A 72,089-nucleotide genomic window follows, 5' to 3' on the forward strand; every position below is an offset into this window, starting at 1 on the left:
TGTGTGTGTGCGGGTGATGCGCACTTGAACTAAACCAGTGTGTTTACCTCACAAAATGGATCTTTATCATGGCTTCAGTACTGGTATCTCAAATATTTTAAACAACTACATGACTTAATTTGATAACAATATGAAATTGATTTTCTTAGTGATATGAAATGTGCTGTTAGCACAATCCATCATCGTTGAGAAAGGTGAGTGGCTTATTCTAGGACATCACAGGAAAGTTCCTTCATATGCATGTCACTTTAAGAACTACTCCGAGAAAAAGAACAAAAACACCTGCACAACTTCCCTCCTCTGAGAGCCACAGAAGTGCTCACAGGAGACCGCAGATGTCTAGAAAGTGTACTTTGGTTGGAGAGAATTACTTGGAGTTGTGAATCTTTTACTGTTAATAGACAGTATGGAAATATTATTTGACTGTGTTGTTTTATAGTTTAATAATTGTATTTTTTAATGTTTTTTTAATTACTTTGTGTATAATCACTTTAGCAATTTTTACAAAACTGTTGCTGCTTGTCTAGAAAGAGCCACATAAACGGAGTAAACAAGAAGAAAATGTAAAACTGAAAACTGACAGACAAGGCTGACATGTAGTCGACCAAGCATGCCCGCAGTTTGTAGTTCCAGAGAGCGTTCCACTGCAAGGCCCATTTACGGAGAACCTCTTCCACCAAGGTCTTGATAATTGATCACCATAGAGGAACGTAGGGTGATCATTTCAAACACGCTCTCCAGGATTTTTACAGTCGCTATAGTCCATCTCGTTTTCTCCCCTGACATCAAGCTGTTCCACCATGTTGTGTCTCCTTCTTCTAGAAATCCTATGTTGTCTGTGCGCAGGTTGGTCAGGTATGTGGCTCTTACATTTCTTAACTCAGGGCATTGGAGCAGAAGATGTTTTATTGTTTCTGAGTTGGTTGGTTCAATACAGAGACGACAGACTCTGACATTCGATTGCGTCCTAATCGCCAGAATTTCGTGCGTCGTGAGGAGAATGAAACATGCTCTCATATATAGTTTCCATAGATGTTGATTAGGGAATTTGGTGCAGTATGGTGCAGTATGGGATGGGTTGTATTAAGTATGTTGAATGGACAATACAAATATGACATGGAACATTTCATAACATTTCATGAATAAAGAATAATGTATATTGAGTGAACAGATTTAAATATGTAAAACGTAATGGTGATAAAATGTCACGTTGTGAGATGAATGCGGACAAACGGGGATGACAAACAACAATAGAAAACAAAAGGGGAGAGGTAAGCGAAATCTATATGACGTAATAATGGCAATGCATAGTAAACCACCACTACTAAGTACTATTGAGGTATTGGATAAACATGTTTCATTTCTTATTGAACTTGGGCAAGCAATTAGAAACAAATGCTTGACATTTTTCAATACGATGGGTAGAGCAGATGTAATTCCACCAGGTAGAATAAGACAATTTGGAGGAGTCTTTCAAATTACAAGTAATGCTGTGGAATGCAATGCTGATAAATAAATTAAATAAAGAAGATAATTTAATTAATTGTAAATACGGATTAACAAATGGACCAATCATAAGATTACAGAAAATGAAAATTAAAAATCTTTTGCAGGCATGTCCCCTTTTTTGTCCAAAAGAATGTAGACATTTACAGTTATAAATTAAGTGAAAGAAATCAGCATTAGGTATGTTGCAAGTCGAACAATTAGTGGAAGGTTCAACAGTGACTTTTGCGATTCTTGATGGAGTAAGATAAAAAAATGAGTCTGAGTTAAATTAGCAGGAACAGATGTGGATTCATATAGTTTCCAAATATCGACCACATGTCTGAAGTGGGTTGGAAATTCCATTCTAATTCCCACTGCCTAAAGATACTGGAATTGAGTAGATTAGTAGATTGACCATTACTTAAGAAGGTATACAACTTGCAGCTTTCATGGAAGGTGTACAAATTAGAGAAGTTAAAAGGGGCGATGGGGATTTTTGAGTTAATGTGGGCAAGGATTTGATTCATTAATTGATAAGAGATGGATGAAAGGAAATATTGGATTCAGGGATATTGTATTGGTGACAAAGCTGTAAAAAAGGAATTTCTATAGTATTAATGAACACGTGTTTCACGAGCTTGATACCCGATGAGTACCATTGAATGAAGTTATTAGAGTTAGATTTAATAAAAAAGGACATATTAAACCAAAATAAAAAGTCTTTTAATTCAGTTAAGGAAAAAGCACTAACAGGAAGTTTACCCCAAATGGATTTAAAGAAGCGTAGTGAAGGACATTAAGAGATGTTAGGCCACGTGGAGGTAACTAGAAAGTGAGAGAGGGAAAGTGGGTCAATAATACTGGTCTCAATATTAATCCAATTAGGAGCATCACAAAGATGGTTTTCATAATGGCTAAATAATGCCAATGGCTTTAATATAAAGGTGTTATGATATAATTGAAAGTTGCAACATTTTACTCCTTCATGTTTAGGAAGTCTCAGTTTATTAATGGCAATTCTGGCTGTTTTTGTATTCCACAGGAAATTCAAAAACAAAGAGTCAGTTTTTTTAAAAAAAAGTAAGTATGAATAGCCACATGTATCATTGTTAAAAAATAAAAAATGGTAGGACTGTTCGTCATTTTTATAGAATTGAGACGTCCCCACCAAGACAGGAAGAGCGGTGACAACCCAGAAACCATATCAGTAACTTTCTATATCATGAGGTTAGTGTTAAGAGTAGCTGTAGTATGAATATATTTAGCGATATGTAGTCCTAGATAATTGAAATATGACGATTGCCATGCCATGGCGAACAATTGGATGTTGATTAAAATACAGGCATCAGTAAGGGGCATAACTTTGGATTTGTTGAGGTTTAGTTTGTAACCTGAAACACTAGAGAAATCATTTATGGTAGCAATTAAGTGCTGAATGGAAGAGGCAGGATTAGAAATGTAATGTAAAATATCACCTTCATAAGCAAAAATCTTCACTTCTGTATTTTTTTTTAAAAATACCACTTATATTACCATTTGATCTTATAATTTGTATGAGGGGTTCCAGCATTAAGTTAAACATTAATGGCGAGAGTGGGCAGCCATGTAGAGTGCCTCTTATTATTTGAAAGTAGAGACAACGAGAATTAATAATAAGAATTTGAGTGCAAGGAGAAGAGCATAGAATTTCAATAAGGTTGATGAAGAAAGGAAAAAACCCATGCCACTTTAAGGAGCGTAACATAAAGGTCCAGTCGACACAGTCAAAAGCTTTCTCAGCATCTAATGCGAGAAGGGCTAAGGGTTGATTTGATGTATGGGAATGTGACAAGACATTAAAGAGTAAGTGTGTTGCTACTCAAAGGAACTTTGCCCAAAACAATTTGTACTTTGGAATTACTTGCTACTGGCACTGCAAGTGTTGTCTAACTCTTGCCAGCTTGCTATTACCTCCTGGAGGAGGAGGGGCCTAGCGTCGGTCACTTGAGCTGTCACGTGACATCTGCTCGACAGTAAAATCTGCCCCAGCCGCCCGAGCGGCGTGTTTGCTGCTCAAAGGAACTTTGCCCAAAACGATTCGTACTTTGGAATTACTTGCTACTGGCACTGCGAGTGTTGTCTAACTCTTGCCATCTTGCTATTACCTCCTGGAGGAGGAGGGGTCTAGCATCGGTCACGTGAGCTGTCACGTGACATCTGCTCGACAGTAAAATGCGCCCCAGCCGCACGAGCGGCGTGTTTGCTGCTCAAAGGAGGGGCCTAGCGTTGGTCACGTGAGCTGTCACGTGACGTCTGCTCGACAGTAAAATCCGCCCCAGCCAAGCTCGCGGCGTTAAACCCGACTGCGGAGTAAAGGGCACTGCATTTTACTTGTGAAGAGCTGTTTTGCTGCTGTTTGGCTCGGGTGGCTCAAAAGAAGGTAAATCGTCTAGATCACTAATTAGCAATTGAACTGTGGGGAGGAGAGACGGACTAAGGCTGCTCCTCAAGCCATCGGGCGTTCCCAAGGTGATATAAACATAGCTGATATTCCTACAAGCTGAGAGAATTGTTATTTAACATAGGATTTTATTATTATTTATTTTAGCATATACCGTAATTGCTTATTTTCAAGTTTTTACTATTGTATAGCAGAACACCATGGTTATGGTGAAAAATACTTTGAACACAGGTATGCCAAACTTGGTTCCAGGCCCTCTTACTGCTGTTTCCCGCTCTTCTTTAAAGCAATCCATTCTGTCATGTGTTACCCCCACCTCCCCCAACTTTCAAAGTCAAATAATGCGTGCTGCTACTGCCCACTCCCAAACAATTTATGAAAAATCAATGGGCAGAACGTTGTCTTGCCCTATTGTGCCTATGATAATTACAACAGAAATAGACACTGCGTCTTCACATGTTACCAGTGCCACAGAGACCTTACCTACCTGCACAGCAAACATACATCCCACTTACCTGTTCCATTCCTACCGATCTACCTAGTACCATCTTAACCATGTGTCATTCTGCTGGATGCGCTCCACCTACAAGTAGTCATGCAGAAGTTACAGATACCACATTAGAGTCTGCATGTTTAGCGGGAGACATACATGATACCTCTCAGCTCAATTTAAATAAACAGAAATATCGTTCTCCTGTTCATAAAACTCAGGCGATAACCAACGCACAAAACATTGATTTCCCTCTGGTACAAGAAACTTCAATATTGCCTTTGGCACCCATACAGTGTTCTGTAGCTGCACAGGCCAATCTACGGCAAGCGCATGAGCAATTGCGAATATTGGGAGAGGTGGGCGAAGACACTATGGAATCCATGAATTTATCACACAATTCAACCTGTCCTAGCACTGAGGTACTATATATATGTTCAAATACAATTGACTTAATCCAATTGCAAGAGGACCAATCACATAACAATACAATAGTACCTGCTATCCCTGGCCCATCTTCACGCCCTAAACATTTGAATTCTGTTTCGTCTCCAGTATTAGACAAAACTCATAATCAAACCATCAACGAATCTCCATCTTTTATTGCGCCTACTCCACGGCGTACCAGATTTCATGAAGAGGGTCGACCGTCAGATTTTTTCATACACAAATCCCAAGAAAAACGCTACTCATTTCGTGAGGCCCCAGCGCTTAATAGCACACTGACTGCCATGAATACTGCTTTATTAACTGTTGCAAAATTATATGAATTGTTAGATCATAAAGTTTCATACCAGACCAAACTTATTGAACAACTTTGCATCAAAATCTCATATCCTGGGACTATGACTACTATTAACAACGAAGAAATACAACTACCAACATTGCCCACTAGTAAATCAAGTATACCAGGGGCTGACAATGTGATGCAACTTTCACTTATCGAAACTGCACAATCACGTTCTGCAGCACATGATCTACCCAACAATTGTAATCCTATTCAATCTCAGCCAGATTTTGAAGAAATTCAAATAGTGTCTGAGCCAGACTCACTACAGATCCCCAAAGCAACCACTGAAAAGTCAACAAACATATTTGATCTTTTTACGCAATTATCAGCAATTTTATCAAATAAAGCAACAGGATCTCGCTGCTCAAGAAAAGATTGGAAAAGGATGAAGAGATCAAGTAAAAAAAAAAAAACACTGTCCAAAATCCAAAGACACTGCACGTAAATATACCAAAATCCCTACTCGGCTGGAATCTCCTATAAATACACTCCCTGTTAGCGTTCCTGCAGCTAAGATTCCAACAGTGGCCACATACAAGCCACTTGATGATCTAGTGACCCTTGCGAAACAGACCACTTTTCTGAATTCTAATTCACTCACCATGTTTCCAACTGTAGTCACCAATGTCTCCACCGCAATGACTAAGCAGTCTGGTCTCGTTGGCACTGCCGCATCTATACCTATAACTAGCTTGCAGCAAGAAACTGAATCTATCATGTCTCAATTGCGAGATGAAATAAGAGCTTCAATTCATGCTTATACTCTCCATTCACTACCAATTTCCCAAATTATTTTGCCATCTCAATTGGTGGACCAACCGAAGGCACCATCCCTAATCATATGCCCCCCTAAGGACTTGAGTGAGTTGCTACCCACTGACCTGACTTTCGACAAGGCTGAGAATAAATCTGTCCTCGCCGCCTCAATAGATTGGCCACAGGCGCAAGCAATCTCTGAGGCGGCTTGCAATGGTGTCACCCACATCCAAAATGAATCGAATCCTATATTCACAGCCTCGCCACAAGAAGTACAAGACTATATTAAATCATCCATCGACCAATATATGATCGAACTTAAATCATGTGATAGAGATTATGGAATTCCCTTACCGACAAATTTGCCCAAAATGTGCATTCCACCTCAAGAATTTAATGTTACAAACAAACAACAGGTCCATCAGCAAAATCTAAACAGGACTAGTGATCCGCAAGTCTGCAAAAGAACAGCAAATTTGCAAGATTTGCGTGTTCCAGGTAAACTCCGACTTCACTCCCTTAATTTAAAGTGTTGCACATCACCATTTCCCAACTATGTTCTCAACAGGACAAGTATTTTGAATATTTGTTCTGATGTACCACAACTGAAAGAACTCTCTACTTCTGACATCGATTTGGTGGAATTCACAAATTTAAACGATCTAGCGGAAGTCAGAATACATGTCCGCTCAGGTCTGGTGTTTGATTTACTTTGGCAAGCAAGGATGGTCTTCTTTGATATGGGTTTCATTCTGTCTCAGGAATCCAAACCGAGTGCTCATAAAATTGAGAAATCGCAAATTCCCATTTATCAATCCCGACAAATGATGCAACTAAAACTACATCTTTTTCTCAAAATTCAGGAATATCAAGCACACAAGACCGCGGTACACATTCGTAACTAGAAAACAACATAGGCTCCATCACCCTTCTTTGTTGGAAAACTAGAGGTCATGCCCACTTTATTAATTCAATAGATGGCAAAATGAACCAATATGACTTGCTGATTCTACTGGAAACATGGCTCACAGAGACCCCATGTTGGACCTCACATGCAATTGTTCCAACACCTGCAATCAAGAAGTTAATGGGGCGCCCTTCTGGTGGCCTACTCATAGCCATTAAGCATGACTGTGGCTTTAGCATTATACAATATCCCTCTTCATCTCCTTATTTTCAAAGCGTGAAATTGACTTGAGGCGAGTTCAATTTAGCCATCGTAAATATATATTGGAATAGACAAAATATATCAGTCGATTCATTCTTTACCTGCCTATCTGCTCATCTTGATATCATAGCTGCCGATGCTAGCATTACATGCTCTATCATTCTTGGTGATTTAAATTTACATATCCTCCCATTCGATGCTAACAAATATATGCCTGAAGAATTAATGTGGTCTAACATCATGCAAGAAAGAGGATTTATCATGGTTAATAATTCTGTGCCTGGTGATGTACCTGGCTGCTCGACCTGGACATATTTGTCACGACAGGCAACTCTAGACTATATTTATATCAACAAAAATTACTTCTCCCAGGTTGAATCTCTACAGGTAGTACCCTCTCCGGCCAGTTATCACCACAAACTTATTATGCTGCTCAAAGTACCATCTGGTCAGCGCCCTGTTTATAAATCTATATATTTGTCCTCTTTATATGTGAATAATAGCGGCTCTCGCTTACAATGGAACCCTGAGAAACTAGTTCATTACAATCGTGCATTGATTAGTTGTTTCAATTCTTCAACTGATAACTCTTCCACGTCTTATGTTAGTATGATGCAGCTCTTTAAGCAGATCAAATAGCCAGATCATACTATCAGATATAAGCACCAATACACATATAACCCAATTCTTCAGCAGAAAAAACTAAACTTAGACAAGACATACGCAATTTAAAGTTTGAACCACTGGCCAATAGATTGGCGCTTAAAAGACAATTCAAAGCAATTTATAGATGCCGGTTGAAAAGTGAGAGAGCCCTTCACTATCAAAAGAATCGAGAAGAAATGTTGAAACAGATACTCACCAAATCAACTAGTGGTGTCTGGAATTGCTTGAACATTGCCACCTTTAAATCGCAAACAGCCATACTTACATCTGCTGTAACTAACGACAAATGGCATGACCACTTTAATGCCTTGTACCAATCCCCGTTTCCAGCCTTTGATTTGAGTTCAATTAATATGGCAACTTCGCATGCCTTCCCACTTGTCTTTGCAGATATTCTTCTATGTATTAAAAATTTAAGTCGATCAAGAGCCATTGGCCCAGATGGCTTGCACAATGGCATGCTTAAGGATCACCCCTATGAGTGGTCCACCATACTCATCACAATTTTTTCTTATATTTTTGCAAAGGGCAGTATACCAGATTCATGGAAACGTTCTATCATAGTCCCCATTTTCAAGAAGGGCAATAGAGCGGACCCCTCAGCATACCGCCCTATTGCCCTCCTTGATTGTCCGGGTAAAAATTTCGCCCGCCTAGTACTAAAACAATTGAATATATGGCTGGATGTGTGTAAGTTGCGTGATCCATTTCAGACCGGAATTTTGCCAGGGTTAGGCACATCTGTCAATGTCGTCACTCTGAACTCAATCTTCTACCAAGCTCGCCACCGAAAACAGGCATTATACATGGCGTTTATAGATTTTCGTATGGCCTTTGATGCCATACCTCGTGAAATATTATTAAACAACTCATGGACAGAGGCTGACCCTGGCACGTCTTGAAGTGGATTATTCAATTACACAGTGGTACATCCATACAAATTAGATTGAACCACGAAGGCTTACTATCTGAACCAATAATAACTGCACGTGGCTTGAAGCAAGGCTTTTTACTGGCATCAGCGATATTTAATTTCTTTATCTCGGACATAAGAGAGGACTTTGAAACTGCCATTTCAGATTCGCCAAAAATCAATAACACCCACGTCAAACATCTACTATATGCAGATGACATGGTGCTTCTCTCAAAGATTGCAAATGGTCTTTGCATCCTATTGCAAATCTTGGATAAATATACAGCAGCAAATTGTCTAACTGTTAACATATCAAAAACTAAAGTCATACAATTCGGAACATCTAGACAACGTTACACCAAACAACAATGACCCCTTTCACTAACAACTGTAAGCATAGTGCCATCTTATATCTATTTAGGCACCCTTGTCACGCACAACTGCAGTTCAAATCCTGATGAATTAAGAATCAAGCAAAAAGTACTAACAGTAGTGTCCCAGGCACGTTTAATTAAAATTAAATACTGCAAATTTTCAATAAGTCCCATTATAACTTATTATAAGCAAAACTGTGTTCCAGTTATAATGTATGGTGCAGAAGCTGCCCTAAAAAAATCTTACCATCATTGGTCGTTACTTGAGGGTTGCTATTGGAAACAAATGCTAGGTCTCCCGTTATCTCAGCCAATATGTATTGTAAGGCATGAATTGGGTTTGTTGTTCCTATATGCTATGCATACGTGGAAAATGTGTACTTTCTACAGGAAATGCCTGATGGCTGAGAACAAAAATGGCCTCATTAACATCATTGCAAAGTATCTTTTAACCTCAAAAGATACATTTCCCTTTACTTGGCGAACACAGGCACAGGAAATCATTACCAATGCAGGCATTTCCACATCCCTTTTGATAGCTAATCCAAACAAAGCCAAGGTGCGCTTATGGGAGTTTGATTGGATACAAACCAGAAGAGCGTGTAATCAATACCTCTCTGCCAATAACCCCTTTAACGTTAAAAGTTATGGATCTACCGAAAAATACTTGATGATTTTTCCTGATTCTCGACTGCGAAATGATATCCTGCGCTTTCGCTTAAATTTATGGCCGACTCGAAATATTGCATAAGCATAAATTATTAACTGATGACGAGCTTCCATGTAGGTTCTGCGGTGTAGCCATTGAATCCTTGAAACATTTATGTGCAGAATGTCCATCACATCTCAAGCAGAGACTTTTGCATTTTAAACCTCTATTACAAGATTATGTTATAACAACAACAGAAAAATTGTGGGAACTATTGTTTCACTCCAATACTCAATTAATTAAGTACGCTATTTTGAATTACCTTTATGGTTTAAAACTCCAAGATAAAAGATCAAATCATAACAAATTGTGAACATATATAGCGAACAATTAATGAGGTTTTCATTGATGGATTGATAATTTTTGTGATTACACATCAACAATGTGAATGATATGATTTCTTTTTAAAAAATGTCATCAATTATTGTATATCCTATTATTATTAAAGTCGTTGTGAATATTTCGAAATTCTTGTAAGTTATTGTTACAATTTCTCAACTATTTCTTCGTCTTAATATTTTGTATTTTACTAACTGTTTTAAAAATATTAACTATGATATTTGTTGAAAAATCAAGTTTGTTGATTAAAACAACTTAATAAAATAAAAAAAAAATTTAAGAGTAATCTAGTGTTAGAGGACTTGTAGCAATCTTTAATGAAACCTGATTGATCAATGTGAATGAGTTTGAGAGGAGTATTTTCTATACGTTTAGCTACACGTGTGGAATCAGAGTTTATAAGCGAAATAGGTCTATAGTTTTTGACAAGTGAGGGATCCTTATCGGGTTTAGGAAACAAAATAAGGAAAGCTTCACCAAAGGTGCATTGGCTATGGCCAATTTCAGCAAAGTGAGTATACACCTGTAGAGGTTTTGGAGAGATAGAGTCAATTAACGCCTTATAACAGTCGATTGAGAGTCCATCGGGACCTGGAGCTTTGTCAGGTTTAAGGTCTAGAATGGCTTGTTTCATTTTTTAAAAAGATACAGGCATATTAAGGGGAGACAGATCAATAGGGTCTATAGGATTTTTCTTGTCTCTACAAAAAGTAGTGTATTTTGGATGACATAATCGACGGATTAAAAGAATATAGATTGGAACAGAAATCTAGAAAGGCTTATTATTATCATTTTGATTTGTTTTATTATCATTTTGATTTGTTCGTCTTTTGCCAACATAAGAGGTGATGTGAGTAATACGCCGTGTTAATTTTTTAATTTTTTGAATAAGTGGGCAAAATGTTGCCAGCTTTATTCGATCCACTGTACAATTTAGATATGGAACAACATTTGCAGCTTTGTCAGTACTTAATTTATTTAATTGAATACATTTACTCATAAGAGTTTTAGCAATAGTAGGATTGAGGTTACTATAAAAAGACAGTTCAAGATTCTTAATGAAAGCTAACAAAGCATCATGAATGGACTCAGATTGTCGCTTTTTAGAAGCAGAGAAATTGATAATAAACCCACGTACAGCAGCTTTGAAAGCATCCAATTGTTGTGAATGGAAGTATGTTCTGGGCGATTGTGGGGAAAGAAATCTTCAATAGAAGAACTATCTTTTAGTAGAAAAAAATTACCTTTCCATCTTGCGGAAAGTTTAGGAATAGGTATCCATTCTAGAGTGGTAATAGCGGGAGCAGGATCAGAAAGGGTTATGGAACACATTTCAGAACTAATTATGATTGAGGTTAGTGACAGGTTAATACATATGCAGTCTAATCTACAAATGTTATTTATTTATTAATATTGTTGTTTATAGTTCATTATGAACTTTTACAACTTTCATGATTAAATTCAAACTGCATTGTCATCATTAGTCAAAAAACTTTCAAAATTCATCATCATCATCATTCATTAATGCAAAATTACAAACATCATTAACATCAAATTTCATAAGATCACTGAGTTATAAAATGCATATTAATATCATCTAAAACCAGACAAAAATACTCAATACATATAACAACATAAAAAGGTCCCATAAAAATAGATGAATCCATTTCAACACATCAGGTATCAAAGAATCGAAAAGAATATTACAAGCTTGGATGTACATATATGAACCTCTCTTCTATGTCCTTACAGTCACTTACATTGTCAGTGGATACATGCAAATAATTCATCAAAATACCTAGTGCCATCAGATTTCATAAAAGGGATTACTTAGCACAAGCCCAGATATGTTCAGCAGCACACCATACTTTAAACATGGCAATGTGTAACGATTCTAACGGGGAATTTAAACAAAAATGCCAGAAATGAGTGGCTGTTATGAAAGAAGACCGGTACACATCACGACTAAACAGGTCTACATATGTTAATGCAAAAGAGCTACATGCAGTTAGAAATACAACAGTATCGCTCATTAGCTGGTAATAGCCACTGAGCACCATGTATGGCTCTTACTGGAAGTTGATTTAACCTTAAGAGAAACCAAAATGTATGTACTGACGGACTAGGGCAACAAATCAGATATCTCTGGGGAGAATAAAAGGAATGACTTATCGCAGTAAGAAACTGATAATTGCGTAGTTTATTAATATGGTCAAATTTGTGTACCCAATCATTCTTCTGGATCAGTTTCTTAAGTGCTGATTTGATTGAAATATATCGACGACACCACAAATCTACAAAAGGATTGGTGAAGAGGAGAAAAAAAGTAAAATCTTTAACGTCAGGGTGACAGAAACACCAAGAGGCAATTGTATTAAGGCTATTTGACAAATTAAGAAAGTTATTGCGAGGTTTCGATTTAACCAAGTTGGAAGTATATTTTTGGTGAAGAGTGAAATCAAAAACCTGGTTAGCATCTCCACATGAAATAAGTCGATCTGAGTTTTTCTGTACGAGTTTAAGTTTGAAATTAGACCAAAAAGTGGGTCAGGAGCTTTAGGGCCATATACATTAACTATAGTCAATAGAAGGTTCACAATGATCCAATGGCCACCAGTCTCCTTTTCTTCATTTATTAGAGAGAAGGCCAAATGTTTGTTAATCAAAATAGAGACACATCCCTTTTTGTCCAGAGCATCTGAAAAGAGGGTATGACCAATCCAAGAAGCTTTTTTAAATTATTTTTATTGTATATGGTTTATAAGAAAAAACTTTACAAAAACATAAAAATACATAACAATACATAGATACATACACTTCAATCATGTCAATAAAACCAATTTGATAAAATGAAGATAACAATCCATCACTATAAAAGAAATCATCAAATAAAATCGGAAAATACCAGAAGATTCCAGTTCTAACATGTTTAGAGTGATCACATTTCACATACATCTTCCACATGGTTGGATATACACCTTAAACAAAGAACAACATAATTTCACAGTACATCACAACAAGATATATTGACCCCAGGTTTTGTACGCTCCTTAACCTAGAGCAACAACATTCCAATTCCTATTGCACATCCAGTGTGCAGTGACCGATCTTGAACTAGGAATAGCTTAGATTCTCAGTGCCCATTGCCCTAACATGGATGCAATATTCAACACAGCCTCAAGTATTGTCAATGGAAGATTAAGAAAGAAGAACAGAAAAAAGAACATAGATGATTTCAAAGTAAGGAAAATTATAGTTCAATAAATTATTGTTTATGTAGTTCAGCAAATTCAGTTAGACGAGCCTCTATTAATCCAAGGAGCTCAATCAGCTTCAAGGTGAAATGTTAGCTGAATCCCTCCATACATCGTTTCCATAGAAATTCTCTTTTGATTTGAGTTTCAGAAGAAATCCCTAGATAAAAAATACACACACGATGATCCTCAAAAAATTGACAAAAAGACACCAAGTGCTTTAAGGTTTCTTTCCTTTCATTCCCAGCGCAAAAACAACAATAACCTGAACCCATTAGCCCCTGATTCCTATACCAGTACTTTGTTCTTGCATAGACAGGTAATTGATTAAGTCTGAAGTGAAGGTGCAGTTTTCTTGCAGAAGGAGAGGGGAATTGGATTAGATATTTCAGGCAATCGCCCCATTTTTGCCAATATAAATTATATTCGGAGAATGAGGAGTAACCCCCAATCAGATCCAACATAATGCACCAATGGTAACGCTCAAATTTCAGGGTTTCGTTAATGGCATTAAGCAACAGTTTTAGTTTGGACATTAATTTATATCGAGAGGGAATTTTTGGGTCATCTAAAATTTTATTGAGGTTCTCATAAAGAGTGTTTTTAGGGGGGGTCAACCATTTTGATGAAATTGATTATATGGCGCCAGTTCAGTTTAGCTGAAAGTGGTAACACATTCAGTTCATGACACATAATAGCATTTGGTATAAAAAGAGCAAGACCTAGAACAGGTCTCCATATTCTACCCTGTAAAATGTCAAGGAAGGAATCAATCTCAAAGGTGCTGATGTCCAGTGAATAAAGAAGAATAGGTTCCACTTTCAGTAAGTAGAATTGAATAAGAGGGAGAAGAGAAAACATACAATACTTGTAATATATCATTTTCATCATTGAGATCAATGGTTTTGCTTTGACGTTTAAGAAGTTCTTCCACATTGTTAAAGAATAGGAATCCGTCAATGGATATCCCAAATATCAAATTAAGGGGGTATGGATTAAAACAGTCTCATTAAGAGACCAAACAAAGCATGCCGTTTTACGTTTACTGTCTGCAAAAGTTATGATATGTGATTTACTTGGATTTATTAGAAGATTGTGTTTTTTGGCAAAACTACCAAAACAGTTTAATTTCTCTTGAAGGCCAAATGGTGTTCTGTCTATAAATAAGAGATCATCGGCAAAGCAGACCCAATCCAATCTAATAGACCCAAGTTTAGCAGGAAATACCACAGTACTATGCCATAGTTCATCAAGGCCAAGAAGGCACAAGTTAAAAAGTACTGCCGCCAGGGTACATCCCTGTTTCACCCCATTTCCAGTTGGGATGGGGCTAGACAGAGCTCCCTCACGATTCAGTCTGATACGGTAGGTGGTGTCACTATGAAGTAAGGCGATTAGAGCAATCAAATAAGTTGGAATTCCTAGTTTCAACATTTTTGCCCAGAGAATTTCTCGAATCACGCTATCAAAAGCTGCAGTGAGATTGAGACTGGCCATGTAGACAGGCCCCATTTTAGATGAAGTTGTTTGAGCTTGAAGATGAGCTAAAATAGAAGCATTCAAGGGGCACCATATATATTTACAAAACCCCACCATATTTGGAGACAAAAGGTCTTTTTGGACAATATATGTTTGTAATTGATCCAACAGTAGGAGTGAAAAAATCTTTGAAGAAGCATCTGTGAGCGCAATTGGGCGGTAATTACTAGGGGATTCAGGAGGACCCTTTTTTATAAATTGGAATGATATGTGCAGAACACCAGGACATTGGAACAGTCCCAGTTGTCATAATCAAGTCAAATCGAAATTTTTGTATATGGGCCCAGAGAATAGGATCAGATTTGTACACGCAAGGTGCCAGACCATCGGGGCCCGAGGCCCTAGAATTGTTTAGTTTCCCAATGACAGCTATAATATCTGTACAGAACCATAGGGATTGCATACCCAAAGTTAAGTTTGGTTCAGTGCCTTATAGTATTTTAAAACGCTCAGGCAAGTGGTATTTATCCTTAATGAAGCATGACCATTTTCCAGCAGAAATTACTGACTCCACATCAGTAGTAGAGGATGAGGTTAATTTACGCAAAAACGACCACACATGCCTTGTTTCATGTCTTAAAAGGTGGCCAATCATATTTTGGTTATCAGTGATGTGTAGTTGTTTACTCATCCATGAGTATTTTTATATGCTTGTTTAATTTTTCTTAACTGTTCGTTCAACACTTCACAATGTGGGTTTTTTTGCTTTTGTTTTAACAGATGCTTTATTAAGAAGTTTTTCTCTTTCTTACATGCAGCTAGACTAGGGTTATACGAATGTACATGTTTCAAGTAAAATTTAGTGTGGTTTGATTTTTCAAATGCGAGCCTCCTTACGTGGGATTGAATACGCAGGGAGTTATTAGCTTCTATGTCAAGGAGAGAATAATCGTTGCCACAACAGTGAGTAACAATTTCCGTGTCTAGTTTGTTTTTAATGAGCCTGTGACAAGTAGAGGGGTTTCATCTTACAGACAAGGACTGACGATCTGGTTCCACCAAGAGTAACAAATGGTCTTTGGAGAACCGAGCAATTGGGATTTGAAGCAACAATTCAATCATCATGAGATCGGCCACTTCTGGATTAAGTATGTTAACAGGAGCAATATGTTGATATAGACTAGAGGAAATAAAGAAAAAATCAATTAGTGAAAAGCTTGTTTCCCTTGACCAAGTATAATTAAAGGAGTCAAAAATCATAGGCGGTGATTGAATGTCCGAAATTAGAAGGAGGTCTACCCACTCCTGACCATTTCGCCTTGATAATGCTGAAGTCTTTATTACACTCACCTCTGAATTAAGACCAGTACTGTAACACAAAGAGTTAAAATCACTGCCAATAATTATACTTATTGCAGGGTTGTCTATGGAAGCCACTTCCAAAATCGCAGTCAATTCCTCCAGAATAGAAAACAAGGACTTTGAATACTTGTTCCAATAAGTACAAATAAGCAGGAAGACTATGGTTGGACCCTTGTCGGCAGTTAAATGAATTACCAAAAACACATCAGAACTGCTAATTAATTTAGAAGAACACCTAGATGCGGTGTTAATTAAAATGGCTAAACCACCTGAGGGTCTTCCCAAGGAGCCACGCTTTACTGCCTCAATGAAGGTATAATAACCCTCAACTGTAAAAGAGGCTAGACACATGGGGCCTCATTATGACCCCGGCGCTAATGGGTTAACGGCGCCGTAAAAGGCTGCAGCGCCGTTAATCCATTAGCGTCTGATTACGAGGTCCCTTTGCGGGACCTGACCTTAAAGGCTGGTCTACACCAGCCGTTAAAGTAGGGACCCGCAAAGGGACCTATGGGGCAAAAATGGGAATGGGGAAGGGACATGGAGGAAGGGGGAATTACTGCCCTGCCAACCTTGTAATGGGGTGGCAATTCGCCCTTTCTCCATGGCGGAGTCGGTAAGTTACCGGCATGGACCCTGGTGCTATTAGCACCATGGTTTTCTGCCTGGGTCGTAATAAGGCCCATGGTTTATTGTAAGAAAATAATATCTGGCTTGAGGTTATTTTTATTCCTGCACCAAGATCTAAAAATATTTAAACCGCAGGAGTCCTGGAAATTATGGTAAAGTTAACAAGGCTAACAATCGTTTACCTTTTCAGTTTTCAAAACAGATTGAGCGATACAAGGATCCATCCATGGCATACCTTTAATAGCTGATACAAAAGCCATAAAATGTTTCATTGTATTGTAATCCAAGAAGCTTTACTATTGTAGTTTTCATTGTCAGAGTTCAAATGAGTCTCTTGTAGGTTGGCAAAGTCCACATTGAATTTATAAGTTGGGAGAGTACGTTGTGGCATTTAATGGGATGATTTAGGGCCTCATTACGAATCAGGCGTTAAGGGATTAACGGCGCTGTAAACGGCGCCTACCCTTAACGCCTGATTCCGAGGTTCCTTTGCGCCATGGTGAGTTTAACGCCTGCTTTTTGCAGGCGTTAAAATCCATGGCACTAAGGGACCATGGTGCTAATTACGCCACCGTAATTAGCGCCTTCCCCACGCCCATTATGCCCTATGGGGCAAAAATGGGAATGGGGAAGGGTAAAATGGGAAATGGGGATTTACCGCCCCACTCACCTTGGAATGGGGCGGTAAATCCGCCATCCACCATGGTGTTTAGTGTGGAGTTATCTAAAGCCGGTGGAGTTTTGAAAAGAAAGATCATTACAGTGAGCAGTAAGCAACAGGATCCATTTAAATGGAGGTACGCAGTATGCTATTTGAACACCAGGTGTCGGCACTGAGTAGGCTACAGCATAGCTCTGGAGCCCTGGCAGTGAAATATTATTTCACACCATGCAATCGGAAGCAAAACGCCAATGTGAGGAAGGAGAAGGGCAATTCAGCACAGATATGAGAGGACACTGATGCTGCCGTCTCAGGTGGTGCATGGCCACGTCCCCTAACTGCGCTGTTTTATCTGTGACAGCTAGCTGGTCTGCATTTTGCATTATTGAAGGAGAAATGGCTCAGTACACTTGTTTAGGAGAGGCAAAGATTGTGTTCATTAAGGATACTCACCAGGAAGCCGATGGCCTAAAGTATTTATAACTTTGTTGATGTGTCAGTGACAGATGTCCTGGATAATGATTTTGATTATAGAACTAATGCATGGCCTTATCTAAGATATGTGGTTCCTCACATCTGTAGCTAGACATAATCAAGTGGCTCAGGATACAGGAGGTCGCACTCCCAGATCAGTGGCATAGATTGTGCTCCGATGTATCCCTTACATACCCCTACAAAAGAAAGCAGACTTTGCAGGAAAGGAGAACATGTGTTGGATTATTTCAGCCCACCACTTCAAGACAAGGACGGTTTGAGGGCCTTTCCCAAATACATTTTTACTTGCTTTTTTCAAGAAAATCTAGCCAGGATAAAGATGGTATTCTAGCAAAAAAGATTGTATCTAGGTGTGTCGCCAGACGATACCAGAAAATGTTTGCTGCCCCTGTTTCCTGAAGTAGACTATAACAATCCTGCCATTGTTCCGTTTATTTATTTATTTAGTCATGTATTTATTTATATACAGGATGATCAAAGTTCTTTTTCATCACAAAAGAACTTACCACAGATAAGAAATCGATTTTCTGATGGGAAGCAGTGAACTTCTTAAAATTGGGTAAGTATGAGGGATATTTTGATCAGTTTGTGGAGAGGAGTAAATGGAACAGTTACCGGGGATAGTACAGAAGTGAACATACATAGATTAAGGACAAGAAACATTGTAAATGTTTAAGTGCAGGTAGGCGGTACGGCCAGCTGTGCTCAGTATGTAACCATGATTGGTAAAGTGCTAGACTGGAAGCAGGGAAAAGTGAGGGACAGAGGCAGGTTAGCAAGCAGGCAGTTGAGAGGTATGCTTAGAGGGTAACTCAGACTTAATGAGGTAGTTTGGCTTTGAACACATCCATGTGGACTGTTTCTCAGATTTCTGGGGGAAGAGAATTCCAAGTGGAGCAGGAAGAGAGAAAGAGCGGAAGCGAGAAGAAGCAGAGGGAGGGTGTTAGGGAGAATTCTCTGTAAAGGCTATTTTCCCAAACCTAGTGAGTCCCCCAGCAGCTTTGCTGGATTTTTGGGGTTTATTTTTTTCTCTCCTGCTAAGAGTGAGATTCTTTTGCTTCCACTCTTAGACCTGATTTGATGTGTTCCTTTAACTTTCCATGTGTTTTATTGGCTATGGGGTCTTTTACTCCATAGGGTCTCATGTGTTTTTTTGATGTGGTTACACAGCACCCTCCGTGCCATAACCCAGGGGTGTCGTAGCGACTCCCCAACATCGACTCCATACCTTGGGACTGACTACTGTCTCCCAGGGCATGTAAAGTCACCATTGGCTTTACTAGTCCCAAATTATGAACAGAAACCAGTACAAACCATTATATTGTAGACGTACTGGTTGGGGCAATTCGATTGCCCCGGGGTCTGTTGTTCGAGGGGGCACGTCTCCATCCCCCCTGATCGAGTTTTGGCTGGTGGCAGTGGATACTACTTTTTATATTCGACCGCGAATATATCTCTATGGGATTTTCCCATTGTTCGAGGCTACCAACTTTAATTATTTAATTCATATAGCCTCGAACATACCGCCGGTTTATTTATTTTATCTTAATTCACCGGTTGGTATTTTTTGCCAGAACTTGATTCTAAAATGGCGTTTGTGTTCTATTCTGTGACTCCAACCCAAGTCGAGCCCTTTGTTCCACTTTTTGGCGGGCTTCTCCACAGAAGCCTCCAAAAGTGGTGCCACTCTGTCTGGGTACCACAGGGGGGGTGGGAGGGGGTTTAGGCACCCTGGACTGAGTTACCTTGGTAACTCAAGTCGCACTCTTGTGTGATTGGCCCAAGTGGTGAGCCGGCCGGCTCACCACTTAGCATGTTTGATTGACAATTAGGCTGAGTGAATGGGGGTTTGCTGCATAAAAGCAGGGCTTTGGGGACTGAAACTTCAAAAGTCACCACAGGACCTAAGAATCCGAGGAGGGAGAAGCTGAGCCGACAAGCAAGAATGACACCACCGGTGGAGCCCTGCTGAACCGTCTCACCACTTTTCCCGACGACAGAGGAGATCTCCAGTCCGGAGAGTCTTCTTTCTTTGACTGGTGGGGATAACCAGTTTCACCTTCTTTTCACCTTCCTGGAGCATCTCGTGGCCGCCTTGACTGTGCCAAGCACCCCGGCAACCGGAATACCACGGTTTACCATTACCGCGAAGAGAAGGGTAGTGCCTTTTAACCAGAGAACTCCGCGGCTGGTTTCTTCCCTGGCAGTGCAACTACCTTCATCTTTCCTCCACGGCGAGACCTCTTCTTCCTCTGGACGAAACACTGACTTGCACCTGCTGCCAGGAACAACTGCCCCCGCTGGAGCTTCCTTCACACTTAAGGTACTGTGTCCCGCCTGGCTTCCCTTGCGACAGATCATTCGGGGTCACAGTAAAGCCTCGACTTTCTAACCTGGGCTGGCCTGGGACAACCTAGCTAACTTTTCCTGACTTTAATTTCATCCTTTTTGTGCAAACTATCAACAAAGACTCTTTGGGCATAACCCCACTGGTGAACCTGGACCCCTTCTGCTTGCTCTCTCCAAGAGTGGGCCTTGCAATTGACTTCCTTGCTCTCCAGTAGAACTCTGCCTATCCTGCCTTACTGTGGTTCTTTGAAAAAATGTATTGAAACGTGTGTGCTTCTTTAACTCTGCCCTTTTCCCTCCCTTTCTTTACAACTTATTAGAGTGTCATTTTATGTTAAGCGCTCACCTCTGTCTGAAAATAAGTGGTGTTTCTCACTAAGACTTGTCTAATAAGTGAATAGGGTTGTATATATATGATAGTGACTGTGTGCTGAAATTACTTACCTCTTTTTTGCTAGTGTTATTTACAAGTGTGTTTTTAAATAAATAATTATATACTTTTACACCAAAGCTCTGGTCAGTGTTTGCTTGTACTACTGTGTCTCTGTACCTATTGTGTATACTCTGCATACTGCCTAACTCTTCTTGAGAGAAGTCTGACTGCTCAGCCACAGCTACCAAGTGAATCTGTGTGGTACAGACTGCTACCAAGTGGGTTTACTGCCAAACAGCTGTAGTCTTAAATCTTTTGCAGTGGTCCCTAAGGGAACTGCACAGGTTTCTGCCTAACAGAGGGCGAAGAGCCACAAGGGCAGTGAAGGAGGCAGACCAGAGATTACGAGAAGTCTTGTAGAGTTGGACAGAGGAAAATAGATAAAGAGGGACCTTACCATGAATAGATCTGTGAACCAGGAGAAGAAATTTTAATCTGGCCATGTTTTGCATCATCAGCCATCCAGCCTAGTGATGGTAGATGGAAGTAAGTGTGAAGTGAGGGAGTTCAAAGAGAGTCCTGGTAGAGAAGGTAATGATCTTGTCGAGAGGACAGAAAGCATAGTTGGGGATACCAAAGAGGATGCTGGCACAGTAGTCCAGTTTAGAGAAGTCTAGAGTGGTTAAGAGATGCTTGGCAGTGTTGAAAGGAAGGCACAGTGTAAATGACTTCAATCCAGGACTCCAACTAAATGAATGCTTAGTATGGGATGTCCAATGGAAGCCCTTATTTATATATTTGTGGGTCAAAGTTCTTTAAATCTGGATGATGAACCCTTATATAACGCCCCTCTCTTTGAATCTCCCCGTCCTCACTGAGCCAAGAAGTAGGTTTGTTTTGCAAATTAAAAGGTTTATTTGAAGAACTGAACAATATATATATCACACTTTTATGAAAAATAATAATATCTTAATAGCACACTTATGAATATGAACAGTGATCAGCAATGGGTTATCTTACAGTCTCAACAATCTCTTTAATCAATAAGGAGTAGGAATAGGAAGGATAAGGTAACAGAGAATTATTTATATGATTCAAGGAAATGCAAGATGGGAAAGAATGCAACACAGAAATAAACTTGATATGATTTCAATCAAAAGATAATATGATCACTTTTTCTCCTGTGACTATTCACTCCCCCCACTATGCAATATGAAGAGATGGAAATGAGGGCACACAGGTTTCAGGTATACAATTAATAATGCAGTTCAATCCCAGTTCCCCCAGCAAGCTTAGAGAAAACAGGTATGATTTTAAAACAGGCAAAAATACTTTTGAATATGATTGCAATTAATGTGAAAATAGGCTAAAATGATTTTAATTCACTAAAGGAGATTCAGGATAAGTAAGAATCACTTTGGATTGGTTCAGGTCAACACTAGCAATGATTCATGAATGATTATCAGATTGAAAACGAAATTCAGCAGTGGAAAGCAAGAAACAGCTATTTTGACAGAAAATGAAATTGAGCCAAATTGCAATCAGCGGCAACTTTTCTGCGTGCGTAAATCGGGATTGCGGAAAAACTATAAGGAAATGGAATGTTGTTTTGGGATTGGATCTTAGCCTTAAAATGACAGTTAAATGTTGTTTCTAGGACGTGCAGTTCAAAAGTTAGATGTTTTTTTTGTGAAGGTCAATTTTTCAGAAATAAAGTAAAGATTTCAAAAATGACAGATCGCGCTTTAAAGATTTACCAACAAGGATAGGCTTAAACTAAGGGGCTAAGAAGAAGCAAGACATTCAACGGGCAGCCACCAGAACCGCGGTGCCACCGCTCTGATCTCTGTCCGTCAAAACACTTGTTCCTCTTCAGAAATATCAGTGCAAAGATTTTTATTGCTACAATTAACGGGCAGCCACCAGAACCGCGGTGCATCCGCTCTGATCTCTGTCCGTCAAAACAGTTGTCCCTCTTCAGAAATATCAGTGCAAATATGATTATTCTATATTTCTATAATACAATTCTGGACAGGTGGAAATGGATGGAATAGTATTACTTTACACTAAGAGATGACTAGGAGATGACTATGTACAGTTCTAGACTAAATACTCATTCCTAGGCTTTGGGATGGAATGGAATGGGCCCCGTCAAGATCTGGTCAAGGGTTTGGCTACACTCGTCACCGGACAGGTCTCAGGCACTGGGTTCTGCTCACAGCACGGCCTCTGGTCTGCTCGGTCTCTCGGACTGGATCAGACAGGTTCTGGGTTACAGAACTGCTCTCTCTTAGTCTGAATCTTGGTTCTAGCACAGGGTTCTTAGCTAGAAGCAACACAGCTCAGCCAGGTTGTTGAATGGTTTGGTTAGGCTCTGTGGAAATTTAGGGGTTAGAATCAGGTTTGCAAAAGATTCTGAAGCCTGCTGAAAAGGGTTCAGCTTGTGGGTTAGGCCTCTCTGCTTCAAGGTTCTAGAGTTTGGGTTCTAGAGTTTGGTTCTGGATCTATCTGGAGTCTGGAGTCTAAGTTCTGGAGTCTGGAGTCCTGCAGTCCTGACCACTTAGTTGCGCTTTTGGTGGGTTTCCCAATATTGGTTCTGCACCAAATTTTACACAGGCATACACACTCCATCTGTGCACATCTCTGTAATTGTTCCTGTTCCTAGCATAAATATAGTAGATACAACATCAATATATTCTGGGGATTTAGTCTCAGAACATCGCACAGATTTCAGCTTAGTCTTAAATTGTGAGTGAATTTTTCATTTCAACAATCCCAAAGTTTCATATTTATGTCAGCTTGGTACTAATTGCTATAAGCATTTTTAGGAAACATACATTTGCTTTCAATTCAAATCACATCTCAGTCTGGTCCACCCCTAGAGCTGGGATGGGTGAGATGGTCACCTGGCCTGCCTTCCTGCCAGAGCAGTTGTTGACCAGTCACACCCAAATTAGCATCTCTATGCAGCTGAAAGACTCTATTGTCTCTTTCTCCTGCCAGCAGGGGAATCTCCTCCCCATCTGATTAACATGTCCATGCGACATCCTCCCTTTTGGTGGGAAGGCCCAAGGTGTGGAGGGTTCTCAGGGAAAGACAGCCTCTTGAAAGTTTTAACTAAATCAGATTACCTTCTGGTCAATTGCAACATAGTTCCTTGTAAACAAAATACATTTATACATTTAAAATAAGCAATATATCTTTAAATCCAGTCTTTTTCCACATTAAATCAATGTGTGGCACTCTCTATGGCATTTTGATGGAATTCTCTTCTTTGGCATGGTTTGGGGTTCAATTTACAAGTTTACCCAAATGGTTTTCTTGGTAGAGGCGAGTACCGGTATTACACCCATTCTTGACAGCTGTCTTTCCATCAAGTATCTTTAAAATATGATTTTGTTCTGAGAACATATGATTCTTGCTGACATTGTATTGATGTGGATTCTTGCAGTAATGATGTGGCACACCCAACAAAGAGGTTGGATCTTTTAGGTGATTTGTGAGCCATGATTTTAGCAATTTTTGACAATCAAGAAAACTGATTTTCAAACAGCTCGGTGTTTCTTTTTCAATCAGCATTGCTATTTCCAAGTGGTTTCAGGCTACTTTGTGGGTCGCCCAATGGTGGTTTTTGGCAGTGGTCTTCTGTGCTCACTAAGATAGGCAAAGTGGCCTATTTTTCAGGTTTTCACTGTGCAATTCCTGGTGATTTCTAGTGAGTAGCATGCTTTCCAGTGGCCATTATGGGTGGCCATTATGATGTTTCTGCTGCCAGCAATGCACAGTGATGTTGCAGGGCTTGGATGAGTGGGTAGATACATCCCACAACAGCCTAATTTTCCTAATATTTAGGAGGTTGAGGCGAGCTGCTGGTCCAGTTTTGGAGATGAAAGTAGAGAAGGTTTGAGAAGGGTCATAGATGAAGTTTAGGTTTCTAACTGAAGAGTAAGGGAGAGTGACAGGTGAGAACTGGATAGGCCGAGAAAGAGATGAGACAGAGCTTTTGGCAGGGAAGATGAACACCTCTGTTTTGGTGGAGTTTAACATCAGAGAGTGCGAAGACATCCAATATTTAATGACAGAGAGAAAGTTGGACATTCTGATAGAGAGATCAGAGGAAAGTTCAGGAAAAGAGAAGATGATGTGGGTCTTGTCTGCAGATAGTTGATACGATAACCCAAAAGGGGAGATTAGTGCTGCAAGAACAGAGGTGTTTAGTGTAAAGAGGAGCAGAGCTTTGTGGAACACAAACAGTCAGATAAGTGAGCTGAGAGGTGTTGTTGCTCCATGATACAGAGAATTGTCAAGGTGCAAGGTAGAATTATATCCAGGGAAGGGCTTGATCGCGAATCCCAAGATGAACGATAGTATTAAGGAGATAAGAGAGATATTTTTAAAGTCAGCAGACAAGTCAAGGAGAATTAGGATGGTGGATAGGTTGGAGTGCTTAGGAGAGGTGATGCAGTTGGAGACATTCATGAGAGCAGTTTCCGTAGAGTGACAAGAGCAGAAACCTGCTTGTGTGTGGTCTCCAAGGCTGTGGGTGTCTAAGAAATTGGTAAGACAGTTCAACACAACCCTTTCAAGCACTTTAGAGTTGTGCGGAAGGAGAAAAATTCAGAGTCAAATGGCAGGTTGAAGAGTTCAACAAGGTGATAGGCCATTAAAGGGGCAATAGGCTTGACTAGCTGAGGAGCAAGAGGGTCTGACGAGGCACAAGAAAGGTAAGCCTTCATCAGTAGAGATAGCATTTAATCTGTATTAGTGTGACTAAAGTGGGAATAGAGGCAGAGGATGATAGTAGTGTAGGCATAGTGTACAATGTAGGAGGAGGGAGTGTGAATGTGAGGAAGGTCAGGAGTCTCTAATTTTGTAAATGTTTGCAGCAAAATATTCAGCTAGGCTATTCGCTATTTGAGTAGAGTTGATAGTCAGAGACTTAGGAGGAGTGAGGAGTGAGTTTAGGGTGCCCTGTAGTCAGCGAGGATGGGTCGAGAGTCAATGAGGTTTAAGGAGGATTAAGCAGGCGCTTCAAGAAAAAGGTATATAGAGAACGTATATGTACATCTCTTTTTCCTCACAATGGCGGCGTCATAGTTGCATTGATTTAAAGTGTTCAAATAGTCCTTTGTTTGTGTTTTCCTGTTTCAACCATGGCTGTATCCATTATATACCCAAGCACAGCATTAATACTTTCATTCTCAAGTGCATGCTCAAGCCAGGAATCAATATACAACGTGGCTTTGAATACTTCAGTGTGCCGTTATGTGCAGCATACTGTGTGTCGATGCCCTGTAATTTCAAAATGGCCCCTGAGAACATCACCTTCTGCTTTTGCTACACCTTTATATTGTCAATTAAAGTTGTTCTGGTCACTCAACTCAGTGCTTGCCATAGAATGAGTCATACAGTCCCGTATTGAGATGCAGGATTATAGTTGATATGTGACCAGCTTCAACGACCACCCGAGGCAAGAGTCACTTGGTCAGCCATCCCACTAGAATTTCAGTTTCCCTCTCTTCCAAAATGGATTTCAACATGACTTTGAGGTCTCCATACCCTCTTTATTTCCCCAGTGAGGCCACACTTTTAGGAACAGGAGTGGCCAAAGTCAAAGTAGTTGAGGAAAATTTCCAGCAGGGTCACTTTCTGCTTTCATAGGGGTCCCTTCCTTTGGGGGATTGTATAGGACTTTTCTTTAGAAAGATAATTATGTACTACTTGAAACATTTCAGTTTTCAAGACTGTAAGGGCACTTTTGCTGGAATGTTCACAACTTCTGCTTCAGATAACTCCCAGATAGGGAATCTTGGTGTCAGCAAGGGATTACCCCCTTATCTCTCGAGAGGTGAAGGATTTGCTTTTCAAGAGTGCAATAGAACAATGCACCTTCCTGCCACGGATGTGGTCAGCAATATTTTTCTGGTGTAGTAACAAAGGGGTTAGGTCTGGTGATCAACCTTGAGGACTTGTACAAAAGTGTTTTCTCCTGTCATTTTAATATGGTGAAGATTGTGCAGATTGTGCAGTTCAAAAATGTGTTCAGAAGACTGGCTGATGAATCTGGATGTGAATGATGCCTACCTGTTGGTTCCAATTTCAGTACACAGGTAGTTTCTTCAATTCATTTGAGAGAGAAGCCCACACATAATTGTGACTCTCGCGTTTGAGTTTTGTTTCTGCTCATGCTGTTTCATGAAATTCATGACAACAGGCACATCCTTTTTGAAATCAAGGGGGATGTGGGGCTGGTAAATCTCAAAGGTTTTCTAATCATGCTGTGGAAGAGCTGAAAACAATCATTCCTCGCCAAGCTGTCTCAATCAGGCAGGTGGCCAGGACTCTCTGAATTCTATCTGCTTCCATTCAAGCAATGTTTCCATCTTCCCTGCATTATTGTTCCCTGCCAAGACTAATAATGCAATTTCTGGCCAGATGTTGAGACCAATCAAGCTGGTTTGTGATTTATGTGGAAGTACAATCAGTGTTAGAATGGTGTATGGTAAATGTGGATGCCTGCAATGACTGGGCTGTTTTTTCATCCACCCTTAATCTACAATCACAGTGCGATACAAGCCAGGCAGGTTGGAGGAACAAAAACATTTCTGTTTGGAGGGAGTCTATGGTCAGATTAGAAGTCACTCTTGCATGGCACTCTAACAGGCTTTTATTGCAAGGGTCCAGGTTCAATGCTATCAAGGGGGGAGCACGTATCAGTTATGCAAGTAATGTGGTGGTGTAAAAGTAACGTGGTGGGTGACCTCGGGAGTGGTGATGTCATTGAGTGCGGTGCAGGTAGTAGAGATATAGTTTGTTAAGACACAGGAGCAGGAGCATCAAGTGAAGTCCCACAGGGAAAGGAATGGAGGGTATATAATGTGTTTAGTGATGGGGTAGCTGGTGAAGCGAGGACATAGCGTTGGGGGTGCAGGGATGTTTTAGGGGGTAATGTAGTAGGGTTATTTAAGCAATATTTGAACAGTAGAGAAGCCATCTTTTGTAATTAGGAAAGCATTTTCACAGACAGCTCACAAAAAAGGGCTGCAGGCTTTTGTGACACCAGTGTGTATTTTACTAATATTCAGCAGAACTAGTGCACAGAAATGTTGCAATACTGAAGTTTCACAGGAGAACGCAGTCACATTGAAGTCACTCTAAGGAACTTTTGAGGCCAATGCGCTAGGCACCTGGGGGCACAAGACAAATTAGCAGAGAAATAGAAATTAAATACAGTTAATTGAAATCCAGCCGCGGTGTGGTACAGTTTTTTTCAGACTACAGTTTGCAGCAAGGCATGAGAAAGGAGCTGAGGGGCCAGAGCAATGGGGTAAGGGTTAGGGGCACGCGGCAGGGAGCCAATCAGCAGACAGAGGTTTTGGGTCCCTAGAGTGCAACATTGTAAAATGTCCTCGCTGATGACTAAGGGCATATCATTCATCAGACTCAGTGTGAATGTCTTGCCCCTTGCCATCTCAAGATGCCATGTCCAATCAGCATGCAGCCATTTATCCATTTGTTTATTGGGCAATGCCATCCAATGGCAAACAGTGTTTTTGACTAATCAGCACAATCACATAATTGCAGGGTGGTGGGGAGGTTCATGACATCACAATGTTTGTTAGTGTGATTTTGGTCTAAGAAATGGTTTACCCAATAAGGGGCAACTAAGATACACATTCCCATCGGGGTCTGACGTAGTTCGACCAATCAGCTCGTGTGAACTGCCCAAAAAATGTAACTAAAATGTTGAATGGTCATTTTTTAATTTGTATATAAATAGTCCAGCCCTAGTGGGCTGCGTTGAGAGCTCGTTTCATTCAATTCAGTACCAGAGGGCTGTCTGAACTGTGTCTTCCAGCTGTTTTGGGTCAAATACATGTGTGTTACTTCTTGCTTTGTGTACTTTCGTTTTTTGGATTACTTTTTCTTCCTTGGGATTACTTTTGATGGAGGTCCCCTGGTACACTTTTTTGCAATGAGAGCTTTCATCAAAAGTTGCCCCTCTTGTGTGGTGAAATTTTTGATGTCCAGTCTCAGCTCTTTGTTACATCAGCAAACTAGGGAAAACAAAGTAGCATCACCTCTCTGACCTCTCACTGAATTTTGGGGATGTCCGCCTCAATTTCTCTGAAAAGTAGTAAGCCCACTTTCTTTGAAAAGATACCCAATTGGTGGAAGACTGGTGTTCATGTGACAAGTTAGACAGGAGCAACTGCAAGCTGTACAAGCCAATAATTAGCAACCTGCAGAAACTTCAGGGTCCATTTAAGTGGGATCACTTTGCAGGCTGAATGTATGGCTTCCATTCATTTTTAGACAGCATCTGTATCAATATGCATCAGCAACAGAAGTGTTCCTTCAATGATGAGACAGGGGTGTCGTTTTTACTTTCCCTCCCTTTGCTATGAATGCCTGGACCCTCCTGCAGAGTGAGATTCAGGGAGCCGAACTGGTCATAATTGCACCACTTTGGCCACCACAGCCATGGCTCCTGATCGCTTTATATTTCAGTCAACATTTGCCTCTTACTGAAAATGTGTGATCTGTTTCGGAACAAGTAAGGGGGGCAACCCCCTTCGATTTCATAGGCTCCCTACCTCTTCTGGTCTGGGCGTCCTCTGTGTGGATGGAATCCCGAGGGGATTTCAATGCTGATTGTGGAGTTCATTGCCAATGCTTGGGTCCCTACCATCATCAAAGTCTACTGTGATGCCTGGTCCGGTTGGGTTCATTGGCTCTCATTCAGGTGGATGTAACGCAAGTCATGAATGCCTCATTGACTTCCTCATCACTACCCAAGGAAATCTACATGGACAATGAGCTTTGTGCTGTTTTTGGTTGTGGGTTGGCCTAAAAATTACTATTTATGTTTGCAACACACTTCTGATAATCTGTTCATGTTCATGTGTTTGGCTTCTTTACACTGGTTGCCAGATGTCAGGGCCCTGGAGCTCTGTGTTAGGCATTTTTCACAGTTTCTGCATTTCGTTGTTCAGCATGATGTGGGGTTCTTTGTTTTCATACTTATGAGGCCTGAATGGCCGCAATGAGGGGGTCTTGTGACCCTTTGTTCATTCCCTTCTGGCATCCTCTCCAAAACTGTTTCTCCTGCCACCTTGGCCCACTGGTTCATTGGGGTATGTTCTTGTAGGGTATGGATAGTTCTGTTTTCATTTTTCATTCTCTTAGCAGTGAGATGGCTGCTAAATTCTTATGGACTAGATTAAAGGACATCCTCAGGGCTGCTGATTTGTCTTGGGTCAACGTTTTCCATACGTTCTTTGTAAACCTAGTTTGCAGGCATCTTCTTTGGTTATTTAGCAAGGCTTTCAAATTGCCTAATATCTTTGAATCCTCTTCGTCATGCCATGCAATGTTGATTACTCCTAGGTATTTGTGATGAAGAATGTGGATTCTAGTAATATCATGAAGGTGAGTAATTTCCTACCCGGTATCCCTCCCTCCTCCTTGTGTCTTGGCAGACCCATAAGGGGGCATGCACACGGGCTAGCAGTTCTTTTGATGGATACAGAAGTCTTGGCTTGTGGCCTGCTACATCAAAATCAATTTGTTGCGTGGCTGCCTTCAAGCTTTTCCTACCACGCTTGACGTCTTGGGAAAAGGTGACGAAAAGACGATCCTCTGTTTGGGTCTTTCTTTTGTGGAGTGAGCTTGAAAGCGATTGAGTGGGTCAGAGCCTTTGGTACTATGGGGCTTGTAGTTTTCCAAAGGCAGGAAAGTTGTGCAGTTCTTTTTTCTTTTTACACTTCTTACTACTGTCAGTAGAATAAAGAAACGTTAACCACATAATAACTTAATAGAATCCCATTTCTCTATAATCGATCGCTAAGAGCAATCAACATTACAGTTGTACATTTTTCTGTCAAAATAAGTGCAACGACGCAACATAACATAAGCAGATATTAGACGCGTGTGAAAAGAATAAACATGATGTCATTAATCAAGAACCGTCCTTTTCCTCGTAACCTGTATCTATCAACGAAAGATACGTCATCCCGTTCCCTAAAAGTGATAATCGCACATCAACCATTTTCCACTTTAGTTCTCAAAATGGGTCTTCCGCATTCTATTTGTTTCAGTTGCTAAATTAAAAGTGCCCGTGTCATTTTTTAGGAATCCAATAAGTCTCATGTCGCCCCTTCTGAAGGATACTGTGCAGAGGAAATTGCTTTTGGTGCCTTTTGAAAAATAAGCACATTTGCCAGTGGTTTTTGCAGACGGAGCTTCATTAATGTTTAATGAGCACCGTGCAGGAAGTGAGATTGTGAATAAACGCCATTTAATGATAATGTGCATTAGAACAAATTATTATGAAGCGACAAGCTCACAAATCAAAGGTTTAGCCTGAATAGTTTTGTGCAAAAGGTTTGTTGTTCACGCCGATTACTGAGTACACCATTGTATCACCCTATGCCGTTGATATTGCGCCCGCTACAGTGCTGCACAAGTGTAACACTAGACCTCGGAATATTGGTTTCAAAAGCTTTAGCACACACTTAGAGACACATTTGCTATCATTTTGCAACAGACTGTATCATGGGCAATATATTTGCAGTTTCGTCAAATATGTATAATAATGTTTTTCAGGAGTTATCTGTTACATAAAGAGAAATATGGGATTTTCCTTTTTTTTAAAGTATGCAGCTAAGAGACATTGGGCCTCATTACGTGTTTGGAGGTAGCCATGGTGCTATTAGCGCCATGGCTTTCTCCAAAATCGGTCCGGGTTCCTTGAATGAGTAATTACCGGGCCATTTCAACCTTGGAGGACCCGGTAATTCCTCATTCAAAATACCCATCCCCAATCCCATTCGAGCCCCCATAGGCTCAATGGGAATGGAGAGGGAGCTAATAACAGGTCTGCTATTAACGGGCCCGTTTTTAGCTCCCTGGTCCTTTAGCGGGTCCCGCTAACCAGCCACCCTTAGCTGGACCCGCTAAAGGACCTTGGAATACGGCGGTAACGGGTTAACGGCACGGGCATCCTTACCGGCGCCGTTAACCCCTTACCACCGCACTCAGAATGAGGCCCATTAACTGTATTGCCGGGACACCATGTGGTAAACTAGATACAGGCCCTCATTTCAACACTGGCGCTAAGCCATGGCGCTATTAGCACCATGGTTGGTGCCGGTGTTATAACAGGTCTGCCATGGTTCAGTGGGGAATTATCACCCCATTCCAAGGTTGGCAGGGTGGTAATTCCCCATTGAACCATGGCCCTTCCACATTCCCATGTTCACCCCATAGGGCTCTATGGAATGGGGAAGGCGCTAAGTACGGTACCGCAAATTGCGGTACCGTACTTAGCACCAAGGTCGCTTTGCGGGTCCCTACTTCAACGGCTGGTCTAGACCAGCCATTCAGGTCGGGTCCCGCAAAGGGACCTCGTAGTAAGGCGCTAAGTGTTTAACGGTACTGCAGCCTTTTGCGGCGCCGTTAAACACTTAGCGCCAGGGTCCTAATGAGGCCCACAGTCTGAGTACAAGCAGATTTTTTAATTAGGGCTCCTGTGGGGAAACCTATTCTGCCCAGGGAGGCTACTTATGAATATAGTTACAATTGAATAGGTCAAACGAAAGACGCAGCGTAATGGACCAATGGTCCATTACGCCGCGTCTTTCGTTTTCCCCTGCTTTGGAGTGACTCAGCAGTCCTTGCAGAGCTCTGCAGAACACAGTCTGCATGCAGCATCGCTCACACGCAGCCACCAGGACTGTTCATCACACGAAGATTTCGCGGATCCCAGTCCTGCATGTGAGGAGCCCCGACTGGCAATTTCCCAGCTACGGTCCCAAACACGAGTACTTGGTGGAATTTTTTCCACTCAGCACACCCTCGCACAGACTACGTCCTGATGAATGCCGTGATAGACACAAGGCCTATCTAGCCCCCTGAGACGGCAGAAACACCTTGGTGTAGACGCACCTTTTACCTACAGTGTAGCAGCACTGTTTTCACCGAGAACACTATGTTTTTTGTTTTGTTTTGTACCTGTTCAAATGCACTTACCTTTAATGCTATGTACTAGATTCTGGCAGTTACTGAATTGTCTTTTGTCTTGTTATATAAGCATTCACCAGCATCACTGGTGTCTGCTTCCATGGTCTATATGTGTGTTACAAAAAGTAATGTTTGGTGACAAAAATGTTGGTCCATCAATCAATACCTTTTATAGTGTTTGATATAATAAAATTCAAATCATCTTTTTAGTAAGATATTATCACTTGAGTGTTTGTGTTAATTTATTTTAGACTACAGGGTACACAGGAGAGCGTGAAGGTGATCCTTCCTTTGACCTATTCAATTGTATCTATATTCATGAGTACAAGCAGAGACTTTGGCCCTCATTACAACACCAGCGCTAAACCACGCCGCTATTAGCACCATGGCTGGTGCCGGTGTTTTAACGAGTCCGCCATGGTGAAATGGGGAAATACCGCCCCATTCCAAGGTTGGCGGGGCAGTATTTCCCCATTTCACCATGGCCCTTCCCCATTCCCATTTTTACCCCAGAGGGCTCAATGGGAAAGGGGAAGGTGGCAATTATGGTACCGCAAATTGCGGTACCGTAATTGCCTGCGAGGTCCCTTTGCGGGTCCCTACTTTAATGGCCGGCCGTTCAGGTCGGGTCCCGCAAAGGGACCTCATAGTAAGGCGCTAAGTGGGTAACGGCGCCGCAGCCTTTTACGGCGTCATTAACCACTTAGCGCATAGGTCGTAATGAGGCCCATTTATCAGTTGTGTGTGTGTTGAATCTGCTACATTTTTTAGAAGCCGAGCAGCGTATGCTCCTTCACTGCATGCTGTTGAGGTAAATGGTGATACCACATCTGTTAAGCACGCGGTGCAAGGCCCTGCAAGCTTTATGTACTGGTGATGCCAGCGCTACTAATAGTTAAGAGGTGAAATTAGAGTGAGGAAATCATGATGCAAAGCATTCACTGCCTCCCATTTTTTTTTCTTCTCAAAAACAGGTTCCTAAACGTTCTACCTGAAAAAAAAACTTTTCTCCCACAGGGCTCCTGAAATTACCCTCCCCCACCCCTATCTGCCATGTTACCATTGGCCAAGTGTCAATCGCATGACATGAAACACGATCAGAAGAACGGAGGCCTCCTAACGGCATGAAGCATATCATTAATTGCAAGGCTTACAAACTGGTTCTCTTACTATATTCACATCCACATTATCGTTGCTTTATGCAAGAATTCGCTTCGTCAATCAGAGCCTGTCAGGCCGATTCATGGAATAATTAGCGCGGCGCAAGTGGGCAAAAACGTGCGAATCGCAGTGTAATAGCGAAAATCGCAGTGCAAGTGCGAAAATCGCACAAAAAGCAGCGCACATCGATTCATGGAAGTCCGTGCGCGAGAAAACCAGCGGATGTGCGATAAAAAAGAGCGCGGCGCACGTTGGCGCACAGGCCATCTAACAGCGTGCGCCAGGTCACAGCGAAAATCGCACAGGCCACAGCGAATTTCGCACATAGCGCGGCCCACGCAACAAAAGTAGGCGGAACACGGGCGTAACACTCGGAATGGGGAACAACTTGCCAAAAAGTGGCCGTCACGGGGGAGGTACAGGGCACAAGTGCGCGGAACACCCACACGCTCGGCTACAACACGTATTCATGGAATAGAATAGGGCAAAAAAGCGCACGCTCAAACCAGCGCACAGGTACAAACACGACCGCCACAAGAAAGCAGGCGGTAGCGTCTCTGCGGCTGTAAGAAATGTGCGCCAAAAGGTGCGCCAACAAATAGCACCTATATACTGCCATGATGAATGTCCTATACTGTGGCCCTCCAGGACAAATGACGTGCAAAGGGGTACCCACAAACACGGACACCCGCTGACAAAAAATACGTGTGCGTGTATACCGGGGTGCGCGGGAATTTCCACACGCGATTTCAGCAGGTTACGTGTATTTCATGGGTGTGCGGGAAGTTCCACACGCGATTACAGCAGGGTACGTGTATTTCAGGGGTGCGCGGGAAGTTCCACACGCGATTGGCCCAGTGCGAGCAAGGCATGTGTATTTCAGTGGTGCGCGGGAAGTTCCACACGCGATTTCAGCAGGGTACGTGTATTTCAGGGGTGAGCGGGAAGTTCCACACACGATTGGCCCAGTGCGAGCAGGGTACGTGTATTCCAGGGGTGCGCGGGAAGTTACACACCTGATTTCAGCAGGGTACGTGTATTTCAGGGGTGCGCGGGAACTTCCACACGCGATTGGCCCAGTGCGAGCAGGGTACGTGTATTTCAGGGGTGCGCGGGAAGTTACACACGCGATTGGCCCAGTGCGAGCAGGGTACATGTATTTCATGGGTGCGCGGGAAGTTACACACGCGATTGGCCCAGTGCGAGCAGGGTACGTGTATTTCAGGGGTGCGCGGGAAGTTACACACGCGATTTCAGCAGGGTACGTGTATTTCAGGGGTGCGCGGGAACTTCCACACGCGATTGGCCCAGTGCGAGTGGGGTACGTGTATTTCAGGGGTGCGCAGGAAGTTACACACGCGATTTCAGCAGGGTACGTGTATTTCAGGGGTGCGTGGGAACTTCCACACGCGATTGGGCCAGTGCGAGCAGGGTACGTGTATTTCAGGGGTGCGCGGGAACTTCCACACGCGATTGTCCTAGTGTGAGCAGGGTACGTGTATTTCAGGGGTGCGCGGGAAGTTACACACGCGATTGGCCCAGTGCGAGCAGGGTACGTGTATTTCAGGGGTGCGCGGGAACTTCCACACGCGATTGGCCCAGTGCGAGCAGGGTACGTGTATTCCAGGGGTGCGCAGGAAGTTACACACGCGATTTCAGCAGGGTACGTGTATTTCAGGGGTGCGTGGGAACTTCCACACGCGATTGGCCCAGTGCGAGCAGGGTACGTGTATTTCAGGGGTGCGCGAGAAGTTACACACGCGATTGGCCCAGTGCGAGCAGGGTACGTGTATTTCAGGGGTGCGCGGGAAGTTACACATGCGATTGGCCCAGTGCGAGCAGGGTACGTGTATTTCAGGGGTGCGCGGGAAGTTACACACGCGATTGGCCCAGTGCGAGCAGGGTACGTGTATTTCAGGATTGCGCGGGAATTTACACACGCGATTGGCCCAGTGCGAGCAGGGTACGTGTATTTCAGGGGTGCGCGGGAAGTTACACACGCGATTTCAGCAGGGTACGTGTATTTCAGGGGTTCTGGGGAGTACCACACGTGAATTGGCCGTGTGGGCCCTCCCAGGGGTATGCTCCACAACCTCCACGGACCCTGCAGGCAGGCCACACCACAGGGGAATACCCTGCACCCATGCTCATGTCCCGCAGGCAGCCCATCCACAATGGGCATGCCCGGCAGCCAACCCACATGTCACCTTGCACTACTGATCAACAATGCATGTCTACCACCACCCCCACCCCCCTGCCACCATGGGCATCCTCCACAAGGCCCCCACTCATGTCTCCCACCACCCCCACCCCCCAGCAGTGCAGGGGCAGCCTCCACCAGGCCCCCACTCATGTCTCCCACCACCCCCACCCCCCACCCCCCAGCCACCAGGGTCACCCTCCACCAGGCCCCCACCCATGTCTCCCACCACCCCCACCCCCCAGCATTGCAGGGGCAGCCTCCACCAGGCCCCCACTCATGTCTCCCACCACCCCCACCCCCCAGCCACCAGGGTCACCCTCCACCAGGCCCCCACCCATGTCTCCCACCACCCCCACCCCCCTGCCACCATGGGCAGCCCCCACCAGGTCCTCACAATCCCCAATCATGTGCGTAATGGTCAGCCTCCACAACCAAAAAGCCCTACCAAGTAACCCATTCACCCACATGGAATTGGAAATCACATGTTACACCCCCAATGTTCATCAAGCTAATGAACCCATGTCCGTCACACACAATGGTTGTAATTGAATGGGAAAACACACAACATGACATGCATGAAACCAATGAGATGATACCACACAGTGAAGTATGCTAACAAAATTGTATTGGAAAAAATAAAGAATGCTAAAGAAAGAAAACTAACTACAATGTGAATGTGAAAAAAAAGAGCTGCATGTCCGTATAAAAACACATAACTGCAAATCAGAATCCAAAAAAATTATGTCCAAAGTCAAATGTAAAAAAATCTCCATGCAAAAAATAACTATGTACAAAACTGACAAGGGTCCATGAGCTCAACTGAACAAAGGAAACCTACTAAAAAACCTATCTAAAAATCAACTATATACAAAAAGTGGAGCAGTGTCCGTCGACTCCAAATCATAATAAGAAAGAAAGGAAACCTAAAACTAAAGAACTATATAAAAAGGCAGCGGGCAAGTCCAGCGGCTCACTCTGTGGTGTCCCGGGCCAGGGCATCATCGAACTCCTGTTCGATGTCCCGGAGCCGGTCCAGTTCCATGGGCCCGAGGGTCCGCAGGGACGACGCCGTGTCCTCCTCCAACCCCCTGCGGATTGCCTCGAGGCACTCGGCCCGCCTCAGGGCCCTCCGCATGGAGTTCTCCGCCCTGACCATTGTGAGCCGCGCCTCTTCCGCCCGCCGCCGCTCGGCACCTATGGCGTGGCCCAACCGCTGCCACACGGAAGACAATCTCTGTCCTGGGCCCCCCTCCCCTCCGGCCGATGCCTGCCCCTCCGATGTCGAAAGCCCCGAGCCTTCATGTCTCCCACCATGTTGCTGCTGCTGCTGCTCTGCCTCTGCCCGTGCACTGCCTCCTGCTGCCTGCACATCCTCCGCCGGCTGGGGTGCACTTGTTGATGTGGCCACCCCTGCTGGACCTCCGACTCCCGACTGTGGCAGGGATGCCTCCTCCACCAGCCTGGCCGCACCGTCAGAGGCAGCTCCACAGGGCACCCAGGTGACTGATGGGTGGGAAGATGGCACAGAGGACGACTGGCGCGTAGGGGGTCCAGTTGAGGAGGGGGTCGGAGCAAGCCCCATCAGACGGAGGAATCCGGCCTGGGTGACCTGTCCCAGCAGGCTGACGTGGTCAACGAGCCATTCCAGATGACGTGCAGTCTCTCCATGAAAAGACTGCAGGTCACCTCGCATGGCCCGTTGACGCAACGCGACACCAGCCAGGACAGGCTCAACCCAGACCTGGATGGCCACGTCCGCAGGCAGAGGAAGGCCAGTTGACGTCAGCTCATCCCCTGCCTGAAAACGGGTCTGGACGTAGGCATCCCTGCTGGTGCAAGATGATGCAGGGACAGGATCGGGGACAGGATTGCACACAGGCACCTCCGCGGCCGCCTGTGCTGCCTCCTGTCCCTGGTCCTGCACTGCACCCCTAGCACCAGTGGGATCCCCACCTCCAGACCCCGTCTCTGGTGCTTGCACGGCCCCCTCCTCCACCAAACCCCCCACCAACCTGGATGACTCCGTGCCATCTTCCCCTGTTGGGCCCTGTGGGGTCCCAGCTGCCCCTTCTGCTGCCGAGGAGTCCAACTGCAACCTCCGCCTCTTGGACCTCCTCCCGGCAGCTGCGGCCTGGGACGCGGCACCGGACTCCTCACTCCCCGACGAGATGACAACACGGGAGGGGAGCCGGGCCTTGCGTCTCCGGCTGGCGGTCGGATCCCCGCCGCTGTGCTCCACAGCACCTTCTCCGCCCTCTTAATCAGTTGACGCTGCAGACAGGGAGAAACAAAACACAGGCATCAGGGCACTGTACAATGGACACATACACGCATGACAGTTGCACATGAGTGGCATTGGCAAACCTCAGACATGTAATCACAATCCCCAACACACATGTCATAGCAATTCGCACACATGAGCCATACCACAGCCATATCGCAACTGCCACCACCATCCCTACACATACAACAGTATCAGCAGCCAAAGGGGAGCCAGACATCACATCCAACACAGGAAGTGCACCACACATGTACACACACCACCACACTTGCATGCATGTCTACACCTCTGCAAAGTGTCGCACTGTTCAGACGGGCATCCATGTCACATCTGCCAATCAGGTTTCCACATACCGCTGTCACATGCATCCATGTAGCATCACTGTTGCACCCTTGACAAATACACACACATGCACATGTACACAGTGCTCATACATGCAGGCAAATACAACATACATGCCTGACATCACGGACATGTCTACTTACATGCACATTCATCCAAACATGTGTGCACGCACAACTGCATTTGCCATGCAAGCCCACACACACAAGCACCATCCATGTCTCACACATTACAGCCCTCGCATGTGTCAGACCCACGGCCCTGTACACCCCCACCCATACTCGACCCCATACAAACAGATGTGCAACCGGCACAATGCCGAATAATCAACACACGCACTGCTCACAATCAGGATGCATGTACACTCACCGCTCGACTCCAGACGGGTCTGCTTCTCTAGGACCTGGACGTGGAGCGCTGGGGATATGCGTTCCAGGACCCCCATCTGTTCTTCCGACAAGTGGCCCCGGCACCCCTTGGCATCCGCTGCCTTCAAGAGGCACCGGGCCTTGTTCAGGGTCCTGGACCTGAATTCCTCCCAGCGCTTCCTGACATGTTGTAAGTCCCGGACTGCCACCCCCTCCGCGTTGATGGCAGTCACGATGTCAGTCCAGATCCGAGTCCGTCCTTCCTTGTCGGCGCGGGAACTTCCGAAGAGGGCATCATACAGGCCCAGGACTTGCTCCACCAGGACACCAACTTCGGTGGCACTGAAGCTGGTGCCCCTCTGCCTCTCTGGCCGGGGGTTGCCAGTGGTCACAGATGGTGTTTGCCCCGACATGACAACCCCAGAGGCAGGAGTGGGTGGGCAACTGGGTCCTGGGGCTGGGCTGTGGAGCGGTGGAATTCCAGTCGGGAGTCTTTGGTTCCAGCAGGGGTGGTCACAGCAACAGCACCCCTGGCTGATGTGCAGGCAGCAAATGGCAGTGCACGTGGGCAGCAGGCAGTCAGGCAGCAGCAGATGGCAGGTGGGAGCGTGCTCGGGGCTCTGGGGGGCAGTAGTTAGGCCTTCTGGGCAGGAGCGTGTTCTTCCGTGTGCTTACGCGTGGCCAGCTTGGTACGGAGTGATTTGGCACGTGAAAATCCTGCACGTCAGCGTGAAAACCGAGGAAAGGCCCTTAGCGCGTAAGCACGTCAGCACGCATACGCGATTCTATTGGACCAAAGGCCCTCAGCGCGTAAGCGCGTCTGTGACGTGACCCGCACGGGTGTTTCCCACACAGCACGTGATGACAGAGCACATGTGGAAAGACTGCATGTCAGAGTGTCATCGCGTGTAATTGGACAGCAGGTCAGAGTCTCATCGCGTGTAATTGGACAGCACGGCAGAGTCTCATCGCGTGTAATTGGACTAAAGTGCGCGTATACGCGATTGGCCTATGTACGTGTATATCAGGTGTGCGCGGACACTTACACACGCAAGTACGTCAGCGCACCTGTATCCCGGTGTGCGTGGGAATTTCCACACGCTATTGGACTGGGTACTGGATTTCAGGGGTGCGCGGGTCACAAGCTCGCCTACAACACGCGCAACGCATTAATTTGCACGCTAAAAAAATAACAAGCTCAGACCCAGGATGAACATACCGTTCCTAGCAGCAGTGGGTGTGGCCTACCAAAGGAGGAGGAGGAGGATAGTCAGGGCCAGAATATTCACACCCAGAACCAGCCTTTTCGGGATGTCTGATGACCAGGTGCATGGGAGGTACAGGTTTCCACCAAACATCATACTGGACCTGGTGAGTGAGTGGGAGGATGACCTCACATCACCCACCCTGTGCTCCCAAGCACTCAGCCCCCTGGAGAAGGTCCTCAATGTACTGCACTTCTTAGCCACTGGATCATTTCAGCGGACAAGTGCCATTGTGGGTGGTGTATCACGGGCCACCCAGTCACGCTGCCTACACCAGGTCTTGAACATCATCACTGCACGCCCATCAGTCCGCAGGCACATATACCTGCCCAGAACACCTGCAGAAAGGCATGCTGCCGCCCTGGATTTCTACGCTGTGGCACGATTCCCCAAAGTGCTAGGTGCCATCGACTGCACCCATGTGGCTCTACGTCCCCCCAGGGCATCTGAGCACATCTATAGGAACCGCAAGCACTGGAATTCCATCAACGTGCAGGTAGTATGTAATGCCAAGGGAATCATCACCTCAGTATATGCCAACTATCCCGGGTCAACCCCCGACAGCTTCATTTACCGAATGTCCACCCTAAGCCGGGACCTAGAAGCTGGGCGGCATGGCGATACATGGCTGTTTGGTGAGTATGAATGCCACTGGACATGCATGCATGTCAGATACTGAGCAAGGTCACAACCCCACCAATGATACCAATCACCACCTCCACAGGGGACAGTGCCTACCCTCTCAGCCCCCACATGATGACGCCAATTCGGAACCCCACCACGCCACCCCAGGTAAGATACAAAGCAGCCCACATTAAAACCCGGGGCATAGTGGAGCGCACATTCGGAGTGCTGAAGTCACGCTTTCGCTCCCTTGACCGTTCTGGCGGGCAGCTGTTGTACGCTCCCCCAGTAGTGTGCAGGATCATAGTGGCAGCATGTGTCCTGCACAACGTTGCAACACGCCGGGGCCTGGCCGTGGACATGGTGGTGCCCCCCCATCCCCAACCACATGCACAGCCACTGCGCATGGGAGGGGAAAGGGCACGGGGGGAGGCAGCCCGTACACAGCTAGTGGCTAATTACTTCACATAGAAATCACACCCCTGTGGAGTGCACACTGCCCTGGCACATTCCATCTGACAATCAATGATGACTCAACCTGACACTGATCCTGAATGTCTGGAGAAAGAACCGTGAAAACCATATCAGCCTGAGATTGTTCACCTGGAATTGTCACAATGTGTGCATCCCTACCCACACAGACACCACCAATGCAGTTTTGTGAAGTTACACATTCAAGTAGCTAAAATGAACACCCACTTGCAAAATGCAACAAGAGGACAGTGCCATGTCAGCCAACCCAACCCCAGCACCGCCACACCACACACCGTGCCATGTCATGCTATTTGCAGGTAAACAAAGTAATCCACACAACATGACACTAGGGTCACAATGTACAGTGTCCCTATTAGAAACTTGCAACACCTGAAATGCTCACAGTAATGCTGGACCAACAACAAAGTTGAGCACGTACTACCATTAACATGACATCACTAATGTTAAATATTAGTAGTCTCACCACCTGGAAATGCCTGCACTCCCACCACTACCAACTGTGCAGTGTTGGCGCCATGTAGAGTTGTAGGTGCACTGCTGCCAACAGGGACCACATCTCCAGACTAGAGGTCCTTGTGTCGACATGAGGAAGGGACCTGCAAATTGGGAGGTAGACACAGAAGATGAGTTACACATCAATGCAACATGCAGTGTACAACACAACAGCAATATGCACTAGGAATGTATACCCAGTATTGACTACAGACTGCCCACACAGCTCATGGGAGTCCAACGTCACTGTGTAATTCACTGTCACTTGGGCACACCCTTTGCAAGCCCATGGAAACGGGAAGCAGGAGGGGTGTGTGTGACTCAAACCCAAGCATCGGAACCAAATACATTACAAGCCTGCATGTGCCCAGCCACAATGCAGCGTATGCCCACAGGAACCACGGAAGCCAACAAATCGTCCCAAAAAAATTGGGAATAAAAGAAATAAAAATAAAAATAAAAATAAAAATAAAATCAAAAAGGGCCATAGAAGGGCCCGGGGGGGTTGGGGAGGCCACCCAGGAGGTCCGAGGACAGGGTGCACACCAGAACCCACCTGCGTGGATCCTGGGAAAAAAAAACACCTCCATGGGCTCATGGCCCACACGGCTACCCTATTGTGGGAGTCTCACTGCTGTTGCTGTTATCACCCTGTGCAGCTGCATCCAGAGGTGGTTGCACTATGGGAGGCAGCCCACGCAAGGCCCTAGTCCGCTCCTCCATGGCTGCAAGCATGCGGGTGTGGTAGGTCTGGTTCTGGAGGATGAGTGTGCGGAGGTCCCCATGCAACAACTCACAGGATGCCCGGACCTCCGCCCTCGTTGCCTGCATCTCAGCTGAGAGCGTACGGGTGAGACGCTCCAGCTGCTGTTCTGTCCTTTGGTGTGTTGAAGCCTCAAGCTCAACAAGAGTCGTCCTGAGGTGAAGGAGCTCCTGCCTCAGGGCTTCCCTGTGGCCCTGGGACTCAATGGAGATGGCCTCCTGCAGAGTCGCCAGTGCCGCCTGCCTGTCCCTGTTGGACCCCAACATGTCCTCACCGTGTGACTGGCAGATGGAGTCGGTTGCCTGCTCTAGTCGCTCCATCAGCCTTTCAGGGGGGACAATGGAAGTGGCCACCCTATCCATCGCCTGAGCCATCATCTCGGATGATGCTGCCTGTTGGGTTGCCATACCGTAAATGGATTGCTCCCATGCGGTATTGCCAGGTGGCGTACGGCCACCACGTCGGCGGGCACCACACCTGTCTGGGGCAAGGCAAACTGCGCCTTGCTGTGCCGGCACTGCCTGAGGCTGCAGGACTGCATTCCCCCTCTGATCTGCTGGCCCAGGAACAGGATCAGATGTCGCGGAGTGTGACCCTGCATCCGTAACCACCAAAGGCCTAGCTGCCAAAACTGACATCCCCATTGAGGGTTCTGACCCTGGTGCAGGTGGGTGAGACAAAACAGAATCCCTCCCTGGAACACTCACCTGCGACGGCACGTAGGTCTCATCTGAATCAACACCTGAGTACAGCTCGGGGGAGGTGCAGCCAGAGACACCCCTTGAGAGCAGGACCTGCAGCACTTGTGGGTTCTCACCCACCACCACACCACGTCCCTCACTGGTGGTTGGTCGGCCCTCGGACCCCTCCTGGGTCTGCACCATCTCCACAACCCCAACAGTATCAGGTGCGTCTTCCCCTGCAAAGACATGAAAACAAAGAAATGGAAACAGGCATTAGCACCATGGCACACAATGAGGGCTGAGAAGCAAGAGAACCAGTACTTGTTTGACACATGTCCCACATGACTAAAACCCTCCCATGCATGCACCCTCACTGCGTATGAAGGGCAGGCAAATGGCACACACTGATGACACCAAGATGGTAGATGAACACATTTTCTGCATGCTGCCTGGCAGTGGCATCACACATTGGCCTGTGATTGGCAGGGGAAACACACATGCCATCACACAGATGGCATGTACCATTGCTATTGAGTGAAGATGGAGAGGAGGGCAGCACCTATTCATTCAGTCCAGTTCCCGCATGTAATAGCTTTTCGAATTCTAACAGGTCAGATTCTTCACCTGGAGCTGCCAGTCCAAAATGGTGCAATTGCACAGGGACATGTTTGAACAAATGATATCCAGGTAACAAAGTCACTCCACTTTACCATAGCCATGTCAGACATGTGACTAGAGGACTGTGACATGCCTAGTAAAAGTGGTGGAATGCAAACAATCTGACTAAATGAACTGTGAAAAATCAGGCAACAATGTTGTGGCAGGGTGACACTTCAAGGGCAACTGGCGTGCAGTTGGGCTAGATGTCTAGTGTTGGCAGAAGGGATACTGCTATGGCCAAATGCAGCTGCGCAGGACGTATTGCATGAAGCACATGGCTGACCCATACGACTCAGGTGCACACACTCTCACCTGTCACACAAACAGAAGCCCTCACACACACCATGCACATGGATGACACACACATGCATGTGCACTCACCGGACAATGCCTCGTAATCAGCCAAATCTCCCATGCCTTGGATCTGTTCCTCCGTGACGTAGGTCCCAGCGACTGACTCATGTGGAGTGAGTTCCATGTCTACTACTGGAGACCCACCTCCAGTCCCTAGAGTTGCGGCATGACTTGAGGCCAGCTTACTCTTTGCCCTGCGCTTTAGGTCATTCCAGCGCTTATAGCAATCATTGGCTGTGCGCCTCACGATTCCAAGGGCACTTACGATGTACGCAACGGTCTGCCAGTATGCCTGGCGTTGTGCAGGTGTGGTCTTGGATCCTGCAACAATGACCATCTTGTTGTCATGTGCGGACACATACTCGACAAGTGCATTCAGTTCGTCATCCGTGAAGCTGGGCTTCCTGGACGGGCCGGACTGTGTAGCCGTGGCTGGGGCATCAGCCTGTGCTGGACGAGCACTCTTCCTCTTCCGCTTGGAAGGTGGTGGTGATCCTGAGTGTCCTGCGCCGCTCTGGACACTAGGGGCAGGAGCCCTGGTGGACTCTGTATCAGGAGTGTGGGATTGCACACTCAGCATGGGAGTTGGTGCAGGCATTGGCTCAAGTGTGACGTTGTCACGGCGAATGTCATCAGCATGGACTAGGACCGACACTGTCCGGGCTGGGTGTGTGAGGGCTGTGGTGGATGGAGCCGCAGCTGCCCCTGCAGCCTCTCCGCCCTGCCTACTTGGTGCAGCAGATGACCTTGCTGCCCCAGATGCACGTGGCATGGTGACATCAACGTGCACCAGCGCACGTGTCATAGGCCTGCTGACCTGGAAGTCAGCCATGGAGTCAGCCAGGTCTGGTGCCACAATGGGCTGGTCCAACAAGGGCTGAGCATGGATGGTGTCAGCCACATCAGCCTCAACGGGAGGGGGGGGGGATTATGGGTGCCCTTGACTGGTCCTCCACACACGGGGGACAGGCTCACCCTGCAAGTAACGACCACGTCCCCTACTGGATCCACCACGGCCACCACTTGTGGCTCTTCCACCTTTGCCACCCTTACGGAATCCTCGCCTCCCAGCCATGGCACTGATGTTAATGTGCGTATGGGAGTGGCTGTAAAATATTGTCCTGGGCAATTGGGAGTCAAAGGGGTTGGGTACCAGATGGTAATTGTACCCTAGTGCTCTTGCAAGGCTGATTGTAACCCCTGGGGAAAGATGACGGGTCACGCTACGCACAGGAGCCCCAAAAAAGGGAGATGACGTGCATGCAACCCCTCCTAGACCACGTGTGCAGAAAGAAAAACCTGCACTACGCTGTGGCACCCAGTAACACAAGAATGAACGTATGCGTGTCACACGCAGCCTAGAATGACCTCTGAAGGAGTAGGCTACACACGGGGCAAGCACAGATGTTGGATACGTGTGTGACTCACCGTCTGCCAGGTAAAAGAGCGTGAAAAAGGAGCGCGTTTGGTTGGCAACACCCCCGCCAAAAGAAGATTTGTACGCTGTCTGAGGAGACAGGACAACAGTAGAAGGGAACACTGTTTGAGGGAACAGGCCCAGGTAAACCAGTAAAAGAGAAAAAAGAGAAAAAGCTGTCAGAGGTACAGGGAATACGAACTTGAAACGCCGTGAAGTAAATCGCATGTGAAACGACAAGAAGTACAGAATTCACCCACTCGCTCTCCACGAAAAGCACGTACAAGGAAATGGTGTTCTACGCGTACCTTTTATACAGGCCCACACGTCCAGCGTTACTTACACGGCGTGTACGCGCTAGGGCCATTTCCACCAAGTACACGCTTTGTCACTTATGCGTGTAGGGCCATTTCCACCAATTACACGCTTTGTCACTTATGCGTGTAGGGCCATTTCCACCAATTACACGCTTTGTCACTTCTGCGTGTAGGGCCATTTCCACCAATCACACGCGATGACACTCTGACGTGCAGTCTTTCCACGTGTGCTCTGTCATCACGTGCTGTGTGGGAAACACCCGTGCGGGTCACGTCACAGACGCCTTACGCACTGAGGGCCTTTGGTCCAATAGAATTGCGTATGCGTGCTGACGCGCTTACGCGCTAAGGGCGTTTCCTCGATTTTCACGCTGACATGCAGGATTTTCATGTGCCAAATCACTCCGTACCAAGCTGGCCACGCGTAAGCACACGGAAGACCACGCTCCTGCCCAGAAGGCCGAACTACTGCCCCCCAGAGCCCCGAGCATGCTCCCACCTGCCATCTGCTGCTGCCTGACTGCCTGCTGCCCACGTGCACTGCCATTTGCTGCCTGCACATCAGCCAGGGGTGCTGTTGCTGTGACCACCCCTGCTGGAACCGAAGACTCCCGACTGGAATTCCATCGCTCCACAGCCCAGCCCCAGGACCCAGTTGCCCACCGACTCCTGCCTCTGGGGTTGTCATGTCGGGGCAAACACCATCTGTGACCACTGACAACCCCCGGCCAGAGAGGCAGAGGGGCACCAGCTTCAGTGCCACCGAAGTTGGTGTCCTGGTGGAGCAAGATCTGGGGCAATATGATGCCCTCTTCGGAAGTTCCCGCGCCAACAAGGAAGGACGGACTCGGATCTGGACTGACATCGTGACTGCCATCAACGCGGAGGGGGTGGCAGTCCGGGACTTACAACATGTCAGGAAGCGCTGGGAGGACTTCAGGTCCAGGACCCTGAACAAGGCCCGGCGCATCTTTAAGGCAGCGGATGCCAAGGGGCGCCGGGGCCACTTGTCGGACGAACAGATGGGGGTCCTGGAACGCATATCCCCAGCGCTCCACGTCCAGGTCCTAGAGAAGCAGACCCATCTGGAGTCGAGCAGTGAGTGTACATGCATCCTGATTGTGAGCAGTGCGTGTGGTGATTATTCGGTATTGTGCAGGTTGCACATCTGTTTGTATGGGGTCGAGTATGGGTGGGGGTGTACAGGGCCGTGGGGCTGTCACATGCGAGGGCTGTAATGTGTGAGACATGGATGGTGCTTGTGTGTGTAGGCTTGCATGGGAAATGCAGTTGTGCGTGCACACATGTTTGGATGAATGTGTATGTAAGTAGACATGTCCGTCATGTCAGGCATGTATGTTGTTTTCGGCTGCATGTACGAGCACTGTGTACATGTGTATGTGTGTGTATTTGACAAGGGTGCAACAGTGATGCAACATGGATGCATGTGACAGCGGTATGTGGAAGCCTGATTGGCAGATGTGACATGGATGCCCGTCTGAACAGTGCGACACTTGGCAGAGGTGTAGACATGCATGCAAGTGTGGTGGTGTGTGTACATGTGTGGTGCACTTCCTGTGTTGCATGTGATGTCTGGCTCCCCTTTGGCTGCTGATGCTGTTGTATGTGTATGGATGGTGGTGGCAGTTGCGATATGGCTGTGGTATGGCTCATGTGTGCGAGTTGCTATGACATGTGTGTTGGGGATTGTGATGACATGTCTGAGGTTTGCCAATGCCACTCATGTGCAACTGTCATGTGTGTATGTGTCCATTGTACAGTGCCCTGATGCCTGTGTTTTGTTTCTCCCTGTCTGCAGCGTCAACTGATGAAGAGGGCGGAGAAGGTGCTGTGGAGCACAGCGGCGGGGATCCGACCGCCAGCCGGAGACGCAAAGCCCGGCTCCCATCCCGTGTTGTCATCTCGTCGGGGAGTGAGGAGTCCGGTGCCGCGTCCCAGGCCGCAGCTGCCGGGGGGAGGTCCAAGAGGCGGAGGTTGCAGTTGGACTACTCGGCAGCAGAAGGGGCAGCTGGGACCACACAGGGCCCAACAGTGGAAGATGGCATGGAGTCATCCAGGTTGGTGGGGGGTTTGGTGGAGGAGGAGGCCGTGCAAGCACCAGAGACGGGGTCTGGTGGTGGGGATCCCACTGGTGCTAGTGGTGCAGTGCAGGACCAGGGACAGGAGGCAGCACAGGCCGCCGCGGAGGTGCCTGTGTGCAATCCTGTCCCCGATCCTGTCCCTGCATCATCTTGCACCAGGAGGGATGCCTACCTCCAGACCCGTTTTTAGGCAGGGGATGAGCTGACGTCAACTGGCCTTCCTCTGCCTGCGGACGTGGCCATCCAGGTCCGGGTTGAGCCTGTCCTGTTCTCGAATGGCTCGTTGACCACGTCAGCCTGCTGGGACAGGTCACCCAGGCCGGATTCCGCCGTCTGATGGGGCTTGCTCCGACCCCCTCCTCAACTGGACCCCCTACGCACCAGTCGTCCTCTGTGCCATCTTCCCACCCATCAGTCACCTGGGTGCCCTGTGGAGCTGCCTCTGACGGTGCGGCCAGGCTGGTGGAGGAGGCATCCCTGCCACAGTCGGGAGTCGGAGGTCCAGCAGGGGTGGCCACATCAACAACTGCACCCCAGCCGGCGGAGGATGTGCAGGCAGCAGGAGGCAGTGCACGGGCAGAGGCACAGCAGCAGCAGCAGCAACATGGTGGGAGACATGAAGGCTCGGGGCTTTCGACATTGGAGGGGCAGCATCGGCCAGAGGGCAGGGGGACCCAGGACAGAGAGTGTCTTCCGTGTGGCAGCGGTTGGGCCACGCCATAGGTGCGGAGCGGCGGCGGGCGGAAGAGGCGCGGCTCACAATGGTCAGGGCGGAGAACTCCATGCGGAGGTCCCGGAGGCGGGCCGAGTGCCTCGAGGCAATCCGCAGGGGGTTGGAGGAGGACACAGCGTCGTCCCTGCGGACCCTCGGGGCCATGGAACTGGACCGCCTCCGGGACATCGAACAGGAGTTCGATGATGCCCTGGCCCGGGACACCACAGAGTGAGCCGCTGGACTTGCCCGCCGCATGTGTATAGTGTTCTTTAGTTTTAGGTTTCCTTTGTTTCTTATTATGATTTGGAGTCGACGGACACTGCTCCACTTTTTGTATATAGTTGATTTTTAGTTAGGTTTTTTAGTAGGTTTCCTTTGTTCAGTTGGGCTCATAGACCCTTGGTATTTTTTTACATAGTTCTTTATTGCATGGAATTTTTTTTACATTTGACTTTGGACGACATTTTTTTGGATTCTGATTTGCAGTTATTTTTTTTAAATACGGACATGCAGATTATTTTTTCTCATTCCCATTGTAGTTTGTTTCCTTTCTTTAGCATTCTTTATTTTTTTCAATACAACTTTGTTTTCATACTTCACTGTGTGGTATCAACTCATTGGTTTCATGCATGTCATGTTGGGTGTTTTCCCATTCAATTGCAACCATTGTGTGTGACGGACATGGGTTCATTAGCTTCATGAACATTGGGGGTGTAACATGTAATTTCCATTTCCATGTGGGTGAATGGGTAACTTGGTAGGGCTTTTTGGCTGAGGAGGCTGACCATTACGCACATGATTGGGGATTGTGAGGACCTGGTGGAGGGTGCCCCTGCACTGCTGGGGGGTGGGGGTGGTGGGAGACATGAGTGGGGGCCTGGTGGAGGCTGCCCCTGCACTGCTGGGGGGTGGGGGTGGTGGGAGACATGAGTGGGGGCCTGGTGGAGGCTGCCCATGGTGGCAGGGGGGGTGGTGGGAGACATGAGTGGGGGCCTGCTGGAGGCTGCCCCTGGTGGCTGGGGGGTGGGGGTGGTGGGAGACATGAGTGGGGGCCTGGTGGAGGCTGCCCCTGTACTGCCGGGGGGTGGGGGTGGTGGGAGACATGGGTGGGGGTGGTGGGAGACATGGGTGGGGGCCTGGTGGAGGCTGCCCCTGCACTCCTCGGGGGTGGGGGTGCAGGGAGACATGAGTGGGGGCCTGGTGGGGGCTGCCCATGGTGGCAGGGGGGTGGGGGTGGTGGGAGACATGAGTGGGGGCCTGGTGGAGGCTGCCCCTGGTGGCTGGGGGGTGGGGATGGTGGGAGACATGGGTGGGGGCCTGGTGGAGGATGCCCCTGCACTGCTGGGGGGTGGGGGTGGTGGGAGACATGAGTGGGGGCCTGGTGGAGGGTGGCCATGGTGGCTGGGGGGTGGGGGTGGTGGAAGACATGGGTGGAGGCTTGGTGGAGGCTGCCCCTACACTCCTCGGGGGTGGCCGTGCAGGGACACATGAGTGGGGGCCTGGTGGAGGCTGCCCCTGCACTGCTGGGGGGTGGGGGTGGTGGGAGACATGAGTGGGGGCCTGGTGGAGGGTGACCCTGGTGGCTGGGGTGTGGGGGTGGTGGTAGACATGAGTGGGGGCCTGGTGGAGGGTGACCCTGGTGGCTGGGGGGTGGGGGTGGTGGGAGACATGAGTGGGGGCCTGGTGGAGGGTGACCCTGGTGGCTGGGGTGTGGGGGTGGTGGTAGACATGAGTGGGGGCCTGGTGGAGACTGCCCCTGCACTGCTGGGGTGTGGGGGTGGTGGGAGACATGAGTGGGGGCCTGGTGTAGTCTGCCCATGGTGGCAGGGGGGTGAGGGTGCAGGGGGACATGAGTGGGGGCCTGGTGGAGGCTGCCCCTGCACTGCTGGGGGGTGGGGGTGGTGGGAGACATGAGTGGGGGCCTGGTGGAGGGTGACCCTGGTGGCTGGGGGGTGGGAGTGGTGGGAGACATGAGTGGGGGCCTGGTGGAGGGTGACCCTGGTGGCAGGGGGGTGGTGGGAGACATGAGTGGGGGCCTGCTGGAGTCTGCCCATGGTGGCAGGGGGGTGGGGGTGGTGGGAGACATGAGTGGGGGCCTGGTGGAGGCTGCCACTGCACTGCTGGGGTGTGGGGGTGGTGGTAGACATGAGTGGGGGCCTGGTGGAGGCTGCCCCTGCACTGCTGGGGTGTGGGGGTGGTGGGAGACATGAGTGGGGGCCTGGTGGAGGCTGCCCCTGCACTGCTGGGGTGTGGGGGTGGTGGTAGACATGAGTGGGGGCCTGGTGGAGGCTGCCCCTGCACTGCTGGGGTGTGGGGGTGGTGGGAGACATGAGTGGGGGCCTGGTGTAGTCTGCCCATGGTGGCAGGGGGGTGAGGGTGCAGGGGGACATGAGTGGGGGCCTGCTGGAGGCTGCCCCTGCACTGCTGGGGGGTGGGGGTGGTGGGAGACATGAGTGGGGGCCTGGTGGAGGGTGACCCTGGTGGCTTGGGGGGTGGGGGTGGTGGGAGACATGAGTGGGGGCCTGGTGGAGGGTGACCCTGGTGGCTGGGGGTGGGGGTGGTGGGTGACATGAGTGGGGGCCTGGTGGAGGGTGACCCTGGTGGCTGGGGGGTGGGGGTGGTGGGAGACATGGTTGGGGGCCTGGTGGAGGCTGCCCCTGCACTGCTGGGGTGTGGGGGTGGTGGGTGACATGTGTGGGGGCCTGGTGGAGGCTGCCCCTGCACTGCTGGGGGGTGGGGGTGGTGGGAGACATGAGTGGGGGCCTGGTGGAGGGTGACCCTGGTGGCTGGGGGGTGGGGGTGGTGGGAGACATGAGTGGGGGCCTGGTGGAGGGTGACCCTGGTGGCAGGGGGGTGGGGGTGGTGGGAGACATGAGTGGGGGCCTGGTGGAGGGTGACCCTGTTGGCAGGGGGGTGGGGGAGGTGGGAGACATGAGTGGGGGCCTGGTGGAGGGTGACCCTGGTGGCAGGGGGGTGGGGGTGGTGGGAGACATGAGTGGGGGCCTGCTGGAGTCTGCCCATGGTGGCAGGGGGGTGGGGGTGGTGGGAGACATGAGTGGGGGCCTGGTGGAGGCTGCCCCTGCACTGCTGGGGTGTGGGGGTGGTGGTAGACATGAGTGGGGGCCTGGTGGAGGCTGCCCCTGCACTGCTGGGGTGTGGGGGTGGTGGGAGACATGAGTGGGGGCCTGGTGTAGTCTGCCCATGGTGGCAGGGGGGTGAGGGTGCAGGGGGACATGAGTGGGGGCCTGGTGGAGGCTGCCCCTGCACTGCTGGGGGGTGGGGGTGGTGGGAGACATGAGTGGGGGCCTGGTGGAGGGTGACCTTGGTGGCTGGGGGTTGGGGGTATTGGGAGACATGAGTGGGGGCCTGGTGGAGGGTGACCCTGGTGGCAGGGGGGTGGGGGTGGTGGGAGACATGAGTGGGGGCCTGCTGGAGTCTGCCCATCGTGGCAGGGGGTGGGGGTGGTGGGAGACATGAGTGGGGGCCTGGTGGAGGCTGCCACTGCACTGCTGGGGTGTGGGGGTGGTGGTAGACATGAGTGGGGGCCTGGTGGAGGCTGCCCCTGCACTGCTGGGGTGTGGGGGTGGTGGGAGACATGAGTGGGGGCCTGGTGGAGGCTGCCCCTGCACTGCTGGGGTGTGGGGGTGGTGGTAGACATGAGTGGGGGCCTGGTGGAGGCTGCCCCTGCACTGCTGGGGTGTGGGGGTGGTGGGAGACATGAGTGGGGGCCTGGTGTAGTCTGCCCATGGTGGCAGGGGGGTGAGGGTGCAGGGGGACATGAGTGGGGGCCTGCTGGAGGCTGCCCCTGCACTGCTGAGGGGTGGGGGTGGTGGGAGACATGAGTGGGGGCCTGGTGGAGGGTGATCCTGGTGGCTGGGGGGTGGGGGTGGTGGGAGACATGAGTGGGGGCCTGGTGGAGGGTGACCCTGGTGGCTGGGGGGTGGGGGTGGTGGGTGACATGAGTGGGGGCCTGGTGGAGGGTGACCCTGGTGGCTGGGGGGTGGGGGTGGTGGGAGACATGGGTGGGGGCCTGGTGGAGGCTGCCCCTGCACTGCTGGGGTGTGGGGGTGGTGGGTGACATGAGTGGGGGCCTGGTGGAGGCTGCCCCTGCACTGCTGGGGGGTGGGGGTGGTGGGAGACATGAGTGGGGGCCTGGTGGAGGGTGACCCTGGTGGCTGGGGGGTGGGGGTGGTGGGAGACATGAGTGGGGGCCTGGTGGAGGGTGACCCTGGTGGCAGGGGGGTGGGGGTGGTGGGAGACATGAGTGGGGGCCTGGTGGAGGGTGACCCTGGTGGCAGGGGGGTGGGGGAGGTGGGAGACATGAGTGGGGGCCTGGTGAGGGTGACCCTGGTGGCAGGGGGGTGGGGGTGGTGGGAGACATGAGTGCGGGCCTGCTGGAGTCTGCCCATGGTGGCAGGGGGCTGGGGGTGGTGGGAGACATGAGTGGGGGCCTGGTGGAGGCTGCCCCTGCACTGCTGGGGTGTGGGGGTGGTGGTAGACATGAGTGGGGGCCTGGTGGAGGCTGCCCCTGCACTGCTGGGGTGTGGGGGTGGTGGGAGACATGAGTGGGGGCCTGGTGTAGTCTGCCCATGGTGGCAGGGGGGTGAGGGTGCAGGGGGACATGAGTGGGGGCCTGGTGGAGGCTGCCCCTGCACTGCTGGGGGTTGGGGGTGGTGGGAGACATGAGTGGGGGCCTGGTGGAGGGTGACCCTGGTGGCTGGGGGGTGGGGGTGGTGGGAGACATGAGTGGGGGCCTGGTGGAGGGTGACCCTGGTGGCAGGGGGGTGGGGGTGGTGGGAGACATGAGTGGGAGCCTGCTGGAGTCTGCCCATGGTGGCAGGGGGGTGGGGGTGGTGGGAGACATGAGTGGGGGCCTGGTGGAGGCTGCCCCTGCACTGCTGGGGTGTGGGGGTGGTGGTAGACATGAGTGGGGGCCTGGTGGAGGCTGCCCCTGCACTGCTGGGGTGTGGGGGTGGTGGGAGACATGAGTGGGGGCCTGGTGTAGTCTGCCCATGGTGGCAGGGGGGTGAGGGTGCAGGGGGACATGAGTCGGGGCCTGCTGGAGGCTGCCCCTGCACTGCTGGGGGGTGGGGGTGGTGGGAGACATGAGTGGGGGCCTGGTGGAGGGTGACCCTGGTGGCTGGGGGGTGGGCGTGGTGGGTGACATGAGTGGGGGCCTGGTGGAGGCTGCCCCTGCACTGCTGGGGTGTGGGGGTGGTGGGAGACATGAGTGGGGGCCTGATGTAGTCTGCCCATGGTGGCAGGGGGGTGAGGGTGCAGGGGGACATGAGTGGGGGCCTGCTGGAGGCTTCCCCTGCACTGCTGGGGGGTGGGGGTGGTGGGAGACATGAGTGGGGGCCTGGTGGAGGGTGACCCTGGTGGCTGGGGGGTGGGGGTGGTGGGAGACATGAGTGGGGGCCTGGTGGAGGGTGACCCTGGTGGCAGGGGGGTGGGGGTGGTGGGAGACATGAGTGGGGGCCTGCTGGAGTCTGCCCATGGTGGCAGGGGGGTGGGGGTGGTGGGAGACATGAGTGGGGGCCTGGTGGAGGCTGCCCCTGCACTGCTGGGGTGTGGGGGTGGTGGTAGACATAAGTGGGGGCCTGGTGGAGGCTGCCCCTGTACTGCTGGGGTGTGGGGTGGTGGGAGACATGTATGGGGGCCTGGTGGAGGCTGCCCCTGCACTGCTGGGGTGTGGGGGTGGTGGTAGACATGAGTGGGGGCCTGGTGGAGGCTACCCCTGCACTGCTGGGGTGTGGGGGTGGTGGGAGACATGAGTGGGGGCCTGGTGTAGTCTGCCCATGGTGGCAGGGGGGTGAGGGTGCAGGGGGACATGAGTGGGGGCCTGGTGGAGGCTGCCCCTGCACTGCTGGGGGGTGGGGGTGGTGGGAGACATGAGTGGGGGCCTGGTGGAGGGTGACCCTGGTGGCTGGGGGTGGGGGTGGTGGGAGACATGAGTGGGGGCCTGGTGGAGGGTGACCCTGGTGGCAGGGGGGTGGGGGTGGTGGGAGACATGAGTGGGGGCCTGCTGGAGTCTGCCCATGGTGGCAGGGGGCTGGGGGTGGTGGGAGACATGAGTGGGGGCCTGGTGGAGGCTGCCCCTGCACTGCTGGGGTGTGGGGGTGGTGGTAGACATGAGTGGGGGCCTGGTGGAGGCTGCCCCTGCACTGCTGGGGTGTGGGGGTGGTGGGAGACATGAGTGGGGGCCTGGTGGAGGGTGACCCTGGTGGCTGGGGGGTGGGGGTGGTGGGAGACATGAGTGGGGGCCTGGTGGAGGGTGACCCTGGTGGCAGGGGGGTGGGGGTGGTGGGAGACATGAGTGGGGGCCTGGTGGAGGGTGACCCTGGTGGCAGGGGGGTGGGGGAGGTGGGAGACATGAGTGGGGGCCTGGTGGAGGGTGACCCTGGTGGCAGGGGGGTGGGGGTGGTGGGAGACATGAGTGCGGGCCTGCTGGAGTCTGCCCATGGTGGCAGGGGGCTGGGGGTGGTGGGAGACATGAGTGGGGGCCTGGTGGAGGCTGCCCCTGCACTGCTGGGGTGTGGGGGTGGTGGTAGACATGAGTGGGGGCCTGGTGGAGGCTGCCCCTGCACTGCTGGGGTGTGGGGGTGGTGGGAGACATGAGTGGGGGCCTGGTGTAGTCTGCCCATGGTGGCAGGGGGGTGAGGGTGCAGGGGGACATGAGTGGGGGCCTGGTGGAGGCTGCCCCTGCACTGCTGGGGGTTGGGGGTGGTGGGAGACATGAGTGGGGGCCTGGTGGAGGGTGACCCTGGTGGCTGGGGGGTGGGGGTGGTGGGAGACATGAGTGGGGGCCTGGTGGAGGGTGACCCTGGTGGCAGGGGGGTGGGGGTGGTGGGAGACATGAGTGGGAGCCTGCTGGAGTCTGCCCATGGTGGCAGGGGGGTGGGGGTGGTGGGAGACATGAGTGGGGGCCTGGTGGAGGCTGCCCCTGCACTGCTGGGGTGTGGGGGTGGTGGTAGACATGAGTGGGGGCCTGGTGGAGGCTGCCCCTGCACTGCTGGGGTGTGGGGGTGGTGGGAGACATGAGTGGGGGCCTGGTGTAGTCTGCCCATGGTGGCAGGGGGGTGAGGGTGCAGGGGGACATGAGTCGGGGCCTGCTGGAGGCTGCCCCTGCACTGCTGGGGGGTGGGGGTGGTGGGAGACATGAGTGGGGGCCTGGTGGAGGGTGACCCTGGTGGCTGGGGGGTGGGCGTGGTGGGTGACATGAGTGGGGGCCTGGTGGAGGCTGCCCCTGCACTGCTGGGGTGTGGGGGTGGTGGGAGACATGAGTGGGGGCCTGATGTAGTCTGCCCATGGTGGCAGGGGGGTGAGGGTGCAGGGGGACATGAGTGGGGGCCTGCTGGAGGCTTCCCCTGCACTGCTGGGGGGTGGGGGTGGTGGGAGACATGAGTGGGGGCCTGGTGGAGGGTGACCCTGGTGGCTGGGGGGTGGGGGTGGTGGGAGACATGAGTGGGGGCCTGGTGGAGGGTGACCCTGGTGGCAGGGGGGTGGGGGTGGTGGGAGACATGAGTGGGGGCCTGCTGGAGTCTGCCCATGGTGGCAGGGGGGTGGGGGTGGTGGGAGACATGAGTGGGGGCCTGGTGGAGGCTGCCCCTGCACTGCTGGGGTGTGGGGGTGGTGGTAGACATAAGTGGGGGCCTGGTGGAGGCTGCCCCTGTACTGCTGGGGTGTGGGGTGGTGGGAGACATGTATGGGGGCCTGGTGGAGGCTGCCCCTGCACTGCTGGGGTGTGGGGGTGGTGGTAGACATGAGTGGGGGCCTGGTGGAGGCTACCCCTGCACTACTGGGGTGTGGGGGTGGTGGGAGACATGAGTGGGGGCCTGGTGTAGTCTGCCCATGGTGGCAGGGGGGTGAGGGTGCAGGGGGACATGAGTGGGGGCCTGGTGGAGGCTGCCCCTGCACTGCTGGGGGGTGGGGGTGGTGGGAGACATGAGTGGGGGCCTGGTGGAGGGTGACCCTGGTGGCTGGGGGTGGGGGTGGTGGGAGACATGAGTGGGGGCCTGGTGGAGGGTGACCCTGGTGGCAGGGGGGTGGGGGTGGTGGGAGACATGAGTGGGGGCCTGCTGGAGTCTGCCCATGGTGGCAGGGGGGTGGGGGTGGTGGGAGACATGAGTGGGGGCCTGGTGGAGGCTCCCCCTGCACTGCTGGGGTGTGGGGGTGGTGGTAGACATGAGTGGGGGCCTGGTGGAGGCTGCCCCTGCACTGCTGGGGTGTGGGGGTGGTGGGAGACATGAGTGGGGGCCTGGTGTAGTCTGCCCATGGTGGCATGGGGGTGAGGGTGCAGGGGGACATGAGTGGGGGCCTGCTGGAGGCTGCCCCTGCACTGCTGGGGGGTGGGGGTGGTGGGAGACATGAGTGGGGGCCTGGAGGAGGATGACCCTGGTGGCTGGGGGGTGGGGGTGGTGGGTGACATGAGTGGGGGCCTGGTGGAGGGTGACCCTGGTGGCTGGGGGGTGAGGGTGGTGGGAGACATGGGTGGGGGCCTGGTGGCGGCTGCCCCTGCACTACTGGGGTGTGGGGGTGGTGGGAGACATGAGTGGGGGCCTGGTGTAGTCTGCCCATGGTGGCAGGGGGGTGGGGGTGCAGGGGGACATGAGTGGGGGCCTGCTGGAGGCTGCCCCTGCACTGCTGGGGGGTGGGGGTGGTGGGAGACATGAGTGGGGGCCTGGTGGAGGGTGACCCTGGTGGCTGGGGGGTGGGGGTGGTGGGTGACATGAGTGGGGGCCTGGTGGAGGGTGACCCTGGTGGCTGGGGGGTGGGGGTGGTGGGAGACATGGGTGGGGGCCTGGTGGAGGCTGCCCCTGCACTGCTGGGGGGTGGGGGTGGTGGGAGACATGAGTGGGGGCCTGGTGGAGGGTGACCCTGGTGGCTGGGGGGTGGGGGTGGTGGGTGACATGAGTGGGGGCCTGGTGGAGGGTGACCCTGGTGGCTGGGGGGTGGGGGTCTTGGGAGACATAGGTGGGGGCCTGGTGGAGGCTGCCCCTGCACTGCTGGGGTGTGGGGGTGGTGGGAGACATGAGTGGGGGGCTGGTGTAGTCTGCCCATGGTGGCAGGGGGGTGCAGGGGTACATGAGTGGGGGCCTGCTGGAGGCTGCCCCTGCAGTGCTGGGGGGTGGGGGTGGTGGGAGACATGAGTGGGGGCCTGGTGGAGGGTGACCCTGGTGGCTGGGGGGTGGGGGTGGTGGGAGACATGAGTGGGGGCCTGGTGGAGGGTGACCCTGGTGGAGGGGGGTGGGGGTGGTGGGAGACATGAGTGGGGGCCTGGTGTAGTCTGCCCATGGTGGCAGGGGGGTGGGGGTGGTGGGTGACATGAGTGGGGGCCTGGTGGAGGCTGCCCCTGCACTGCTGGGGGGTTGGGGTGGTGGGAGACATGAGTGGGGGCCTTGTGGAGGGTGACCATGGTGGCTGGGGGGTGGGGGTGGTGGGAGACATGGGTGGGGGCCTGGTGGAGGATGCCCCTGCACTGCTGGGGTGTGGGGGTGGTGGGAGACATGAGTGGGGGCCTGTTGTAGTCTGCCCATGGTGGCAGGGGGTGGGGGTGCAGGGGGACATGAGTGGGGGCCTGCTGGAGGCTGCCCCTGCACTGCTGGGGGTGGGGGTGGTGGGAGACATGAGTGGGGGCCTGGTGGAGGCTACCCCTGCACTGCTGGGGTGTGGGGGTGGTGGGAGACATGAGTGGGGGCCTGGTGTAGTCTGCCCATGGTGGCAGGGGGATGAGGGTGCAGGGGGACATGAGTGGGGGCCTGGTGGAGGCTGCCCCTGCACTGCTGGGGGGTGGGGGTGGTGGGAGACATGAGTGGGGGCCTGGTGGAGGGTGACCCTGGTGGCTGGGGGTGGGGTGGTGGGAGACATGAGTGGGGGCCTGGTGGAGGGTGACCCTGGTGGCAGGGGGGTGGGGGTGGTGGGAGACATGAGTGGTGGCCTGCTGGAGTCTGCCCATGGTGGCAGGGGGGTGGGGGTGGTGGGAGACATGAGTGGGGGCCTGGTGGAGGCTGCCCCTGCACTGCTGGGGTGTGGGGGTGGTGGTAGACATGAGTGGGGGCCTGGTGGAGGCTGCCCCTGCACTGCTGGGGTGTGGGGGTGGTGGGAGACATGAGTGGGGGCCTGGTGTAGTCTGCCCATGGTGGCATGGGGGTGAGGGTGCAGGGGGACATGAGTGGGGGCCTGCTGGAGGCTGCCCCTGCACTGCTGGGGGGTGGGGGTGGTGGGTGACATGAGTGGGGGCCTGGTGGAGGGTGACCCTGGTGGCTGGGGGGTGGGGGTGGTGGGAGACATGGGTGGGGGCCTGGTGGCGGCTGCCCCTGCACTGCTGGGGTGTGGGGGTGGTGGGAGACATGAGTGGGGGCCTGGTGTAGTCTGCCCATGGTGGCAGGGGGGTGGGGGTGCAGGGGGACATGAGTGGGGGCCTGCTGGAGGTTGCCCCTGCACTGCTGGGGGGTGGGGGTGGTGGGAGACATGAGTGGGGGCCTGGTGGAGGGTGACCCTGGTGGCTGGGGGGTGGTGGTGGTGGGTGACATGAGTGGGGGCCTGGTGGAGGGTGACCCTGGTGGCTGGGGGTGGGGGTGGTGGGAGACATGGGTGGGGGCCTGGTGGAGGCTGCCCCTGCACTGCTGGGGGGTGGGGGTGGTGGGAGACATGAGTGGGGGCCTGGTGGAGGGTGACCCTGGTGGCTGGGGGGTGGGGGTGGTGGGTGACATGAGTGGGGGCCTGGTGGAGGGTGACCCTGGTGGCTGGGGGGTGGGGGTGGTGGGAGACATGGGTGGGGGCCTGGTGGAGGCTGCCCCTGCACTGCTGGGGTGTGGGGGTGGTGGGAGACATGAGTGGGGGGCTGGTGTAGTCTGCCCATGGTGGCAGGGGGGTGCAGGGGGACATGAGTGGGGGCCTGCTGGAGGCTGCCCCTGCAGTGCTGGGGGGTGGGGGTGGTGGGAGACATGAGTGGGGGCCTGGTGGAGGGTGACCCTGGTGGCTGGGGGGTGGGGGTGGTGGGAGACATGAGTGGGGGCCTGGTGGAGGGTGACCCTGGTGGCAGGGGGGTGGGGGTGGTGGGAGACATGAGTGGGGCCTGGTGTAGTCTGCCCATGGTGGCAGGGGGGTGGGGGTGGTGGGTGACATGAGTGGGGGCCTGGTGGAGGCTGCCCCTGCACTGCTGGGGGGTTGGGGTGGTGGGAGACATGAGTGGGGGCCTGGTGGAGGGTGACCCTGGTGGCTGGGGGGTGGGGGTGGTGGGAGACATGGGTGGGGGCCTGGTGGAGGATGCCCCTGCACTGCTGGGGTGTGGGGGTGGTGGGAGACATGAGTGGGGGCCTGGTGTAGTCTGCCCATGGTGGCAGGGGGTGGGGGTGCAGGGGGACATGAGTGGGGGCCTGCTGGAGGCTGCCCCTGCACTGCTGGGGGGTGGGGGTGGTGGGAGACATGAGTGGGGGCCTGGTGGAGGATGCCCATGGTGGCAGGGGGGTGGGGGTGGTGGTAGACATGCATTGTTGATCAGTAGTGCAAGGTGACATGTGGGTTGGCTGGGGGGCATGCCCATGGTGGATGGGCTGCCTGCAGGACATGAGCAGGGGTGCAGTCCCCCGTGGTGTGGGCTGCCTGCAGGGGCCGTGGAGGTTGTGGAGCGTACACCTGGGTGGACCCACACGGCCAATTCACGTGTAGTACTCCCCAGAACCCCTGAAATACACATTCCCTGCTGGTATCACGTGTGCAACTTTCTGCGCACCCCTGAAATACACGTACCCTGCTCGCACTGGGACTATCGCGTGTGGAACTTCCCGCGCACCCCTGATATACACGTACCCTGCTCGCACTGGGCCAATCGCGTGTGGAAGTTCCCGCGCACCCCTGAAATACACGTACCCTGCTCGCACTGGGACTATCGCGTGTGGAACTTCCCGCGCACCCCTGAAATACACGTACCCTGCTGAAATCGCTTGTGGAACTTCCCGCGCACCCCTGAAATTCACATACCCTGCTTGCATGGGGCCAGTCGCGTGTGGAACTTCCCGCACACCCCTGCAATACGCGTTCCCCGCTTGGCGTTTGCTGTTTGGCAGCCCGGTGAACTGGTCCAGGGTTAGCGCAGCCCTTTGCGATGATTTAGCGATTTGGATGGCTTTTCCTTGCGCGAGGGCGTTCTTGGGGGCGTTACTGGCGCTGCTGCAGGGTCGCTGCGATTCTCTGCGCCACGGCTGGTTTGGGAGCCTAAAATCCATGAATACGCTGTGCGCGGAAATCGGTTTTAGCGCGCGTGCCTGGCGCAGACAATCGCACGCGGACACACTGCGCCAGCCGCTTGCGACACTTTTCTGCGAAATTCTATGAATTACCCCTTAAACCTGCCAAACTGCCAGTCTCCAGTCGGCCCTTCTACAGCAGCACATGACACAGTTTCCACTTAATCTCTGGATATCTTAAATCAATTGTCCGAGCATCCACTCTTAAAGACACAGACCAGTTTGCGCCTATTAGGGACTAGGAAAATCACACTGCATGGCTCTGAACCACCTCAGCAAGTGTCCATCATGTGCTACACACCTACTCTTACACTGCTTACCTTTCACACACTATCTTATAGGCATAGACAGCCCGCACGTTCTGAAGAAAAAATATTCATACAAATGCAACATACTACAGCTCTCAAAGTGTATTGCCCTCCCAGTGACCAACACACACCTACATTCGTATGCCATCAGTGCACATTCTACATACAGCAGACATCTTGGCTCTTTCCTCATCCCAAAACCTTAATACTAGTGTTGCCCTTTTAGCTGACTAATTACTGGTGCACAGTGCTTTAAGTGGGATGAGAAATCGAGGGGTAGCTCTGGCAAGAAGGTGTGGCCTAATGGGGCAGGACCAGGCTTCTTAATCAACATTGGAATAGGAGTGGTGTTTGTAGATCATCTAAATGCTCGTTTTACTACTGACCCACAAGGGGCTCAGCAATGACACTGCTAATGCTTAATGTCAAGCATCTGTTCAGAGTTTCTCCTTCACTTCCATTATTCAAAATGACCCCTTCTCCTGGCTTGCATCTGAAATTGGTTTGTGGTATTTTCCGCAGGTCGAAGAGTAAAATCACAGCTGCAGGACAGGGTGCTCTTAGGGCTGGGACCGAGTTGTGGGCTGTTTGTCCCTACAATTTAGTGGAGCTGACAGTCGTACAGTGTTGTCATCTGTGAAATTACAACTTTAAAATGTCATCTTGTTTCATTGCTTTGTTCTAATTCTAGGTTTGCTCTCTCAAATGTGCAGGCACAAGGGCTCACCTCTGACAGTCATTGGCATCACAGCGAAACTCGAGCACTTGTGGAGTAGGGACGTTACGTTCTCAGAATGAAGATTGACATTTGAATGTGTTTATTGTTTGCTTGTTAGGTGCCTATACAGCAAATACATTCTGTTTCAAAGCGCCCACAGGCAGGGTACATGGGATTGAAGTACAATTAAAAACAAACAATATATGTACAGTGGGGAATGAAAGGACAAACTTACTATTCAGAACGTGCAAGTGCAGCAAAGAAGAGGGCAGTGGGGTATGTGTTCGGATGTCTGTGCTCGTGGATGAACCACAGATGAAGTTCATGGTATGGTAAGTGGTATGTGGCCAGGAGCTGTGTTGGATGAAAAAGTGCAAGTCTCCAGGGACGGAGTGTGTGCCGAGGCAAGTGCTGAGGTAGACAGAAGCTGGGCACATTGGGTGTGAGGGATCAGGGGCCCAGAGGATACATAAGGGTCCAAGACACCAATCAGAGAATTGCTTTCAGAAACAGATTATCTGTTTTGTTTGAAACTCGCACTGTTAGAACATGTGAAGGAAACTTGAATATGTCCTTGTAATTTGTTTAGAATACGGCCTGAAGATCACTGACCCAGTGTTTGTAGAACTATAGAGAAACACAGTAAGCCCTTTCTCCATTTGTTTTCTAATTGTGGCGCCCAACCTCCTGCTAGCAGAGATCATCTCACTCGCATCCTGTCCACAAGCTATCACGGAAATGCAAGATTAGCAGTTTCATTGTTCACACATCTCCATGCGTGCACATGCATGCATGAAAAATTCAGTCTGCTCGGGGCACAGGCATGTGGTTACAGAGAGCTTGGGGGAGCAACGGCAGAGCCCGAGCTCGAGGCCACTTTGTGGAGACTGGCTAGCCCTAGCCCACTTAAAGCCCTGCGGGTGCTATAAAAAATATTCTTCACGCTGAAGTGGCACTTAAAATGGATCTTTACCGGTGAGTTGTTCCTTTCTGGCATGTTGTTCGTGGCAAAGGCCGACTGATCCCAGAACTCAGGGTGGTGCCTGCAGGGCTAGTGTTGCCCTTTGAGCTGCCTAATTGATGGTGCTTGCAAAACATTCTTCATGCTGAAGCAGCGCTTTAGCAGCGAGACACGATGCGCACCATCAGGCGGAATGGCACATACCACAGAAGGGATTGATCTCCTATCTGTAGCCGGGGGTAACACTGTGACTGAACCAACATAAGTTACTGGTGAGATGAATGATGATGAATTACAGAAAGCCGTGGAATATGTTGAAGAGAGGGTCCCTAGAATGCCCCACTTTATCCTAATCAACATGACAGCCCACAGAGTCAAGAACGCACAAAGTAACTCACTGTTTGGAGAGGTCCCAGGAGGACCAGTGACCTCCACATATGGGAACAAATATTTTCTTAGACAGCCATTCAAACCTTATCCAGTCAACAACTCTATGGATACAGGTGCCTCTACCCTGATCATGGATCCAAACGTCTCGATGGATCAAATTGACTAATAACGAGAATTCAGTTGTGCTGATGTCATTAGTGACACCACGACATAGCAACGTTAGTCACAAAGTAAACTTGCAGCCATACACTAAGTTACACGAGCACACACATGCTCACATGAAGAACATGCGTACACAGTTCTGTAGATAGAGAACAGATACATGTGCATACTGTCAAAAGCTTTTATTATTTTTCTCATTAGCCAAGTACAGAAATGCTGAACGCAAGGCCAAAGAAGAGATGCAAAGCAAGCTTGCAGACACTTATCACAACTAACCCTATGGAACTACACTATCATGTAAGGAGCCTGGAAGGACCAAAGATGACTAACCTATAAGAAACATAGCACAGTGTAGACATGTAGAAATCATAGTATAACTATAATGAGGTTACATGAGGTCACGGGATGAGAGACAAAGAATAGCAGAACTAGGCTGCACAGAATAGCAGGCCAGGGATCGCAGCCAAGGTCAAGGACAAACAGCACATTCCGAAGCTAAGAGACACATAGCCATCTGAAGAAGAGCAGAATAAATCCTCATAAATTGCAGACCAGAGAGCTCCATTTAGCGGTCCTCAATCACATGATGCAGCCGAGCTAGACAATGGTCATTCCCCCATGGTAGGAAGCCGAGTGGTTCTCAGCAACACCGACATAAAGTGAAACATGGAATCGTTAACAACCTTGCAACGCTGAGGACACTCTCACAGGCAAAAGTTGTAGCACTGACAGTTACATTGGGAACACAGTTTTTCTTATGACCTTGAGAAGGTGCACTGAGCAGGCAGAACAGAGCTGGGTCCCAGCCCTGCGGATATCAGCTCCAGCCAATCAGTGAACAGACATCCAGTGGTGGAAGGCAGAGGGCAAGGGCCAATGTTAATCCTGCACCCTGCAACAATGTATTAGATAGTTTCTTGGAGAAGGGGCAGGCAAGCCACCTGACATGTGAGGATCAACGAAATAATATCAATATGTGCCAGCCAAAGATGATACCACCCAATCACCCAAACAATCGGGTTCTTAGGTTTTGTAGGGAAGAGCCCATGTTGTGATGCAGAAATTAAACAAAATGGTCCCGCACAGGCTTAGGAGCCATGAGTCAAGGAGATTTTGAATGTCCTGTATGATCCCTATCTGTTTGTGTTATAAACAACAATTCTAACTTGCCCTTGGCTGAGTCCTCCATCTGTGCAATGGGGAGGGTTTGTTCGGCCCTGGGAGCTGGAACAGTGAGCTGTAAGTGCGACCCCCAGTCCCTCTGGCACACCTAAGCCAACAAGTTGGTAGCAGAACTATAGTTAACTATGCCCGTTCGGCATAAGCCGCTTCTTCTGTCGGAGCACCTCGAGGGCTGTGAGGCGCCTCGTGGAAAGCGAGCCCCACGGGAGGTGCACGCCCATACAGAGGCCGTCAGGAGCCAGTTTGGAAAATATCATGCCAGCGGTCCCGGATGAGCCCAGCAGACCAGAAGGGTGAAGCAGCAGTTTTGGGGGAGAAGGTAGCGGAAAATCATTAGTGGATCATGGAGTGTAAGTATTGACTCAGCCACACAGCAACTGAGGGGGATGGCAAAGTAATGTTGGATGTGAGTGGTGAGGAGTATTGTTCAGTATTGTTGAGTATTGTTTAGTAGTGTCGAGTATTGTGAAGTATAGTAGGGAAAGGAGCAGAGGTAGATGTCATTTTTGTCATTAGGGAGCATTCGGTCTTGAGGTAAAAGGTTCTGGTGAATAACCTAGACTACTGACTTAAGGGTATGGATGATAAAAGTTGTATAGATATTGGATTCCCTATGGATTGTTTTTCTTTTTGCTCGGGTCATGGATGACGGTATCCCTGTGTAAGGGCTTAGCAAACGGAGCTAGCTCAGATTGCGGAAGGTGTTCCTCTGTTTAAATCTTGCAAAGGCGTTTTATCTACAAGGCAATGCTGTAGGCACAGATTGAGCATGGGAAATATTGGTATCCCCGTTAGGAGCAGGAAGACAGTTGTTGGTATGTGTTGGGTTCGTAAAAAATTGTCTGTGTGATGGAACAATAGCGTGGTGAGCTCTGTTAGTGATTTCTATCTTCCCCTATTTAGTGCAGCAATGTGTCACCCATAGGGCCTCTGCATAGGACAAGGACAGCACAAGGAGGTACAGAGTCAGCTGTTCGTTGGCGGTGCACGGAAGGTGCATGCGCACGATTGGTGGGTGTGCCTAGAGATGCGCAGAGCATGCCTGGAAGGTTGGTTGGGAGCCAGAGAGGCTCGGGAGAATTGACGAGAACTGGTATTTGTGAAATTAAGAAAAATTGAATTGAAAGTATTTTTGTGCTTGTATAATAACGGAAGTATCAAAAGCCTCAAGGTCAAGTAAGTATAAAGCAATGTATAAGGGGAAGTGTGGGTAGGTATGCCTCTACAGCACCTATGTAAGGCCCATCCGTGATATAAGAACAAGATTTGTAAATATAGCGCATAATGTACGAAAACCACAGAAGGTAAATTGACTAAGCCATGGCCACAATGCAGATGTTTCTCCAAATACAAGCAGCAATCATTACACAGACACATTCAAGAGGCTTACAAGGGGAAAGCATTAAGCACCTGTATGGTGATATTCAAACTCTGGAAGATTTCTCTGGAGCGAGAAAGCCAACACGAGAGAGCTATAATAGGAGAAAGAGAAGAGTATGGGGAACTGTAAGAGTGAAATCCCTGTGCAAATGTAATGTGTGTGTGGTAGTACTGGATAGTATACTTTTAACCTTTTAAAATAGTTGTATGTGATGTTTTTGAGGGTACGTTTTTAGGTGCTGTGGGCACAGGACATTTTAATTGTCTGCAGCAGGCTGGGGTACGGTGCTTTGCGGACATCAGAGATGTGCACCCAGTACTGTAGCTCCTTTACTTTAACTGCAATCGAAGTGGCACAAATGACTTAGAACGGTGTTAGGGAGAATTCTCTGTTTAGGCTGAATTTTCTAACCTAGTGAGTCCCCCAGCAGCTTTGCTGGATTTCTGGAGTTTGTTTTTTTCATCCTGCCAAGAGTGAGACTCTTTTCCTCCCACTCTTGGACATGAATGTTGTTGATTTCTTTGAATGTCAATGTGTTCACAAAGGGTACCTTATATCTTGGTTGGTTCCACCTACGGACACAATTATTTACATATATTTGGTCACCGGGGAATAGCTGCAAGGGTGTGATGTTGCTGGTGTGTCCATTGCAGCACCAATTGTTTCCTATGTCCAGGAAGTGTAATCTGTTGGAAGACAAATTGTATTGCCTTCGTTAGGGAGGACAAATAGCTGTTAAATTCCTCCCCCAAAATCAATGCTGCCCTATGAATGTCTGCTGCTGGTCTAACAGGAGAGAGCGGGGTGTGCATGCAGTGCTGTGTGACCACTTTGTGGGGTGATAGATGGTGGCCCTTACAGGGCTGTACTGTGTGCACAAACTAAACAATGCAAGTGGTAAACAGTGCACCCAATCTTTCTTTAACGTGGTGCACAGCTTCAACAGCTTGCTTTTCAATGGAGCATTGATCCTTTCTATGACCACGTTGGCCTGGAGGTGGTTAACGGTGCATATCTGATGGTTGATGCCGACATTTCTTTAAAAAGGTTGTTAAAGAAATACACGCCATTGTCTGACCTAAAGAGATCGGACAGGCCCCATCCAGGAAAAACCTCCTGTACCAAAACCTTTGCACAGCATTTGCCATCTGGATGTGCACAAGGTCCCACTTCTACCCATCATGAGAAGGGACACATTACCACAATAAGATATCGAGATCCATTGCACCTTTCGCCCATGTCCACATAATCAATGTGCAGTTTGTGGAATGGCCAAGTAGAGTGGGGCAATGTGCCCCTAATAGTTTTAAATATAAGCCGTGTATTGTAACTTTGACATGTGGTGCATTGTATGGCCATGGTAGTTATGTTTTCCTGTAAGTTGGGGAGAAACCAGTCCTCCTGTATGTCTGCCGCTAAGTGTTGTTTGGAAACGTATGATGGATAATGCAACTGGTCGAATGCAACCATTAACAATTCATGTGGCATATCCGCTTTTCCAGATATCTCCTGCTTTCATAACAGAATTTTGGGGACTGTTTACACCCTCTTTTCACCCACAGTTCTTTTTTCTCTTATGGTGCTTGTCCCTGTAATTCAATGATCTGTGCAATTGGTAATGCACTGTACAATTTCAGCAACTGCTCAGTGTTGTTTGCCAATTCAGGATACTTTGAGACCTGTGGCACTGGATGGTATGCTGCTGTTATCTCCACCGCATCTGCGGCAGCATTACAGAGTGAGACCTCGCCCGTGTTATTAGTGTGGGTAGTGGATTTTACCACTGCCAATACTGATGGTTGGGTCAGTGCATGAAGTAGTTTATCCAATAACACTGCATGTTGAATGGGAGACCCATCATCTCTCCTGAACCCCCTCCTCTTCCTTCGTGTGAGGCCTGCATGCACGGTGGTGGTGACATATCCTGAATCTGAATAAATCGTTACGTGGCACAATTGGGAGGCTGTGAGTTCTGCGGCTTGTGCTGAAAAATGCATTAGTAATCTATTCTGCAATACTGTTTAATATTTTCCATCAACAAATATCAATTATTGATGAGCCATCAATGCGGAGGACCTCTGCCACTTCTCGAGCGATTGATCATGTGCTTCGGAATATCATCTTCTCCCTCAAAAGTCATACTGTTGTGGTGTGCCAAATCTTCGTCAGATCAGTTTTCTGTCAAAGGTAGCAGGTTTAAATGTTTTGCATCGCACCATGTAGATGTTTGGAATTAATAAAATAATCTCATATGCAGACACACACTGCATGGTCAGTGTAGCTTTTGATTGTTCTGAAATTACAAACACTGCATGCTTGACAGATAATGTTATGGAGCCTCCCGTAATGATAGTTGAACTCTTTCCAATAGCAAATGCCACAGCAGCAAGTGTTTTCTCACAGGCGAATTGGCCCTGCATCACTGAATCTAGTATAGCATTGTAATAGGTCCATGGTGTATGTGGCCCATTGTGCATTTCTGGGTAAGCACCACAGGCATTAACCGCCCATTGGAGTGGACAATAAAAAAGAACTCTTGCCTGTATTTTGGGGTTGCTAGCATTGGTGCTGTCAATATGACCTCCTGAGGTAACTGAAATTTGTCTGCATGTCCTCCGTCTGCAAAATTGTCTTGGGCACCCTTTTGTGCTTCTTTGAGGTCCTGTAAAAGGGGCCTAGTGTATGCTGCATAGTCCAGTATCCATGCCCTGCAATAATTGCAGAGTCCCATTAATTTTAGCTTTTCTTTCACTGTTGTGGGCTGTGCTGTGGAACACACAGAGGTGGCACAATCAGGGATGATTCTTTTACCATTCACAGAGATCCCTGGATACAGTACTGTAATTTTGCCTGATCAACCGTGTATCCCTTGCGGGCCATGATCTGCAGGAGTGTAATGGAGTCTTTTCTGCACCGGTGCTCACTGATGCGGCACCCTAGTAAATCATCATCAACATGCTGAATGACAGTGCTGGGCACCTGAATATTGCCCAAGTCGCACGTTGTATCCTGTTGAAAATGCTGGAGCTCTCACAGTACCCTTGGGGCAGTCTAGTGTGCTCAAAGAGGCCTCTCCCATATGTAAATGTAGTGAGGCACTGTGAATCTGAGTGCAAGGGGAAAGAAAAGAAGGCGTTCTTTAGATCCACCACAGAAAAATGGGCCGCTACTTTGGGGATGTTACAAAGTATTGTCAAAGGGTTTGGGACCACTGGAAATTCAGCTTCTACAATGTCATTAAGAGGGTGCAAATCCTGAATCATTCTCCAGCTCAATCCTTTCACCTTCTTTATCAGGTATATAGCTGTGTTGCATGGGGAGGCAGAAAGAACAATTATCCCCTGATTTAACAGGGCCACAATGGTGTCTCATATCTGTTCTTCTGCTTCTCTCCATAAGGGGTACTGCCTTACGTGGGGCAATACAGCACCTGACTTCAGTGTTATTCGAACTGGGGTCACTCTTGCAAAAGCCCAATATTGTGGGTGTTTGTCACCCAGGGCCTCTCAGAGACCTGCTCTAAGTCTGTCTCAGTGAAGAGAGCAGCACTAAAAGAGCCATCAGAGGACATTGCACTTTTTGATACTGCATAACAATATCACAAAGAATGGAAATTGCTAGGACAATTCTGCCATTATCTGGTCTGTCTTCCAACAAGTCTTCCCTAAGAGGCATTGCAGGGTCCATACTGCGCCATTCACAACCTTCATAGTCAGTTCCAATTACCACAATCTTCTTAACTGACACAACTAGACCCTGTAAGTCTAGGGACAGTATCATCCCTGCCACTGTTTCAGGAGTTACCGCAGGCCAAAACATGAAATCTGACGGCACCCACAACAACCTTTGCCAATTTGGGGCACTCCCTCGAGAAGCACTGTTATGCAATACACAAACACGTCCGGGTCAATGGGAATACCACAAACCACTGCCTCTCTGTCATGTTCAATTTACTCAATTGGTCTCGACCCAACAGATTTATTGGGGAACTCTCAAAATACAACAAAGGTGCAGGTGCAAGCTCCTTTTTCCCCCTATTTGTATGTCAAGTTCTTTTGTGTAGGGAACCATGGCGACAGCCCCAGCAAAGCCCGGCGTGTCCTGGGTTTCACCTGATAATGGAAAGTTTCCCTCACTGATGCATGATTTAGTGGCATTGGTATCAGCCATGAAGATGAATTGCTTTTTAACTATCTCAGCACCAAACAAGGGTTCCTCGTCAGGGTGGATGGTCATGGACAGGACTGGGCACGTAAGAGTTCTCTGTTGGCTGTCCTAATCAGGGTTTGTGTTGGGATCGGGGAATGTAAAAGTGTTGCTCCCCATTGGACTCACTCCTCAGTAGGGCATGGTAATGCCATTAGGCCCCGCATCATTCGCTGGCATGTTGCTCCCATACATGATATTCTGTTGGGGCATTAGTGGTTGTGTCATCTGGGTGTTTTGCCCTTACACACCTCAGGGCTCTGGTGGTAGTTGAGTACAGGCCTGATGTATTTCATACAGTATGGAAGTTGTCCTTGGTGTTGGTACCTGTGGTTGGGATTGGTGCTGTGGGTGGTAGTTGTTGTATGGGTTGTATCCACCCCCTGCCTGCTCCTGCACTCTTGTGCAAAATGTCCCCACTTCCCACAGCTCCAACATTGCAAGGGACCCATGCCTGCTCCCTGAGGTCCCATACCGCCAAACACACCTCTGCCCCTCTAAACCTGCCCTTCCCATGTTGCTGACCTTGCTACCACTCCGGGTAGGGGTATTACGGTCCTCCCCCGTTTGTGACCTTGATGTTACTGCCCATTTAACTGCGTCTTTACTAGCTTTTTATGTACCAGTTTCGCTTCCTCAGCCTGCAGACTCTGGGCCGCTTCTTGCAATGTTGTATTATTTTCTTGCTCCTTGGTCCTCTTGCAATGTTGTATTATTATAGTTTGGATCTCATCCCACCCTTTTGCTTCAATGCTCACTTTTTTGTCAAGCGCATTCCGAACTTCCTTTAGCAAACTCCTTTTCATGACAAAATAAAAAAGAGAATATGATCAGTCTCATTGATCCCCTGTCTCTGCACGCCACATCTCCTGAACCTTAATAATGTATTGTGTGGGGTTCTCATTGTCACACATGGTGTACTGCATAATGGACTGCAAGTCTGGCATGTCGGAGCACGTTCTCCACAGTGCGTCCCACACTTGCACCCTAATATTGTTATAAGGCGCGCCATCACGTGTGCCATCATCTAATTTTACTCCTGGATATCCTGCTTTCACCCACACATCTCCCGCATGATCGCCCACAATTTCAACAAGTAAGAATTTCATGTCACCCACGGCCAAGGGGATCCCTGGTGTCTATTTTTCGAATGTATGCATCCACTTTCCAGCCCCTGGAGTAATGGGCGGGAGCAGCTTAGTCAAATTATTCTTATCCATCTGCAGCCAGGGCACATAATGCATCCTGCCTAGGCCTCTATTTAATAATGGTATCTGGGTGCCTGTATTCCTCCCTTCCTCACATCCAACACGTCTGTTTTTCCTTGCAAGTGCCACCCGGCCAAACCTATTCCTTAACCATGGTCCCCACAAACTTTCCAACCAAGGCATAACTTCTGCTGTTTGCTCATTCCCTTCAACATCTTCAGCCTCATCCACTGTAGCCCAATCATCTTCCCTCACCTCTCGATCTGTGTTCCTTTCAGACCTCACTGTCCTGTATCCTGTATTTCCGCTTGCCTGTCACCATC

Source organism: Ambystoma mexicanum, chromosome 5q (genome assembly GCF_040938575.1).
Source record: "Ambystoma mexicanum isolate Mex_15411 chromosome 5q, UKY_AmexF1_1, whole genome shotgun sequence".
Lineage (NCBI taxonomy): Eukaryota > Metazoa > Chordata > Amphibia > Caudata > Ambystomatidae > Ambystoma > Ambystoma mexicanum.